Source organism: Cricetulus griseus, chromosome 9, assembly GCF_003668045.3.
Source record: "Cricetulus griseus strain 17A/GY chromosome 9, alternate assembly CriGri-PICRH-1.0, whole genome shotgun sequence".
Taxonomy (NCBI): domain Eukaryota; kingdom Metazoa; phylum Chordata; class Mammalia; order Rodentia; family Cricetidae; genus Cricetulus; species Cricetulus griseus.
Window position 1 is genome coordinate 1956193 of NC_048602.1, and position 72089 is coordinate 2028281.

Consider the following 72089-nt stretch of genomic DNA (forward strand, 5'->3'; position numbering starts at 1 on the left):
AAACTAAACAAGATCTCAGTCACAACCAGCAAATCTTTATTAATGCATTCCTTGTGCTACTTCTGAATATTAATAAAAATTAATAATTAATTTTGCCTTTGGCATTGCAAGATATACTAGTTTTAATTAGTGTACTGTACTCCTATACAATTAAAAAATAATTGATGTCCACGCTTATTGGCGGTGTCTGTGATCTTCTTTCTGTTGTTGTCAACAAATGCCTCAAAAAACAAGGTTCAAGGATGTCGCGCTGTCCGCTCGATTTACACAGCCCCAGTAACAGGCAAATCTTTTATGATGAAACAGAGCAGTTTTCTGCTTAAATTATACACAAGTATATTAACTAGAAAGAGAAAATTAAAAGCTGATGGCTACAAGGAATAATGGAAAGTCTATAAAAATGTTTTATCTATCAACAAATTTGCCTGGAAAATATCCATGGTCGACTCCGTCTCGCAGCCGAAACGTGGAGAGGCCATCTTGGATTTGTTATGTCCGTTCCGTCAAGCATTTAATTCTGATGGCCCCCTGAATCAGCTTCGGTTATTTAAATTCAGCCTATCGCGTTACCCTTCCGCTACATCATTTTAATTGTGTCATGAACTACTTTATTACAGAATGCTAAAGCATCTCGCCATGTCTCCTTCCTCAACAGTCCAGGAGTGGGGACGCACAAAAGAAAGCCTGCTTAGAGAGGGAGCTTGCTTTCTTTCAGGGCATTTGCATGGACAATCTCGAATACAGAGAGGGGGATGGCAGTTTCAGAAGGAAATAATTCAGTTCTCGCAGCACATGTGTTCCTTGGTTCTATTTGTATTTGGAAAAAAAAAATATCTCTATTGAGTGGCCGCAAATATGTCTGTAAAACCAAGGGACGATTTGCTGATAGGAAATGGACTTAATCAAGCAAAGAGCAGAAGGGGCCCCCACAAGGTCTGCCTCGCACACGTCACCCAGAATCGGGTCAATGGGTACTTCGTTAAGGAACACACTCACAAACAGAGGCAAATAGACACTTCTCTTTCAAATCCATGGTATTCGTAGGGATTTTAGCAAAATGCATAAATAGACTACACCGGGCACAGTGGCACACGCTTACAGTTCTGACATACAGGTGACTGAGGCCGGAGACTTGCTGAGTTTGAGGTCAGCCTCAGCTACATATTGAGAGGGTCTCCAAAATCACATAACCACATCAAATAAAAAGACAAAGAAGACAGACGAAACCAGAGTCTCTGTCCAAGTGTGTGTGTGTGTGTGTGTAAGTATGTATGTGAGTATGTGTATAAATATGTATGTAAGTATGTATGTGTGTATATGTACGTGTGTATGTGTATGTGTGTGTAAGTATGTATGTGTGTGCAAATATGTATGTGTGTAGGTAAGTTGTGTAAATATGTATGTGTGTGTGTAAGTGTGTGTGTGTGTGTGTGTGTGTGTGTGTGTGTGTGTGTGGTTTATTTTCTTTGTGAGCCTCTCAGTCTAAAATGACCTTAGCTGGGTGTCTGTAGCCTGCCTTTCCCACAGATCAGGCCTGCTATGGTTTCCCTCATGGCTGTCTTCACCCCGCCCAGCATCGGGTCTGACTCACAGCTAACACTCAAGAATGTCCCTGGAAAGCGTTGTTTCATTCTGGCCAGGACGAGGTTTTCTTACCTTCTTCTCAGCTCCTTGCCCATCGGGTTTAACTGTATAATGGTCTGTTACTCAGCAGTGAAAAGGGAGAAACTGCGATGCTCTCAGTGCTACGAATGAAAACAATAGCCTGAGCTGTATAAAGCAGTTTGGAGGGAGGACACACTGCAGCATGCTTGCACACAGGCTTCCAGCACTGTGGCGGGCAGAAGCTGCCGTGTGGATGCCCGTGGCCACTGGAGGACATTTCCAGGAAAGAGGCATGTTGGAATTCTGGAGGACAAGGACATGCCCTGCGTCTCAACTGGGATGGTAGTTCCATGAAGATGAGTGTGCATGCATGCATGCATGCATGTGTTTGTATGTGAGTGTGTGTGCATGCATGCGTGCATGTGTTTGTATGTGTGTGCATGCATGCATGGGTGTGTGTATGTATATGTGTGTGTGTGGTGTGTGTGTATGCGTGTATGTGTGTATGCTTTGTGTGTATGTGTGCGCACACTAGTGCAGGCACATACATGTGCATATGCCCATCAAACCCCATATTTAGGGGCCACCCATTGATAACATGTACATCGTGACTTTGATTTAAAAAAAAAAAAACTTAGTAGTTTGCATTTTTCTTTTCTTGTCCATAGGTAAGTGGAAGAAGAAAAACATATACATACACATACACACACACACACACACACACACACACACAGCTGAGGGTCTGTGAAAATGCGGGTCCAGTGTCCCCGCACAGTCCTCGGGGCCGCAGAGCCGACAGATACCACACTTTCCATCCCACCTCCCTGTGACCCAAGGGCAGTGTCTAGTGTCTCTGTGGCCCCGCACACAGGTAATGAAAGTGTGACCGAGTTTCTCCGTGGCAATTATGGCCACTTTGGATGCAGAAACCTGCCTGGCTCTTCTGCTGGAAACTGAGAACAGCACTCTTGATGCACATGCAAATGCTGTGTTCGGCGTCTGCACGCCCAGCTGGTCTGTTGATCAATTTTTACTTCTCAAATGGCGTCAGTGAAAAAACGATGGAGCTTTCTGTTCCTGCCGTCTCTTTTCGCCATGTGCTTCCCGCTCTGTTCTCCTCGGGGGACCTGCGAAGTCCAAAGCAAGCTTTTGGTTTCACTGGGACCACCTTTCGGAAAGGATGGTCGAGCCTTCCTTTAGTGCAGAGACTCAAATTTCTCGGGCATTAAACACAGGCTGAGTGTGAGGAGTCCAAAGCTGTGCCAAGGACGGCCAAGTCCAGGGGTGAAGCCCAGGTGCCTCTGGGCAGTGCGCAGCTATTACTGCAACTCTTCTGTCTGAGACCCAAATGTTTAAGCCCCTGGGGTCAATAAGAAGCGAGAGTAAGTGACAGAGGCTCTGCTAGAGGACAGGACATGCATCTAGAAAGCCTTTGGAACCTTCTGGTGGCTTCTTTTATGAGATCTTCTCTTATTCTTCCAAGTCACCAAGTATCATATCTTCTTTTTATCTTTGTCAGGGCTGGAGGTGTAACCCAAGGCCTCGTGCATGCTACACAAGGTCTCTACCACTGAGCCACGCCCCCAGCCCCTCACTGGGGAATTCTAGACAGGGGCTCTACCACTGAGCCACGCCCCCAGCCCCTCACTGGGGGATTCTAGGCAGGGGCTCTACCACTGAGCCACGCCCCCAGCCCCTCACTGGGGAATTCTAGGCAGGGGCTCTACCAATTTCTGAATTGTATCTTCAGTTCTTGTTTTACTCTTCCCTATAATACAAGGTCTCACTGAGCTGTTTGCACTTACTTTGTGGTTCACAGAGGACTTAACCTACTGATGCCATCTCATCAGCCTTTTGAGAGGCTGGGGTCACAGGCCTACATCACTAGGCCTGGATCTGATTTTTTGCTCCTGATTTTGCTTTCCTATTTCTCATACTTTGTGTGTGATGAGGGCATGTTTAGGAGCTATGGCTTACATTGAGTCTTCCCTACTCCACTGTAGTTGGTTGGTCCTTGGGGTCCCTGGTAAATTGTGGGTGTCTGTATTGCCCCCGTGGCCCAAATGTTTAAAATTAATTCTGATCTTGCTTTGAAGTTCTGGTTTCCACAGGCACACCCCATCAACAATTTTTGTTTATTGTTCCTCATGTTCACCTAGGGCAGCCTATGTGTCATGTTCAAAGTCCCTTAAAGCACAAACAAGCCAATCCAGGGATCCAAACACAAAAGCTCATAAGTTACGATGCACAGTCTAAGAGGCAGCCGAGGAGGGAAGATACCAGCTGGAGCAAGGGAAGAAAGTGACGCAGAGGAGGGAGGGAAATCAGAAGAACACCTCTTAGCCCCCTGAAATGGAGGCTGCCTCTTTGTGGAAAAGACGATTGGTGACAGGAAAAGCACAGTGTTCCGGGCTCAACAAACAAAAGAATGCTGTCTGTTGAGAGAACGAGAACTGTGCCAGAAGCTCTGTCTGCCCTCAAATACAGACACACCCATCGTTTCCTTGCATGTTCATCGCTTTCATATCCCCTGTGCACGTAAGTCCACCCCAGAGCTTACTGTGGGAGAGAAGGTAAAGGTAAGAAATTGAATGCTATAGATGAAAATGTCCCTTACACACACCGCAGAGAGTACAGGTTGGAGCTTAGGGCCAAACAATGTGTCCCCATATTTGTGCCTTGTCTCTAAGTGGTATCTATCCAGCTGAAGAGATGTTCTAAAGGATGGTGGCTGCTGTGCACCCATCCTGACAGGTTGCAAAGGCTTGGGCTACACTTATTGGGTTAGGATGTAGCTTAATGGCAGAACCAAGGCCCTGGGTTTGCTCCCAAGCAAGGAAAAACAAACCAAAATGAACCATATAGTAACGGTTGTTGTTTTCCTAGGTTAGGGTGAAAAGAGCCACAGAAGCCAAAGTTTAAGATTTGTTTTGATTGATGTAAACTTATATGTATATGCTTAACTGTGTAGGTGTGTCTAAAAGCCAGAGGTTGACATCAGATATCATTGTCTATTGTTCTCTGTATTAGTTTGCATTCGGCTGCTATGATGAAATACTCTGACTGAAAGCAACTGGGGAGGAAAGGGTCTATTCCAGCTCACACCACCATGACATAGTCCATTAGTGAGGGAAGTCTTAGAGATCAAAGCAGAAAGCATGGAGAAAGGCCGCTGACTGGCTCACTCTCTGGCTCCCTTTGGCTCTTGCTTTCTTATACAGGCCAAGGTTGCCTGCATAGGGCTGGTGCTGCCCATAGTGGGCTGCGCCCCCAGCATCAATCAAGAAGCAAAATAATCTCACACAGATATGTCCACAGGCCCGTCTGATCTCAGCAGTTCCCCCAATTGAGACTCCCTCTGATGACTGTAGAGATATATCACGTTGACAGGCCAAGGCTGACTAGACAACCTCCAATTTAGTTTCTGAGACAGGGTCTCTCAATGAACCTAAAGCTCACAATTTCAGCGAGGCTGGTCAACAAGGCCCAGGAGCTCTGCTGTCTCTGTCTTGCCAGATTTAGGATGACAGGTATGCATTGCTACATCTGGCTTTTACATGGGTCCTAGGAATCCGAGCTCAGGTCCTCAGATAAATGCAACAAGCACTGGACAAGCTGAGCCATCCCCCCAACAAGAAGAGATGTTTCAAAGTGTAAGAAACAATCACACTTGGTAGGAATAATGCAATATATCCATTCAAGCCCTCACCGCCTTCCTCACAGTCCAAGTTCCTCCCCCAGCAAGACGTGGCTCTCAGCTGATGTGTTATTCGGACCCCTGTCCACTGACCCTCTCCGGGTTCTGTGCTATCTGCAGGGCTCTTGCTAGCAAAAGCTCTCTTTATCCTTATGCCGATGTGTCGTAATGGACATGAGATTACTGTCCCAAGTGCGATGGTGCTCCCAAATGTGGTCCTGTTTGGGGACCAGCCTACAAGAAAGTGAGGGAGGAGTGGCATTTTCAGCACTATGTCCAGAATGCTCACTCAGTTCCAGGCTGCTGCCTCTGGGCTGTGTGATTCTACGCCATGTGGGTGTGATCGGTTAGCATTGACATACACACCTCTGTGTCAGATGAGGGGGAGAGGCTTATTCGAAGATGATTTTGGGAGTCCTAGGGACTTGGTCTGCAGTGATGGCTAGATATTTTTGTTACAATGAATCTTTCCGCCAAAAGCCGCCTGAGCCCTACTGCAACGTGTGAGCTTTATGCCCGCCGCCCGCCTGAGTTAGGGCCCAAATGAATACACAGAAACTTGTATTAGGTTAAAAGCTGCTTGGCCAATGACTAGGATTTCTCATCTGTTAGCTCAGTCTTAATTATCATAAATCTATATATTTTATAAAACTTATCTTATTGGACACTTTCCATTGGCGTCCCTCCTTGCCGGTGGCTCACATTGTGCCACTGAAGGAAGAGCGGAGGAGGAAAAGGGATGCTTCCTGTTTCTCCTTCGCTTAAATATGAGTCTCCTTGCTATGTCACTTCCTGCCTGGATCACCACTTCTCTACTACATTTCCCAGAATCCTCTTTGACTCCTAGTCCCGTCTAACTTGCTGTCTCATTGGCCAAACAGTATTTTATTCAATAATCAATAAGATGAACATACACAGTACACTCCCTATCATATTTTCATATAAGTTTTCATACCAAAACTTCACTAGTCCCCTCCAAGATGCCCTTAGGTTATTTGTGTGATTATTTGCTTTGTTATATCTCAACCTGTTAGACCACGAGCTCTGGGAACTGGCGGGTTGCATGACCTTCACGTCTTCTTGCATACTTGTACACATGGCTTATACCCATTAAATAATAACCAAAGGACAGGTATGATGGTGCACATCTGTAATCCAAGCACTTCAGAGGCCGAGGAAAGAGGTCAGCTGGTTCAAGGCCAACTGGAACTGTATAGCTAGCCATTGTCTCAAACACACACAGTAAATAATGATAGAAATAGTCACGTGTAATAATATTCGTGCGCAGCCCTGTCTGGAAACCAAGTATTTCTTTCATACACCAGGATATTAACAGCCCCTATTATCCCTACCATTCAAAAGTTCTCTGCCAAACTAAGCTCCTCCGTCTTTCGGTAGTGGTGTTCCCTCACACACGTGTTTGTTGTCACTCCCAAGGAGGAGTTTCAGTTGTTCACATATGGATCTGTGATAGCTCAGGCTGGCTGGGGTGGGGGCATTGTCTCTGTGTCCCTGGAACCCTGTGGCACTAACACACTGTGAGCTCTCAATGAATACTCTTATCTACATCCATCTTATTCTCCACTACCCCCTTCTAAAGCAGAGTCAACCTGCCTGAAGGCTTCCATGCCCATCGGCCACCGTGATCACGAGGGACCTGGGTTGCATTTGGCAGGCTGTTTCCCAATGGTGCCCTCTGAGAAGGCCATTAGGCACCCACCACTCTAAAGGACTTCATTGTGTTCATTGTGTCCCATGGTAGAGGTGCCCTTTGGCATGGTGAACAAAACCTCTGGGATGCTACATTGCTTCGTTAGTAGTCTCTTCTGTGAAGGATCCCATTTCTTTCTTTTTTTTTTTTTTTTGGTTTTCTGAGACAGAGTTTCCCTGTGACTTTGGAAGCCATCCTGGAACTAGCTCTTGTAGACCAGGCTGGTCTCGAACTCACAGAGATCCGCCTGCCTCTGCCTCCCGAGTGCTGGGATTAAAGGCGTGTGCCACCACCGCCTGGCTGACGGATCCCATTTCTAATCTAGCCCATTCTAAACCTCTCCCCCTCCCGTACAGAAAGATACTGAGATGAGAGCCAATGGCCTTGGATCTGAATGAGCTTGCATCTTGCATGTTGGTTGAGTGTTTGTGCCATGGGCTAAGGTGAGGTGTCTAACAATATAAATGGAAGTTTTATGATGATACGATCAGTAGTTACTGAGATATTTATGTGACAAACTGACAGATATAAAACTACAAAGCCTGCTTTTTATGCCTCCCATCCTCTCTTAGAAATAAATAAATAAATATAGAGACTATGACAGGTCACTTTGAAGAGAATTTATGATCTAAATTACCTAATACCTGGTGAACTTCTAATATGCAAGATGAAGTCTCTCAATGCTATTAAAAAGATAAACTTCATTTCCCTAGATTATAGCAGATGGACTCACCCTGCAAAGGAAAACGGGTATCTTGACTTCCTTTTCCTCGGATCCTGGCTGGACATGATGGCACATGCCTGCAACCCTGGCCCTCAAGAATCTAGGGCAAAGAGGGCTGTGAGTTCAAGACTAGCCAGGGCTACACAGTGAGATGCTGTCTCAAAAACAAATAAGCAAGCAGACAAAGCAACAAACATAAAGATCCGGACAAGTTACTTAGTTGTTTAATTAATTGTCATGCAACCATGAGGATCCTGAGTTGGGTCCCCACAATCCATGTTAAAAAATAACACTGGGCAGTGCCACACACTTGTATTCCTAGTGCTGGGAGGCAGTGACAGGTCAGCCAGCCAGCCTAGACTAATTGATGATCCCAAAGACAGCAAAAGACCCTGTCTCAAAATAGAGATGGGGTGGTACCTGAGGAATGACACCTGAGTTTGTCCTGTGTACACACACACACACACACACACACATACACGAATGCACATATACAAATGTACACACAAAATTCATAAGTTAAAAATCCCAAGACCCTGCGAGAGAGGAAAAAGCATCATACTGCTTATGCTGCTCGGGTGTCTATCTGGCCGGGGCTGGGAACCACCCCACGGTGTCATGACACACCGTGGAAGCCATGAAACATATGTGCTGGGATAGCGATGATAAATTAGGATCCCCAGAGGCTGTGGAGTGAGCATGGAATTCAACAACAGCACAGGACTCTAGAGACCATCACAGAGGATGCTATGTAACCAAAGCCAGCCTTTTTGCTTCTACCCAAGGGACAGTGTGAATGTTCCACTACACCTGGGAAAGAAGGGTCAGTCTTTTCCTCCACGCCTGCGTACTGCCCTTCTCCCTGCTGATACGGTAGTGGAAGCCCATGCCAGGCTGATACTGGTACTGTCTGGGACTTGACACTGGTAGCCTTGACAACGTAACCCTTCTTCTTGGCTCCGGAATCCCTAGTTACCCACGTCCATGGGGCACAGCCAAATCCCCAGGACCAAAAACACATCTCTTTTTGCCAAGTTATGACCAAGCGCTCCCTAAGAGTGGCTTCCTAGAACATCCATGGCTACTGTGCAAACAGAGGAATTGCTATCACCGTTTTTTGGAGGATAAATTGCAGGCATGTAAGCCTGCCACCTGATCTATCTGTAGGTGGGTGGCAGGACTCAAAGAAGCCACACCTTCGTGGTTAATTACATCCCCTTTAATGTGACAGCTTCAAGTATCAGAGGCTTCTTTTGGCTTCCAGTTTGGTAGGTACCGGTCCACCATAGCTTGGCACTGTCCACCATAGTGGGAAAGGCTCAGAGTCGGGAACAATCCAATCCATGTTGTCAGGAAGTCACTGCTTCCTTGACGTCTTAATAGACAGGGAACTGGAAATCCAGGCCAGACACAGAGCAAAGAGACAACCTTCAAGTCCTGCCCCCAGTGGCCTGCTTCCTCCAGGTAGGCTCTAATTCCACAGGTTCTATAACCTCTCAAGACAGCTGGAGACCAAGTGTTCAAACCTGTTCCCTATCAAACCTGTTCCCTAATGAGGAACACTTGGAGCTATTGCTCTCGGCTCCAGTCCTGTTATTCCAGGTTGAATGGCTCTAAGGGTGTAATGATTAAGCCTGGTCTCTGCAGTTGTCCGGTTACCAGAATGAGATTAGGATGTGCAAAGTTTATCTCTCTACTCCTGCCTTTTCCCTTACAGTGGCATCTCCCTGGAGAACTTATGGAGGATCTGAGTTAGGTGGGCTCATTTCTAGAAGGAAAAACAGAATGACAGGCCAGACAGAGCCCTCTCTAGCATCACATGGCTAAACAATAACAGCAGAGAGATGTAAGCATGAGAGCATTTAAAGGGAAGACCACCTTTCTGCTGTATCTGATGAGCTTCCTTATTTCTTCTGCCGGCTGTCTGATTTTTATTTAACTCTGCTACCTAGCACATTGTCACAGCTTGGTTCTTTTAAGTGTTTGCAGGACACGGCTTTGCCTGCAGCATGTCCATATCTCAGGGGAAGGCACGGATGTTTCCACAAGTCTCTCTCTTTCTCTCTTTCTCTCTCTCTCTCTCTCTCTCTCTCTCTCTCTCTCTCTCTCTCTCTCTGTGTGTGTGTGTGTGTGTGTGTGTGTGTGTGTGTGTGTGTGTGTTGCGTATCAACCTGAAATTAAACTCTTTTACTGTATCTTATCAGATCGATCGCCTGTGTAGTCCTTGGCTTTGTCTCATTTAAATAAAACTTCCATTTGTACCAATCCTATAAATAGAAAATCGTATTGATCGGGGACCCACCAGCAGCCGGCATTTCAGTTATCACTGATGCCTGACCGGTTAATGCGAGGGCTACAATTTATTATGCGGCCAGATACGAGACCAGGCCATGCCATTTAGATCTCTAAACAGAGGTGTGCTTGGTTCTGCCAAGCAAGTTCAGAGAGGCCGTGCCCAGGATCACAATTCACTGGTGATTTGCAGTCTTAAAGCCTCCGATGTTCAGTGAACTTGGTCTTAATGGAGACACCTTTGGCTCAGCCCATGTAGAAGTCATCCTTACCTAGGGCCATGGCGATGCTTGCAAAAGCTAGGGTGTTCTATACTTCCAGGTCACTCTGAGAGGATATATCGGCCCGTGACCGTGCCTTGTAACCAGAGATGTGTTAACTGCATCGAAGCATCAGCATCACCAGCATTTCTTATGTGTGAACTGTGTACAGGATACTGTCATCTCTGGGTGGGTTTGACTCTGCTATCAGAAGATATGCATTTACCTATCTTTCTCTCTTTGTTATTCCGCTGGTCATTCTCATGAATGTGTATACATGGTGTAAAATAATGTGTTTCCTTGAGACATTTCATGCATGTCTGTCATGATCATATTCACTGCCGTCGTCATCCTCTCTGTCCCCACCCCTCTCCTGATGAATCTCAATAACCTCCCTTCTGCTTCCAAGTTTTCTTTCCAGTCTAGATCCCGCCTATGAGATGCATCATGTCATATTTGTTTTTCCGAGTCTGGCTTATTTCACTTGACATGGTGATCTCTAGGGCCATTCGTTTTCCTACAAATGACATCATTCTGACCTTCCCCGGGGCTCAGTAAACCTCTGCCGTTTAGAATATACAACACTTTCCGTGTCCATCCATCTGATGATAGACACCTAGGCAAGCCGCTAGCTATTACCTTCATCATTCAGCATTGCTATAATCATTTGGCCTCTGGTTTACAGTTAATCAATGGTTTTCTTAGAAACAACGGAGGGGGATAGTCGGATGCTGACAGAGAAAAGGTCACATTTGGCTTAGAGCCCTCTCTGCTCCATGGTCACAATCCTTCCACCCCTTCCAGGGGCCCTGCCTTCACTACTGGCCTGTGACTGAACGTCCTCAGGTGGATGTGACCATGGGTCGTGCCATCATCTCCGAGACTCTCAAAACTGTATGTGTGGGAAAACTTCCGCCAACATGAGCTCCTAGGGCCGCGTTTGACAGACCTCTCACTCCTGACCCCTGGGCCTTGAGGTCATTTCTGCCAACAGGGGATGTGGAGCCACCCTGCCTGCTCATATGAAGGCTCAAGGCTGTGATTGTGTGGCCTTGTCCTTAGGACTGTGTGCCTCTCCTTGCATACACAGCTATCAGCAGGGTGATAATTGTAAGGAGTTTCCATCCACAGTCTCCCCTGAGCACCCCTGTTTCCTGCCAGGTCCTCTGAAGGAAGAGCAGGCTCCCTAGACCCACTGGGACACCATCCCTCATGCCACGGCCCCTCGTGTTGAGGGCCCGAGCTTCTTCACTCCTACTGCCTCTGATCCTTTCCCTCTACTTGGATCTCACCAGTCCCCCTCCTCTGTGATGCTCTGAGTTTCACTCCTTCCCCCTGTCTTCAGAACAATGTAAAAGGCAGGAGACAAAGGTCAGTGCCTGTCCCCAGTGCAATCACAAGTCCCAGGGCTTCCTGCACGCACAGAGGACCAGGAGTTAGCACACCCATTCAGAACGTTGGCGCTGAACCAGCTCCCAGGCAGTGTTTGTGCACACAGACCCTCCATGCAGCATCCCTGCCATCATGGCCTCCAGGGCCCAAGGGGCCCCACCTAAGGCATCACCACACGGCATTGAGGCTTCCTCAGAGTCCACGGGAGGAAGAGGAAACTCGCCGCTCACCTATCCACCATCCGCGGTCTCTCTCAGAGTCCGCCATCCCAGTGTAATTAACAGGTGACTCCTTTCCAGGCAAATCCCATTCCCTGCTTCCACTGCCAAGCCTGCTACCCAAGCAGCTTCAAGGCACAGTGATCTACCTCCCAGAGCCAAATTCTTTTCTTCCAAATCACACGACAAATAGGAACCAACTAGAGAATGCAGCTGAGCTTCAAGAAGCCTTTGTCTCTCTTTCCATAGACTTTCTCCAGGCTGGGATTCAGTGGTGTTTCCCCGTCTTACCTGGGAGCCTTGAAATACATGTGCACCAATAAGAACATACTCACAGGGAGAGGACACACACACACACACACACACACACACACACACACACACACACACACACACACACTTTCTCTGTCACATAAATAATCATAACCTGGACCAGACAGTCACCTACAGAGACATGGGAAATTCTATCAATCTATATACACACATAAATAGCCATAAGCAGGATACTGTATTACATATGTGTACATGTATGTGCATGGTAGCTTACACACACACACACACACACACACACACACACACACACACAGAGAGAGAGAGAGAGAGAGAGAGAGAGAGAGAGAGAGAGCTATGTGCCAGAGTGTCTCTTTATGTCACAGTGTTATTTGAGACTGGATCAGGTTGGAATAAGTCTCATTTCTCCCAGAGTGTTCATGAGGCTGAAGAAACTAAGAGGCTAAATCCAGCCCAAACCATCAGTGCTCCCCAGCTTCTCTGAGAACAAACACTAAACTCAAGTAGGCAGTTGCTCCATGTCCAAGTCATTAACAGGTCCATTCAGGCAGGTGGCCATCCCAGGCAAAGGAAATTACACACCAGGGAAGTCATCACTCCCCTTTGTAACTATCTGTATGCAGATAAGGGGCTTTGGCAGTTTCTGCCATTTTCATGGAAGTTGAAAATCTCAGTGGGTCCAAGTCCCTGGCAAGGTGTATGTCAGGGCCAGGGGCTATCCGCAGTGGCTTCTGAAGTCTCTTTGTGGCCCAGGTGGCTCCTCTGTCAGGCAAGATGCCCAGTCTCTGGTTTGCTAAGCCATTACACAAGTCTTCACAAAGCCCTTTTTTCAGTGTTAAATTTTAATAACTTGGGTTATAGGCAAGGTAGGAACAATATCTAAGTGGCATTTAAAAGCAAATCTATTAAATTTTAGGGTAACTGCATTACATGGCTGCAAATATCATCATTTGGATTCCTCAGGGTGGGGGGACACCATCCAAGAGGGGGAACATTGCATGCTTTGGAAAACACAATCTAAGCTTAATATCATGGCCAAGAAGGAGATTCTCTGCTCATTACCAGGGAGATTGTTTTTTATCTTACCTATAACTAAAGTTATTAAAGTTTGAGAACTATAAAATGCTTAATGAGAAACTGCAGGATAAATGATAGCATCTCGGCTCACCCCTAGACCGGTGTTTGTTGGTGATTAGATCACAGTCTCTTTTAGAAGACAGCGAGCCTCCCAGGTTGCAGGGTGCCCACTCATGAGAGTGTAATGTCTAAGTGGTTAAAGTGGGCACTTAAAGATTAACCGGGCAACTATGGAAACTACCATGCTGCCTCAGTGCCAGAGGAGGAGGGTCTGGTTTGAATCTGGGGAGCTCCCACCCCTACTCAGCCCATAGGCTCATGTGTGTGAACAGTTGGTGCCCAGTCAGAAGCAGTGCTTTGGGAGACTTTGGGACTTCTGGCTATAGGCTGTTCAGCCTGGCCTTGCTTCAGGGTCAGACTCTGCTTCCTGGTCTACTAAGATCTAACAAGCCAGGGTGAAAGCTCACACTGCTGAGGACAGAGCCGTATTGGTCTCTACACCAACAGCTGTCAACCTTTTGGGGTCTAATGATCCTTTCACGGGCGTCTCCTAAGACCATTGGAAAACACAAATATTTACATAACAGAAGCAAAATTATAGTTATGAAGTAGCAGCAAAAATAAATTCATGGTTGGGGGATCACCACAACATGAAAAGCTACCTGTATTACAGGGTTGCAGCATCAGGAAGGTTGAGAATCACTGCTTTACAATTCCCTGCCAAGGTGGTTCTCTGAACTTCGACCTGAAAGAAATCTCCACCCCCTTTCATGGCTTTTGCCACAGAAATTCTGGTTTCCACCATGCCCTCCATACAGTGAGTGCTCTGACAGGGTCAGGAAAAATAGACAAAGGGAGGCACAGGGAGGCTGCCAGCACGCTGCCAGCTGACCCTGACCACCCAGCCAATGGGTTTAGTCCCAACTCTGTCAACTAAGGACATACACCAATACAATCAGGCTTACTGTTGCTTTACAGACCGGTGGCAGAGTCCAGTCAGTCAGTTACTAGCTGAGTCCATCTGGATGAGGAATTAGGTTTCTGTTTCATGGGACTGTGAACTGCATCTGATGGCCTCCATCCCGTTCTACTGAGATATTCGTGGCCATTCTGGATTCCCACTTGACAGCACTGCCTGGATGCTGCTGTTAACCAGCAGTTAGATGCATTCAAGAAACAGCTCAAAATTCCTGATGTCCAAAGGCAATCCTCAGAGAGTCTACACTCGTTAGTTCAGAGTGAGGCTGAGAAGTCATATTTTCAAACATGAGTTTGGAGCCACAGTTCTCAGCCTGGCCTGACCAGGAGGAGCCTTGAAAGTTCTGATGGGACCTAACTGCATGGATTCTGTTATGATTGTTCTAGTGTGGGATCTGGCTACCTAGAACAATGGCTCACCGTGTGGGTCAAATTTGCACCCAAGGCTGAAACTCCTTCCAGCTTTGGAGGGTGGTCTTGATCAACCCAGAGGTACTGCAGGTACAGAGGGGGGTGAGCTGGTTGGGAGTGATCACCTGTATTGAGAGGGTCTCTTGTCTGTGTCTCTCAGGGGGACTCAGAGAAAGGAATGTAGAGCTGCCTGCCATGCTCTTGGAAAGTCTGAGAGAATGGAGGTGTCTTACACACTGTTACTGGGGCCACCAAAGTTCCAAAGTGGAGGAAGGGAGCAGTGAAGAGTTTCTAAATTCCCAAGAGACAACGAAAGTCAAAGAGATTTGATGAGAACCTGGCCATGGATGGAAGGGGAACTTGGCAGAGTGAGTTGGAACCAGGAGTTCAGGGTCTGGTCTGGAATGCCAGGTGGAGAGAGATAGCTATTATCCTCTAAGCTATGAACAATCTTTGAGTGATTTGGGGAGCAGGTGGGTTGTGTCTGGGGAGGGTGAGATTAGGAATATTAGTTTGCAATGATGTCACTTGAAGAGGAGGCAGGATGGAGAGACTCTGGCTAAGCACATCTCCGTTAAGTCAGGAGAAGCATTCTCATCTTTTCCTTACGGAGACTAAAAACAAACGTTCAGAATGTTCCAGAATCTGTGCTTTCTCCCAGGTCTCACTCTCTGTGAAGGGTGAAACTCTGCTCAAAGGGATCACAAGCCCCAGTGTGAAACTGGTTTCACTAGAGTGTGAATCTGAGAAGGTCTTGGTGAGTGGTGGGTAGAAGGTGTTGTCAAATACAAAGCAGTGTCATCCAGAAAGCCCATCTGTCTGCATGGTCTTTGAGCTCTAGGTTGGTGGCTATGCAGGGCTGTCAGGCAGCACTTGTCTGGAAGACATCTCCTAGTCTTGGAGAGGAGGAACCCTCTGCCTGCTCTTTGGTCTCCTGTATCTAGTTTTACCTGCCCAAATAGACCATGCATAGCTGCAGCAGGGAACAGGAGAGGCTTGGTAGCAAACACAGTTCATGGATGACTGTGAATAGGCAAAGTATCAGCCAACTCCTAGTGAGCTCTACATGATGCCTCTACTGGGCAAAAGCCACACACCTTCACTTGCCACTACTGACCAGGGCTCCACGGACCCCTTTCTGTTCTGTCATAAGCTTGCAAATATCCACAGCCCCAAGTCTGAGCTAGGATAGAGCAAGGGAGATGGCTTTATTAGCAGATCACGGAAGACTGACCCTCATCACTTCCCTTCTATTATGTAAGAATGTTGTACAAATCATTAGGTAAAAATTTGAAGTGGTTCTCCCTTCAATTAAACATGGTGGTGGAGGCAAAGCCTGGCTCGGTGTGCAGATTCCCCAGGAGAGCCTGCTCGCTGCAGAATGGAATACCTATTAGCTTTCCGCCAAAATAAAGGTCACCAGACAAGAGCCCCCTCATCCAACTCTTACACCTTGAACATGTAGTGTAATCAGGCAAGATGTGTCACACTCGGGAAACCAATGGTGCAATTATATCGAATATGACCACGGTGTCACAACCCATTCCCTACTCTCTCAAGGTGCTCAGAATGTCAAGGAGCTCAGGACCAGGCTTAGGGGAGGGAAGGAAGGATGGACGTCTGAGGCCATGGGTTCCTGCTCATGGGTTTATTCTTTCTACTCCTGATTTGGGGAAGAGACAGCCATCCCACACCTTCTCCGAGGCTTGCCAAGAATCAGAAAATTCCCCTGGGTGTGTTACACTGCAAAGGTCTCGTAGAGTTTGAATTGTGAGCTACGCACACTCAGGTATGCAAACCTGCAACCCTCTTCATTCCCATAGAAAATGCAACATCTAATTTGAATCTTCCTTTTCTTGTGCAAAAATTAGTATCAGATAATTTGATAGTCTTGCCTGGGACTGGCGTGCCAAGCAATTGGAACTCTCTGCAGAAGTCAAGAACTGAATGGAGATAGAAGGGACCAGTCCTGACCCTTACTCCATGCTGACATCTGCCTACCACAAATGGCTGACCCCTGCAAATCACAGCACACAGCATCTAGGTCATCTTTACAGGAAATAGAGCCTAGGTACGTAAGTGTGTCTCTCAGGAAGAATGAATGCACAAAGGGCTACATTTATGAAGTACCTTTATCTTTTTATGTTTACTTATTGTGTGTAGGAGGGTTTGTACCCTAGAACACACACACACATGTGACAGCAGTTGTTAGACAACATTGAACAGCCAATTCTCTGTCTCTACCACGTAGGTTTTGGAAGTCAAGCTGAGGTCATCTAGCAGTTCATCACTGGGGGAACTTCTGAGGAGAAGCTGGCAGTATTGAAGACTTCAGATCTGGGAGACGGAAGGAGGTGGAGCTGCTGTTGGCTTACAGAACTCCCATCCAGCCATGCCTGAGGACATTTGCAGCACCCCACTACCAGTTATGTGAACTGGTAGCTTCCTTTTCCTGCTCCGGCTGGTTTGAGCTGGACTTCTGCCTCATGAAACAAGAAAATATCTGAGTGGAATTTTGTGGATCCAAAAAGGAAAAAGAAAAATATCATTCCAGCCTAGGAGACTGAAGAGTGGGTGTGTCTAGGTGTGGTTGGGACTGGCATTTGCACAGTTTCATGGAAACAATGCAGTATTACCAATACAAGGACCGAAGGACCTCCTAGGGCCCCTGAAGACCACAGCTATGAAACTTAAGCTTTTGTTGTCTCCAGGGAATCAGGCAGCCCATCTGGCCTCTAGTTTCCCAAGAGGTCGTTGGTTAAAATTAATCTGTATGTCTCAGTAGCATCATCCAAAGCAAGAAAATTGGTTTAAGCTAAATCTCAACAAGTTGAAAAATACTCCAGGTGTCTATAGTTTCTGTTCAAGCAAGGGCATTGCTTTAAATGAGTTTTTGTTTGAGAATGTCATGACATATGAGTACGGTATCCACATCATCTCTACCCTCCCACCCCCTACTCCAGCTCTTTCCATGTTCTCCCAACCCCTTCTCAAATTCATAATCTCTTCTCTAACTACTATTTATTAAGTTGTGTGTGTGTGTGTGTGTGTGTGTGTGTGTGTGTGTGTGTGTGTATGGTTGTATGTGTGTGATTTTGTATGGGTGATTATATGTGTGTTTCTGTGTGTGATTGTGTGTGTGTTTGTGTGTGTGATTGTATGTGTGTTTGTGTGTGTATATTGTATATTGTTTGTGTGTGTGATTGTGTGTTTCTGTGTGTGATTGTATGTGTGTTTGTGTGTGTGATTGTATGTGTGTTTGTGTGTGTGATTGTATTATGGGGGGTGTATAAATTTTGATGTGGTTCTTCAATTAAATATGATAATGGATGCAAAGCCTAGTTATGTCCTAGGTTGCCTGATCAACTGACTAATAAAACATACACACACACACACACACACACACACACACACCCTGAAGTGTCCATTTACTTTTGCTCAGATCTGTATGTGTGATTGGATAAGTGTGATTGGATAACCTACCAGGGAGCTCATTCCTGGAGGAAACTTAGTCTCCATCTCTCAGCCACTATTCATTGCCCTTATCTCTTTAGCTATGGGTGGAGCCTGTGAAATTTTCTCCAGTTGAAATTGGGAATTTTTTGGTATTTGAATGAAACTCTCTTTGTCTGACCAGGAATTGCTCAGGTTTTTGGCATGATGTTGTATCTCCCTGCTGTAGGCTTCGACGCTGGTCAGTTAATACTGTGCTAAGATCTGCTTCTGCCATCTTGGTTGTTGTAGGGCCAAGGAGCAAGAGGAAGCCAGTACAGAGACAACCGTGCTTTGTGCAGCTATTCTCTCTCTTAGGAAATGCTTCTGCTCCGGCTGGCTGGGCAGAGAAGCTTTCCTGAAGAATGTTTTCATACAAAATTTCTAAAATGCTGAAAATACAATAAGATGAACGGCCCCTGGAGGCTACGGCTTAAATATTTTATCTTCTCAGATATCAGTTACACGGCACTTTCCTCCAAGGATCTAAAGTCTTTTAAATATAGCATCTAATTAATCCTCCCGCCATCAATGGATGGCATAGCATCATTACCCTGATTTCACAGGTGAGGGCACAGGAGCTCCAGAGGCACCCACAGCCCAGTGACAGCCAATGGAAACCCTAGTCACACTGCTGGTGGCTGACCCAACAGGGACATCACAAGAGAAACCCACTTGAAGGCTACTAGAGCTGATGCTCAAGCTACAGCTATGCGAGGACTGGGGACATCTCTTCCTCCTGTGCACAAACCAAGAAGTGACAGATTCCAGATCCAGTTGTCACATGGATAAGTCATCACCTGATTCCCGAATCTATACAAACAGGCATCGATTTGAAAAACAACCTCTTTTATTAATAGAGTTACTCAGAAACAAATGCTATTTTCTCTCAAATAACTAGATGACACTGCAGACCCAAATCAGGCCCTGCTACATGCTTCCCTATGAGCAGGCTTTGACCACACGTGACGTTTTCCTTCCTGCTGTGATGAATTCATCTTCATCCTCACATCACAGAGGCAGACACCAAGCTTGAAGATCCTAGCACATCTGCCCAACTTGGGACTGGAACAGCAGGTCCAGGATCCCGCCCACGGTGGCTTTCCAGCAACGCCCATCATTCACTTTTCAAACCACTTTGATGGTTGAGATGTTGCATTCAACAGTGGGGCTCTCACTGCTGGGTAAGCACGAGAGAGACTCAGGAGAGAGATACTTCTGCTCCATCAAAACCAACGCCTTTGTATGTGGGGTTGAACGTGGGTCTCAGAAAGGAGAAGGAAAATAGAAGGTTTCTCAGTGGAGGGCAGCACTCTGGTTGTCCAAACTCAATACTGCTCAGTTCTGATGCCGTCGCTCTCCACATCTCCCTAAAGATAGGAGTGAGGGAAAAGCCCCAGGGATGTGACAAAACCTCAGACACAGGAGATTTTCATTCACACATAGAGCTTCGAGCTTCCAGAAGGGGGAAGAGATTGAAGAGGAGGGAGGAGGCAAGCCAAAGAAAGGAAGAGGGAACCAAGAGAACAGGGAAAGAGACAAATGTTAAAACAGGTGTACTGAAGATGGAGAGGTGGTGGGGTACTGGGAAGTGACAGATATCAAAGAAACATGGCAAGCACCTAGAAGTAGGTGATACACAAACCAAAACATTTAGGCAGATGATTGGCAGACAGATGATAGATAAATGAGATATGAGAGATGGCTGATGATTAGATAGATACTAGAAAATATGGGAGTAAATTAATGATGGATACATGAATGAAATAGATAAAGAGACGATAGACGATAAAGATATACACAGCTAAGTGAAAGATAGGTGACAAATAGATGATAAAATGGATTAAAGATGATAGATAGATAGATAGATAGATAGATAGATAGACCATAGATTCATAGATATATAGATGATAAAACAGATTAAAGATGATAGATAGATAGATAGATAGATAGAAAGACTATAGATTCATTGATATATAGATGATAAAACAGATTACAGATTATAGAAAATAGATGATATATGATTGATATATAGATGATAAAACAGATTACAGATAGAAAGATGATAGATATAGATAGATGATAGAAAGATAGATAGATGATTGATACATAGATGATAAAACAGATTACAGATGATAGATAGAATGATAGATAGATAGATAGATAGATAGATAGATGATAGAAAGATAGATAGACAGACAGACAAATGCAAAAGACAGACAGTAGAAAATCAGATGTACACAGAGAGCGGGAACAACAAAGTAATACAAAATGCACCATGCCATGGGAAGAACAAGCAAAGAGAGAAACATTGGGAAGAGATTGAGGAAAAGAAGGAAACAGAAGGAGGTCCCAGCCAGGAGACGGGAGCCTCTGACCCAAGTTGTAAAATGACAAGGATTGAGTGAGCAGTCTCTAATATAGATAATATTGTCTGTGTAGTCTATAAATATAAAATTAAATGCTGACCTCTCTGGTCCATGTCAAAAGTCCAAGCCAGTGTCAGCACATATTGTTTTTATTTGTTTCAAGAGAAAATAGATCAACAGCATTAACCTCCCAATGAAGAGAGAATTGAATGAGTTAAAAAGCAGAACCATAAATCGTGCCGCTTTTATTGGCACCGTGATAAACATGCCCCAGGCTTCACAGGGAGTGGGGTCTGGGATATTTTCAATACCCTGAAGCAGCCTCTTCGCCACCAGAAAGGCAAAGAGATATTAATTCCCCAACAAGAAAGGAAAAGAGACATTAAGACCCAAGCCCCGTTTGCCCACTTCTCTTGCCTCTATCCATCTCCATATGACAAAGCCATGGCACACACTTCCAGAAATATTGAAAGGGAGGAGGGGACAGAGGCAATTTGGAGAGGCTCTGGGGGAGCCAGGAGCCTGGAGCAGAAGAGAAGGGGTGAGGGAGATGGAAGTCAGCCTGGATTTCCAGGGCACAAGTCAGGCTGTGTAGCCAAAGTCCCCATGTCAGGCCTGGCCTGTGCCATCACCCTGTCCCCCGATGGCTCTCTGGGTTCCAGCTGTCCTGGGTATGGAAAGCTCTGCTTGCTGAGGAGGGAAAGGGCAAGGGGTCCCGCCCTGGACACCTAGCCTAACCAGACAGCTGTTTAGTAAAGTGGTATTCCCACTGCAGGGGCAGTTTTCTGTGACACCTTAGCACTGAGCCTATGGTGACTCTGAGCACTTCTCACAGAGCAGAGTCACCCACGGGCCAGCTTGACCAGATGAACCCCAGGAAGCCAGGGCTCCACAGCTTGGAGCCTTCTCCACACCCGGATCCCATTTTCTTGTCCTAACTTTCCTGATTCTGAAGGCAGAAAGGTGGGCTGAGCGGAGACTGAAGGAATTCTTTACAAACTCTGCTAGGCTTTTCCCCATGAAACAATGGAAAGGAGGAGGGTTTTATATGAAAAAGAATACCAAAGTGGATATACATCAGACTAAGAAAAACCTATATTTATCAACAAATGCTATGTATTTGTAAGCCAATGGCAAGCAGATTGACTAGATCATTAAAACTCAAAAATAATTACCCCTTGGAACAGATTTATAAAGCAGTAAGGATTCTTCGGCTATTAAAATATTTTCGATAGTTATTCCTCAAAGCCGTTGCATGCTGTACAACTCTCCTACATCTGTTATAGGTATTCCAGGTCTGTGTCTAACTGGGATGAGCATTGGTCATGGTGACAGCATAGTTGGGCAGACACACACACACTTGATTTTCTAAGCACTTAAAGTCACATAAGCTCCCCACACCCAGTCCAGGGGGATTGAACACAGGGCGTGTTCAGGGTCGTCAAGGGCTCTACCACTGAGCTTGCACTCCCAGCCCTCAGCTGCACAAGAGAGTTTTGTCTTAGTCCGATGCATGTGCCATGACTTGCTGTGATTTCTCATCTTCAGATATTTTTACGTAATTAAAAGAGAGTTTGGAGGCACAGCTCATCAGTAAAACTCGTGGCTAAAATCTGCTGGTGTGGGTGTGGCTGGGAGAATGAGCCCTTGCTTGGAATCTACCAAGCAGAGACTGGGACACGGCACGGTGGGAGAACACATGCCTGGAATTAACCAGTGAGGGCTTTGAGGTGTGGTTCATGGATAAGTCACTTGCTTATCACTCCCAATGCCTGGAGTTCTACTCCTAAAATATGACTAATGACAACAGTAATAGTTGACAGCATGTATGATTCTTATAACACATATATTCTTCTAAGTGGCTTGTCCCACTTTGATATGCTTCATGCCCGTAACACCCATGAAGACAAAATGTCTGTCTACCCATTGGTCTCTCTGTGTATCTATCTGTGTTTTTATTTCTTTCCTAGGCCCTGCCTGGCAGCTCCCCAGGCCTCCTAACATGTCATTCTGAAGGCTGCATTTGCCTTCACAGTTCATACTTTCGGTGTCTTGCTCAGGTCCGCTCTTCCCAAGGCTTATGAGAGGACTAAGGGGAGACTGGATGACATTAGCCCTTAGCTCATTACAGAGACTCCAAACCTCAGGCTGTATAGTGTTTGGGTGTCTGTGGTGAGTGTGCTTTTCTTGAGTCTTTCAAGTATAGTGGGATGTGAAGTCCAGACCAGTGTGCCTGCCATGTCCACTTGACCTCTTTCCTCTGAGGCTGCCCTAGACTTCTCAGTACCTCTCTATGGGGAAAAAGACTCTTTGGCTCTGTAGACCTGCTCAACTGCACTGCATAGACAGTGTTGTGTGTGCCTCTGCACAATTCTGTCTGGGACCGGCCCCATCAGTTTTCTCTGCTGTCTCCCTGCCCCAGGCCACAAGATAAAGTGGAGCAGTTCACCACCCTATAGAATTCTATTTTCTAAGCCACCAGCATCCCTATCAGCCCAGATGGAAAGGTATTTACGAGAATGTCCTCACACACATGCCTGTGAGTGTCTCCGTCAACACTGCAGACTTTCCCAGGCTCCTTTGGGGTTCAGTGTATATGAAGTGCCTCAGCCACTATTGAGTCATGGAGCCAGACCCCAGAACTAACGTGATGTTCACTTTAGTATCACCACAAACAGAAAGAAGTACAGACCTGTAGTTTGGGTCATCCTATTTCTCTCTTTCTAGCTACCTGCCTAGTAGAGATGTTTCAAACAGCTTAGCTTGGTTGTGGTTAATGGGTCAGAATATATCATCCACTGTGTCTGGGGCTTCAGGGACAGGTTGCCTGTTCCCTGCTATGTCCCTTTGTTGCTGTGTACATTGTTTGGATGCAACTAATCTACTCAAAAAGCTCATGTACCAAAGACTTATGCCCCGCCGTTGTAACTGAGCAGTAACTGGTTCATGAAGGCATTAGTTTCAGCGGCGGATTAATTCAATGATGAGTTCATGGCTGAGTGGGGACAAGGGTTGGCTGGAGGAAGTGGGTACTGGGGACTGCCTTTGAGACAAGATCTGCCCATCCCTGTCCTCTGCTTCCTGGATGCCATCCCTGTCCACCACGACGCTCTGCCTTGTCTTAGGTCCAAATGGATCCAGCAGCCCCAGGGCTGAAAATAAGGGACCAGGAACTAACATAAACTTCCCCCTCTGAAGGCATCCTTGGCAGGTTACACGGATGTGAACATCTGACTCACAGGCCAAGGCCAAAGGGAAGACACCCGGCTTCTCTGAGTCATTTGTCTACTCTAAAAAGTAAAGGTTTCTGAGGTACCAAGTCCAAGACCTGAAATGCCCACGAGAAACACCTGATGGGGTGGAACACACATGGCAAGACGCAGTTGCTCTTCAGCTGTGTTGGGTTTTCTGTGATCCGGGCTTGTCACACAAGACTTGCAGTTCCCATGCACCCAGGGAAGGACGGGGGTCCATGCTTGGAGACCACCTCTGGCCCAGGTGCTGCAGAACGTGGAGCTTCTGGGGCTGACCCTCTCAACAGAGCCCTGGTGATGTCAGTTGTGTCTGACTGGGGTCTAGCAGGTGGTATCTTTCCACTGATATGCCTAGCTCCCAGCATGCTCTGGGGCACTCTGTATTTCAGTGCCTGAGCAGAGGTGCACCTTTGGGTCCACACTGTGGATACTCTGCCTCAGCTCACCCTGGGACCCAACACCATGAATCCATTAGGAAGTAGGCCACTCAGTGAGAGCTTAGAAGCATGTATCCAAATCCACAAGAAGAAGTCATCTTGTCCTCATCCCCACTAAGAGAAGTGGACACTAGCCTGGTTCATTTTCCAGTTTTTCCGGAAAAGACATTTCAAATTCAGAGGTGGTGCCACCAAACTAACCACCGTGATGGTAACCTTGGATTATCACGGTTAGGATTTGTTTGTCAGACAAATGTGAATCATTTTCTTTGTGTGTGTGTGTGTGTGTGTGTGTGTGTGTGTGTGTGTGTGTGTGTGTGTGTCTGTATGACAGATATTGAAAAGCATTTCAGGAAAGAGAGTGCAGCACAGTGTTACACACGTGCAATAATTCCAACACTAGAGGAGCTAAGGCAGGAGGATTGCAACTTTGAGGCCATCCTGGGCTACATAGAAAGATGCTGACTAAAACCCAAAACTCAGGAAGGGAGCCTATACGTACTATTTAACTTGGCAGGTGGCCAATGCCTTGCCTTGCATTTCTTTGTATAGATGACTTTTTTAGCAAGAGGCAGAAGTCTGGTGTAGACCCTGTGGATGGATTGGTTATTCGACACTGATGAGGTTAATTAACTGAGGTGGTGTAGACACTCTAACTGGATAATTCAGGATGGAAAGATGGGCTTTGGCATGTGTGAGAAATAAAAGTATTAATCTCCTTCATCGCTGGCTTTTATATAGAACTTTTATTAACATGTGCTAGAGAAGGAAGCATAAGAGATAAAACATGCTTGTGCCAGCCACTCTCTACAGAAGATTGGCAGGGGGCTGGCCCGTAGATCTGCAGAGAATCGTGTTGACTTATTACCTGCCATTAGGAGGGAGTGTTCATTTCTCATTTGTCTGGATAGAAAAGCTTCTTCCATAATATTGAGAGCTAATAGCCCCACAAAGAGTGGAGTTTGGGTTCCTAAATTACCAGGGTTGGCTGTGTCCCAAGTCTGAATATACCCTGCCTTTCCATTTCTCATTTCTCTCTTCTTGTGTGAGCACAAGAGAGTAACACCAGATAAGATCTCCCAGAGGACCAAAGAGAAAGCAGCCAAACATCTCTGCCTTGGTTAGATAGCATAGGCCCCTCACTTAGGCCTGTTTGGCTGGATTCTCTGACTTGATCCAGGGGCTTGGCATGATTTAAACTCAGCCTCATGATTGCAGCCTGATTTCTAGGATATTTCCATGATCTCTCAACTCAACAAAGACTGCATGTCCCCCAAACAAAAGGACTCGCTCATGATGCATGTTGATACTCCAGACACATTCACGCACACACACACACACACACACACACACACACACACACACACACACACATACACGTACACACACACACACACACACGTACACACACACACACCACTGAGGTCACTGAGTGTCACTTATTTGTACAGTGTCTAGAGCTGACACCTGGGATTGGATAACCCATCGGGAGCCTTGTCCCTGGAGCAAACTGATTCCAGATCTCTCAGTAGCCATTGATTTCCTGTAGCTCTTTATCTAAGGGTGGGGTCTTAGGACATTTCCCCCATTCTCATTGGCATGTTGACTGGTGGTGTCATTGTGCCAGTTTTGTTTAGGCAGCCATACTGCCGAGATTTTGTGGGTTCCCCTTCCCTGTGAAAAGGGAAGACACTATTTTTCAGTGGTCTGACTCTTACAGTCTTTCCTACCTCTCCTCCCCAATTTTCCCTGAGCCTTAGGTATTGGATAAAATATTTACTTCCCTATCCTCCTATCTCTCCCTCCTCCTCCCCCTCCTCCCAAATCCCCTCCCCACATTCTCCTCCCTACTTCAAGTCTGATTTTTATAACCACTAAGTCCTATTCGTGTTGTCAGTATGTGCCCAGGGGTAAGGCCCTCCACTGATCTGTGACCTGCAGAAAACTGACTCTCCCTCCCTGAGAAGCCACCAGGTGTCAATCCTTCCTCTGCTAGGCATGGGGCCTGTGGGCCCCTCCCTTGCCCATTCTGGAATGCTGACTGGCTGGATCTGGTGCAGGTCTTGTGCAGGAAGCCAACCACAGCTTCTGGGATTTTATACCCTGTCATCAGTCAATATCTTTATCACAAGCATTTCAATGGGGTGCTATTGTGAGCGCGTGTTCATAGCACTGTGGATCATGCAGACTGGGAAAGGAACACCCCAGAACTGCGCCATTGCTGCTGCGGCTGCAGACTCTGTATGTAATGTATACACCCAAATAGAAGCTGGGCTGGACCTCCCTGTGTGCCTGGCTTCATTCCACCCAGTGTTAGTTCTGGATCCCCTCAATCCAACGCTTGTATATTTTCTGTCATTTCAGAATACCATGGGATCCGACATCCACTGGACATGTGAATGCCTGGTCCCATACCTAGGGAGGGGAAGTGTCTTTATTTGAATGCACTGTAACTACTGGTACACTTAGCATCAGTTCTCGAGGCCCAGCGTGAGTGGGAGAGCACTTGTGAAGGCCTCTGAACCGGGTCACTGCTCTTTCATTCTCTGGAAGGTAACGTCTAGTACAGCAGTGTGTGGCCACCCATACTAGTCTCTGACCAAAAGTGGCCTGGAGGGGGAAAGGATTTATTTGGTTTTCACTTCATGCTCACAGTCCATACTGAGGAAATTCGTGATAGGAATGTAAGGTCGGAACCTGGAGGCTGGAACAGCAGATATCAATAGTCTGCTTTGTAAAGCAAAGTCACTAACGCCTGCTTCTCTAGCCTTCTGTGACCCTGATATTTGCAAGGAGCTCAGAACAGAGCCTGCCAATCACTGCACCCGGTTTGTGACAGGTACCTCTTTTTATTAGCGTGGGCAGGAGGCTGTATTCACACCTTTAGGAGGCCCCAGAGATGCTGGCCTACAGGAACATCCCCAGGGTCAAGACTACAATGTTCCTTCTGGGTCTGCACCTCACCTCTGAAAATTTCTGGAACATTTTAAAGAAGCAAGAGGGCCAGATACGAGCCAGCACGGAAGACCCTGGGAAATCAAGGGCACAAGGCTCTATGACATGGCTGAAGAAACAACAGAGAAGGGGGTACTGGGGCCCGGGGGGATACTGCTAAGTCTGATAACAGTCTTCAGATGTTATCTGCCGTGCCTTCTGCCTTCGTTGTTAACTTGACACACCTTGGAAAGGGGACCTCACCTGAGGAATCGCTTGCCTCAGACTGCCCTTCGGCTGTATCTGTGGAACATTTTCTTGATTACTCATCATTATAGGAGGGCCCAGCACACCATAGGCAATGCCATCTACACCTGGACCCCTGGAGCTAGGATATACAAGACAACTAGCTGACTATGACACCAGGAAGAAGCCACACAGCATTCTTCAGACAACTTTCCCTGCCAGCCCGAGAAGCTGTGCTAAAGCCTTTTTTCGCCCAGTAGTATCAGTCTACATCTCCAGACTACGCCAAGATAAGGAGAGTATATCGGTCAGAGGCCACTGCATAACAGATTGCCCCACAAATGGGAAGGCTTACCCGTTGGACTGTTTACAAGCCAGCAATGTGTGCTGGGATTGGCAAAGCCATTCTTCCACATGTTAGACCCTTGCCAGTGTCTACTCAACTGCAAGTGCATCAGAAGGGTGGCTGGCCTTAGATCATGGCCTCAGCAGGGATGGTGTCTTGCTCCTCATTGTCTTCAGCAGGTTGGCCGGCCTAGGCTTGTGGCTATATATAGGATAGTTGTGAGGGTCTCAGAGAAACAAAGAAGGTTTCTGCAAAGCTCCGGAGACCTGTGGGCAGAAATGCATTTTTTTCTTCACTGCATTTTATTGGCAAGTACTGTGTACAGCTCTGATGTGTGAGATGGAGAGAGGTACCTTTTGTTTCTTTAAGATAAAAAGCACTTTTATTAGAACTTTGAGAATTCCATGCAGTGTACTTCGATCATATTTACCACTCCTACCCTAAGTTCTTCCCAGATGCACCCGTCTTCCCTACCCACCAACCGTGGGTCTTCTTTTTTAACCCATCAAGTCCCATTTGTGTTACACATGTATTATTCTTGAGTGTGGCTTCCCACTAGAGAGAGATCAACCTACCAGGGGGCCACACCTTTTAAGAAAGCTGTGTCAACTAGCAATTGAAAGATCCCCTTCTCGAGGAAGGAATGGCAGAGTCACCATGAAAGAGAGGAGAAAGAAATGCTTGGCCTGTAGCTCAGCTGGTAGAGTGCCTGTCTAGCATGCCAAGGCCTGGGAGTCCGTGGTCAGGCTCACACACACTGGGCAGGAAGGCTCACAGCTGTAATTTCAGTACTTGAAAGATGGAGGTGGGAAGATCAGGGAGTCATCTTTGGTTTCCTAGCAAGGGAGTTGGAGACTCTACAAACTGTGTGTGTGTGTGTGTGTGTGTGTGTGTGTGTGTGTGTGTGTGTGTGTGTGTGCGTGTGTGACTTTCTGGACAACAGGTTAAGGGAAATACTGTACCCGATGAGTTACCGAGGTGCCCTTGTGAGGACAGCAGGGCCTGCCTCCCTCCCTGGCTCTACCACACCTTCCACCCTTGATGTTGAACTCATCCTGTTGTTTCCCCAAAACATGAGAAAACCATTTTGCTCAGTTACGTTTTCCACTGACAGTTGAGAATACTTTTTACCCATTTATGGGTGCAAATTAACGAGATGACAACAGACTGAAGCCAATGACAACCGCTAATCTGTAAGCAAAAACAAGGGATGAGGAGCCGAGAGCAGTGCAGCTGTTTTATTTTAATTGAGGAATGATTTTATGTTAGAAACACTCAATATTCACAGCAAATTAAAAATAATGAAGTGAATTGATACCAATGATATATTTTTTTTTGCTCACTATCCTTTGTAAGTCTATTTCTTCACACAAATTGACAGGTCTAATTGATACATACGCCATTATTCCTCATTAGTAGACTGAATAAAATAATTCTTGATTAAATTTATTGCAATTTACCAATCCAGCATAATGTTTGTAAGCTATAAAAGTCAATCAACAGGAAACCAGGGGGAAGCCAGTGACATTATTGCATTTTATATAACACAAGTGGCCTCCCTGCCCTGTGGAGGAGAAGGCCAATTAAAGACTCCCCCAAGTGGACAGCAGGATGAGAAAGATGAAGACCCCATGTTGGATTCTATAGGTGCTGGGAGAGTTGGAGACCAGACCTCCTTCCTCTGTGCAGCTGGCCTGGGCTCAAGCCATCCCTGCCCTCCTGGTTTATGGAGGCCATTCATAATTTCAATTTCTAATGACCTTCAGAGGCCTGGAGCTAGCAAGGAAACCTAGTACTTCCTCTGCCTCTTAGATGGATGCCATCAGGGAGGCTTCCCATAGATCTGTGGTTGCAGCAACAATATTGCAGCCCTCTGGAGCTTGCCTAACTCAGGCCACATGCCCTGCAGAATCCATCCATGTCACAGGAACCACTTAGTCTTTTCTCCTCTTAGGAATAAGATCCCCTGGACCTTCTGTCTCCTTGGGATCTGAGGTACCACACCTGGAGCACAAATGCTATATCCAGCTCCACAGAAAATGTCTATCTGGTCTACCAAGAATTCACAAAGTATACAAATTAGTGCTATTATTCTTAAGGCAGATGATGAGCAAAACACTCAGTCACTAGGTCTCTGGTAGTCTAGGTCTACTCAGTCTTCCAGGTTTCAGGAACAGGCATTCCTGGCCTCGGTGGACCATGTTCTGTTTTGATCTGAGCTGAATGTGTCAGCTCACCTCTGCGTCACTACTCTCTGTTGTCTTGCATTCTGCCACCCTCACCACTCTGCGTCGTCCACTCGTCTCTTCTCTTAGTTAGGGTTCCTATTGCTGTGATGAAACACAGTGACCACAGTGACTCAGAGAGGAAAGGCTTACACTTCCAGAGACTGCTCACTGAAGGAAGTCAGGAAGGCAGGAACCTGGAGGCAGGAGCTGATGCAGAGGCCATGGAAGGGTGCTGTTTACTGACTTGTGTACATGGCTTGCTCAACCCACTTTCTTATAGAACCAAGAGCCCCTAGCCCAGGGATGGCACAACCCATAATGGGCAGGCCCCTTCCCATTGATCTCTAATTAAGAAAATGTGGTGGATCTCATGGAGGCATTTTCTCAATTAAGGTCCCTTCCTTTCAGTTAACTGTAGCTTGTGCCAAGATGACAAGATGACATGGAAAATGTCGACTTTTGTGCAGATGATCTTTGAGCATCCATAGCTCTATCCTTGGAGGTTTCTGGTATCCTGAGGATAACTGCACTGTGAAAAAAAAATATTGGGCTAGTAGATCTCATACTTGTTCAAATATTCCCTCTGGCTTCTCTGGAGGATGTCACCGTCCTTCTACAATCTACCATCTTAGCTGCAAGCATTTCACCTCCTGTAACACCATCTACCCTCTGTTATGCACAGCCCTTATGTATCCCATTTTCTAGGCTTTTGTCACCAGGCTGTGACTTACAAGTAACCTCTCCTATCCTAGTAAACACTGCAACCAAAAGCATCTTAGGGAAGAAATAGGTTTATTTCAGTTTACAGGTTAGAGTCCACCATTGAGAGAAGCCAGGGCAAACATCAAGGCAGGAGAAACCCTGAGGCAGAAACTGAAGCAGTGACCATGAAGGAAAATTCCCACTGGCTTGAACGCCAAGAGAGTTCCTTTACACCCGTCTAGGTGTGGAACTGTGCACAGTGGGTGGGGTTCTCCTGCATCAATCATTAACTGGAAAAATGACCCGAAAATGCTCATATGCAAGTCCAATGGAGACAGCTCTTCAACCGAGGGTCCCTATTTTTCTTTTCTTCTTCTGGGTTTTGTTTTGTTTTGTTCTTGTTTTACTCTGGTTTGTTTTGAGATACGGTCTCTCTGTATAGCCCTGGTTGGCCTGGGACTCTCCATGTAGACCAGGCTGGCCTTGAACTCATAGAGCTCTGCCTACCTTAGTGTATCACTATGCTACACCCATCCCTTAGAGGCCCTTCTAACCATATCTACAGGTCAAGGAGAGGTCCCTGAGGCATGTCTTGTCCTGATGACTAAGCAAGTGGTAAGGATCCTACAAACCCCTCTCAGAAGACAGTTTTTCCTCAGACTCCCACATCATCTGTAGATACACCCCTCAGAAACAGCCAAACATTCCAGGCATGGTGAGGCCCACCTGTAACCTAGGATTCTGGAAGGTGGAGGCAGAAGGATCATGAGTTTGTGCTGGGTTTGGACAAGTTAGTGATACTCTGTCTCGAAAACATTTGAAAGGAAGACAGGAAAGGGTATGAGTGTGCTGGATAGCTTTATGTCAACTTGACAAAAGCTAACGTTATCTGAGAGGAGGGCGCCTCAACTAAGAAACTGCTCCAGAAGATGGGCTTGTAGGCCAGTCTGAAAGGCATTTCCTTAATTTGTGATTGAAGGGAGAGGCCCCAGCCCACTGTGGATGGGTGAACTTGGCTGGTGGGCCTGGGTACTGTAAGAAAGCAGGTTGAGCAAACCATAGTGAGAGGCCAGTAAGCAGCACCCCCATGACCTCTGCATCAGCTCCTACCTCCAAATTCCTGCCCTGCTTGACTTCCTGTCCTGACTTCCTTCTCTGATCAACAGTGATATTTGATATTTATTCAACTGTAAGCTGAATAAACCATTTCCTCCCCAACTTGCTTTTTGACCATGGTGTTTCATTGCAGCAATAGAAACCCTCACTAAGACAGTATGTAGTTTGGCAGTAGAGTCCTTGTGTAGATTCAAGGCTATAGGTTCAAGCCTGTACTACACACACACACACACACACACACACACACACACACACACACACACACACACACAGAGAGAGAGAGAGAGAGAGAGAGAGAGAGAGAGAGAGAGAGAGGTGTAAATGAATATTTGCTCTCTCAGGACAGAATTGCAAATGGTTTGTTGTAAGAAGGACACCTTGACTCTTTCTGTGATATACTGGATTTTGCTTTCTCATTCTCAGCTATGAATTGAAGGAACACATAACAATTCCAACTCCATGCTCTTTTAGGTCCAAAACTATGAACCAAGTCAAATCTTTCTTTCTTTCTTTCTTTCTTTCTTTCTTTCTTTCTTTCTTTCTAAATTGTCCAGTTGAGTGTTCTGTTCCAGCAAAAAAAAATGTCCTAAAAAATGTCCTAAGACAACTATCAGCAGATTTGATAGGAAATTGTTTCTTATATTGGTAAAGAAGTCTAGAGAAGGGAAAGACAGAGGAGGTTGAGGCAATGAATAGCCCCCAGAAGCTGAGATGTTTTAGACTTACAGCCTTTCCCACGGCCCTGACACTCTCTTCTACTCTATCCTCTCCTCCATCCCTGCCATCCTTTCCTGTCCATTCTAAAGAATGGTCTCATCAGCCTTGTCTTATGGTCGGTTGGCAGAGAAACTCATTTGATAGAAGCCATTGGGAGACATTCTAGGTTGTGTCTCAATGTGAGAGATAGATGAATTTCCAAGAGCTGGGACTATCTGTGCAAGTAGACATCGTGAGTTTTCTGTCATTAGAGGTTTGAGAAATCGCAAACCTGGTCACCTGGATGGTTGGAGTGGAGATTCCACTGTACCTCAAGAACCTTCTTCCATGGTCCTGGAATTCTGAGGTTTTGTCAGACATGGGAAGAACACAGATAACTTTGAAAGATAAACCACAAAAAGACAGAATCCTTAAAAAAAAAAAAAACAGGTTACAGAAAAGATTGCATAGTCACAAGATGCCATGTGTAGACAAGGGAGCTTCTCCAAGAGACATTTTCAAGAAGTAAGCCAATCTCCCTGTTAAGGTCTTGAACCCTTCTGGGTTCACTGGAGCACACACCAAAAGGCCAGTCTATTAAGGGTATACACTGACTTCTGATAGTATTTCCACCTTCAAGATTCATGATGCAAAAGATAGCTCATCCCTTCCCGCCCATGAGCTCTTTTTTCCATTTTCTCCTCTCCTCTTCCTCTTCTTTCTCTCCCCAGTCCTAGAAGAGGGATCAATCATAGTGACTAAAATTGCAAACCACAAGCATCATCACCACCTTCCTTCTGTTCTACCGTGTTCGCCCACACCTTATCTTCCACAACACCCGTGATGTTTGCTGAGTCACTCCCTCCTCTCCCCATCTAAAACATGGATGTAACCCAAGCTGTGAACACTCACTTGTAAGTGTGACAAACACATGCATCTTCATCTGTTGTGTTCACTACTGTAACCTCAACATGCAACAAAATGCCTGACAGACAATAAACCTCAATAGGAGTATTCTAGCATGGTTCTTTATTTGGGGAGCTTCTGGTATGCTGCGTGTGACTGGGGGAAAGTATTACTCACTGTGCTCTTGCCATAAAATACGATCAAAAGCAACTTAGGAGTCCATTACAGTGGCAAAAGCATGACATGGTAGGAACAGAAAGCCGGATGATCACATTTTTATGCACACACAGGAAGCTGAGAAAAGAAAATAAGAAATAGGGCAAGGCTATAAATCCTCCAAGCCTGCCCCTGGTAACACACTTTCCCCAGCAAGGCTCTACCTCATAAAGGTTCCATGATCACCCTTATAGAGCCACCCACTCAAAACATGGGCCTATGGGTCAGGGCCTCTCCTTCAAACCCCCACATGTACAATGTCACACAATTTTCTGGGATGAATACAATCACTGTCACTCACACGGAAGAAGAATGGAACTCTAAAGAACCCTGCCCACAGCTTCATAGCTAGAAAGTTCCAAACTAAAAACCAAGTGGGTTGCAAGTGCCATGGGTTTGATTTCCTAATTTGCAGGCTGTCACCTCATTGGAAACCTTGTAAATATTTGCTGATGAGACAAAGAGTGATAGAAAACTCAAGCTGGTCTACTTTCCCCCAGTGTGCTTTTTCCAGAACATTTTTCCTGATGTGCCCACTCCATGGTTCTTTAGGCCTGAGCTTATTATGTGTGGTGCTCTTGGTGATATCTTCAATAGCCTTGTCCCCTGACTTCTGAGATCCAGCCCTCCTCCACATTCATCTTGCTTTTTCTTCCACCAGCTGTATAAACTACCTTCATGTTTCAGGAATGCTGTCCCATGTTGTTCCTGCCTCAGGCCATTGCACAAGCCAGTCCCTCTCTTCTGAGCTCTGCCTTCCCTGCTTCAACAGAGCTTAAGCACCCAACCCTTGATTCCTCCCTCATACTCCACCCAACCATCGCTGTACCTGCTCTGCACCTGGCTTCACCATGCATTTGTCCAAAAGGACGGTAACGGCCAGGTACTCGTGTTCTCTACACCGTTAAACTGTCAGTTCCTTGAGGTACGACAGACATTTTGTCCTCTTTGACTACCCATTGGCCAGCACAGTGCCTTACCCATAAATGTCAGTGCCTCCATCAATGTCCCTTTGTTTCAATGAGTTGATTCAATAATGTTATTGGAGAACAAAGACAAACACACACTTTAAGTGGACTGCAGGACTCCAAGATCAGAAAAGCCCCATGACACTTGCAGAGGCAATACGACAATAGAGATAAGTGGTTTCTAGCCTTGGTGTGGGTTGGAATCACTAGGGGGCTTATTAAAGCACAGATCGCCGGAACCCACCCACGGAGACTCAGAGCTGCTGACTCAGTAGGTCTGTGAGAGGAGAGGGCAGGCAGAGACTGAAAATCTGCATTTCTCACAATTTCACAGGTGGTGTGGATGTCACTGTGCCAGGAACCGTGCTTGGAGGGTCATCATTCCCAAATACTCTGAAGTGACTCATCAAAGCGTATTACCCAATAAGACGAGAATGAAATGCAGAAAGAGAAATAAAACATATTCTTCTGCTCAGCCTCGAGTTGGTAACTCACCAAATCTTAATGCAAAGTACACCATTAGAATATCTGAGTTAAAAATAGTTGGGGGAGGGAGCAGGCACATCAAGACTCATGTGACATTCCTGTCCATCACAGAAGGGTACCTGGCTTCCTCCCATGGATGTCCTGATTCTGAATGGCCACACTGGGCCCCTGACTCCAGATGGCAGTTGTCCAAGCAGAAAGCACAGGTGTTTCTTTCGGAGTTACCCCCCCTGCGATTGGCCATGGCAGGCTGACAGACAGGCCATGCAAACAAGGCTGACCCGTCCTCAGCCACAAGAGTAGCCCCAGCTCACCAATGGCGTTCTCCAAACAGTGCCAACAGGGAGGAAACAAACAGATTCATCTCTGAAATTTGATACCCATTCCAGACACAAGTAGCAACAAACTTAGCGACCGAGCTGTCAAAATATGTTCCACAGCCTCATTGGCAAGAGATCTGGACACACGAAAGGAATTCAGCAAAACCCAAATCAGTTGCCAAAGTGGGAGGCTTGACAGTGTGTTCAGGAATACATTTAGATCAAAACAGGAACACATCCAAAGGAGCAAGTGTCTCCATAAATTATTATAGGATGATTAGAAATAATTAGTCAGTGATTTCAAAATATTATATATATTCTTCGGTGGCATTGAGGGGACGTGTTATACAACGTGGGACTTTATTTTTACATTGGGGTTTTCTCCTTTTCCCTAGTGCTCTCCAGCCTGGTTTTAGAAACAGGGGCCACAGATGTACTATTCCACCATGCAAATCACCGGGGCTTAAATGAACATATCTTTAGGCTTCGAGCTAATCTTTTCAGAGCTCCTAATGGGAGGGGGTGGCAGGGAGAGAGAGATCTGTTCCTTTCCGGCCTCGCTGCTGTTAGGGAATGGCACGGAAAAGAAGGCAGGAGACGGGCAGGCTCAACAGCCCAAAGGGTCATTGTGGTGGAGGTGGGACCTGGGGAGGGCTTACACCATGGGGCACAGTACGCAGGGGCCCCTCTTACAGACCAGGGATCGTTTATTGGGTTAGGAGGAGAAAAAAGCAAGGGAGGGGCTGAGTGGGAGGCAGGTGGCCAAATTCTTCTTTTGCGGACAGGATTTTGCGTGTGTCTCAAGGGTTTGGGTGTGGTATGGAGCACCACCGCGCTGTTCTGGTGTCTTCTGCAGGACACTGTGGGCTTCTTCTTGGAACCAGGCATCCAGCAGTAAGACTGTGGTGCAGTTGTACTATCAGTTTGTAAGGACTGCTGGCCCACTGTAGCTCCAGTGTCTCAGTCTGAGAAAATTAGGCTGTGGCTCGTTGCTATTGTTTAAACCTAGAAAGGTCCCTAAAAGGCCCCCATGGCAAAAAAAAAAAAAAAAAAAAAGCTTGTTGTTCAGTTTTCACTGTTGGGAGATGGTGGAACCATTAGGAGGTGGGTTCCAGTGGGAGGTTAGGTTATTGGAGGCATGCACCTGAAGAGGAGACCACACCCTGGTTGTTCCTGTCTCTCTCTTTGTCTGTTTCCTAGGTACCATGAGGTGGCACACCCATGTGCTCCCTTTATGGTACTTGATGCCATGGGTACAGAGTGGTGCAAATGACTGAGACTGTAAGCAAAATACCCCTCTCCCTGATTAATTTTTTCAGATATTTGATAGGATAACAGCAAGTTGATAAATGCAGGCTTGGCTTTGGTGCCATAAGCTCTTGTCCAAAAAGTTCCCAGTAGACTTACGTAGGATGTGGATCCTAGTGGAAGGTTGCTATTGGGGCACCAACTCAGGAAGGAATTAATAAAGTTCTCATGGGACTCTGGTTAGCTCCCGTACAAGTAGGTTGAACAAGCCTGGCCAGGAATCCCAGGCCATCTGACCTATCTTTTGATCTCCTCTTCTTACATGATGGCTAACTTGATATCATCTGCCATATTGTGGCAGAGCCAGGATGTCTTCCCCAGAGTTGAGAGGATTTGGGTACCTGTCCTGGAATCTGCGTAAGTAAGTCTCAGCCTCTGGTATCTCATAGAGTAGAGAACCTTGCAAATTGACTGGTGCCCCTGGTTCCTCTGTGTCACGCAGAGGTTGAGAGATAACACTTGTGGAACTCCTGATTAGCCTCCAGGCTGCTTTCCTCAGCACAAAGACATGGGGAAGCAGAAGGCCCTGTGGCCTTCACATGGCTTGTGAAGAAATCTCGCTCCTTGGAAAGTGCCAATGCCCTGTCCTGCCATGTCTGAGAAGAACGAACGCTTGTCCAAGAAACAGAGAGGCATCCCCCTGGCTCTGCTCCTCTGACTGGCTCCAGAGCCTCCTGTCACACACCAAACTGGAGCTACAAACCTGAGAACCCTACATCCTGGCAATGATCCTTCAAGCCTCTGAAAAGACGAGCCTGGAATGATCCAATCCCTCCGTATCAGAAAGCAGCAAGAGCCTAGACCTGGTTTTCTCAGAGATGCAGAAGAGCGATCCCAGCTGTCCAAGCATGAGGAACCACGGGACCCAAGAAGCTGATAAAATGACAGGCTACTGCCTCACTGACATCCCAGACCGGACATTGTTTTACTTCCTCTTCAGGACTTAAGACTTCACATCCTAAGGGGCATTAACTTTTAAGTTGCCATTAAACTCAATAATTATATTTATCAATTTGTTTTAATTGCGGAGAGCCACTAAGCATATATATAAGTTCCTCTAGCAATCGGGCCCGTGCACCTGCTGAGAAAGGGCCCTTTCCAAAATGGGACGTGATGAAAATAATTTCAATTCTATCTCCCTATTCTAAGGTCCCATTTGGTGGTGGTGGGGGGGAATAAATAAAGAATTGGGAGGAGGAGGAAGAAAAGAAAAGCCTTCTACCACAGAAGCAGGCCTCTGCAGTTACGGCCTCTTACAAGATGATCTTGAGCTATGCTTCCTGTCTCTGAGGAAGGCACCAGCATATAAAATGGCAGGGGATTTGCATTCCTTCCAATCCATCATCCTCTGGGTGTGCAGGAAAAAAAACAGGGGACCCACTGCAACAAAGCTCAGCCTTCGTGTTGACAGATTCTTATTTAAGTGACTATGAATACAACAATTCCACAAATAATTTGTCAAGTGTGTGCCTGAACTGGTTCTGAACCCTGATAAATACCAACTCTCCTTCCGCTTACAAAAGCTGTGTGCTTCGTGTGCGGACACCGGAGAGCAGTGGCGAGGCATTAACAATCGATGAGACTATATTTCTCTCTTCTTTGTAGTTTAACAAAACAAAACAAGGAAACAACTTGGAAGAGTAGGGTTTTTTTTTTTCACCCTTCCCTGTTATCTCTGTGGTAAGTAGCTGGGCTGGCGGGCCTGAAGGATGAAGCTACGTTATACGCTGCAGGCTGATAGACAAGGGTGGCAGGCAGTGGGGGGTGGGCTTTGCCTGTAGATGCCTCTGGCTTTCTCCTTGGATGCTGTAGTTGGGTCACTTTTGACCTCAGAGCTCTGCTGGGGAACTTGGATGATGTACCTGGCAGTCCACCGTGTAGGGTAGCTAGCATCCCATAGGGGGCCACATGAACTCAACCTGTGCTATCAGACATGCCAGGAGACAGGGTGACGAGTCCCCTTGAACAAAACGTAAATCTAATCATCTTTGAAGACTGCAATATATATCTAAATGTCTCTTGCAGATGTAATTTAGTATGCATTATTAATTTATTTTTCATAAAAGCTCCCCAGCTCTTTGAGTGGGTGAATGAGAGCAGAGAGCCTCATAGATGATAAGGCTCGTTTGTCAGGGGAAGGCGGGCGCAAGCGTAAAAAACAATTTCTCTTCTCCCAACTCCATCTAGGAACATGCAACTCTTCCCCGAGAAAGAAACCACCTGCAAACTAGATTATTCCAGACGTTTTAATAAAGTGTCGACCTCGAATGGGACATGAACACTCCTGCCCCATTTACAAAGCAGAGCAGTAACTTACTGTGGCTGGATCGCTGGGCACCAGAGGGACCCCTACACGTCCATTACCTGGACCCTTGTAACTCTGGGATTCTAGGATAATAATTCCTATTGAAACCATTAAGAAATGATTAAGTCATTTTAACACAAAATGCTACTTATTTACTGTTTACAACAAAGCCTCAGATAATGCAATAGCCAGTACAGTTGGGGCCATCAAGATTTTCCAGTCATTAACTTAACCAGAATTTGCATTTTGGGACTCTAGCCAGTGACTTACATGTGGTCCTTAAGTCATTTTTCAAACACCCCATCCTATCTTAATCTAGTCATCATTAATCACATTTGGTCACTTTACATAGAGAACACTATTCAGATGAAAGATAAGAGAAATACATTAATAAAATGGAAGCAAGTTGGAATACTTGAAAACATGAGCTAGAGGATGAATGCTGTTATCAAAGCAATTCACACAGGGCACACTTAGTGTTGAGGTACGACTACGAAGCTGTTGCTTATTATTTAAAAGAGATCGTACCAAGGAGCCAGGCTTTTAACGCATCAGATTTCCTTTCTCACTTCTGAGAAGGCATTTAACCTCGGCATGGGGAAAGCTCTGCCCTCCTGCAGCTGAGAGCAGATCAACCTAGCCTGGAAAGCCAGCCAGCTCTCCACCCTTGGGTGACTAGGCCTAATGCCAAGAGGCTGGTTTGGTAGTGGCATAGTCCCTGCTTCCTTGGGGCCACAGGCGTCATGCTCAGAGCACCAGCAGCTCGGTGACCAGTTGTGTCCAGGTGTTCTGATAGACAAAGATAGCACGGAGACAATGTCTGAGGGGACACGGGTGACCCATATCTGAGCACTGTGCCTGTCTATCAGAACAAACAGAGGACAAAACTCAAGTTTGCTTTGGGGATCCATGAAGAAAAGGAAGGGGTTGGGAAGATTCAGACAAGAAGTCACTGAAACAGAGAAGGACAAAAAATGTGGAGTTACACTGGCAGCCGCTACCTCTTCCAGGCAAAAACATCATTCAGTGAGCGTAGCACGATCAGAACAGGACAGGGTGCCAACAAAGCCATCATCAGAGGAACACCTAGGTGCTTCCCGGAACCATGACAACGCCAGGCCAAAGCACTGTCGCCAGTGGTAGATCTCAGTTGGCCAAGGATTCATGTCCCTCCCGTCTACTGCCATGTGCCTCCAGGTATGTTACCTCAGGGTGGTACAGCTATGAGACGTGTACTAGGGTTGATGTTCTGGGGCTTCATAACACATATGTCATACAAGGGAATGTTTGCTACTCACAAGGCTGAAGCGTGTCGCGGTCTCTGGGCCTCTCGGTGGTTTCTGCTTATTAGGTTATAGAGAAGGTGAGTGCGTTGGAGTCAGCCCACAGGCTTTTTGGTGGAGTCGGTCTAAAAAACGGCATCTTCGGAGGAGGTAAGTGCTTACCGCTCAGCCCTCTATTTGGAAGGGCAGATCATCTCCTCCAAACAGACTCTCAGGTGTGTAATTAATCAATCTTCCTATCACTGTAACCAGTGGTCTGGCAGAATGGACTTGGGGGAGGAAAGGCTCCCTTCAGCTCGTGCTTTCAGAGGGCTCAGTCCATGGTCTTTGGCCCCATGCACTTGGAAGGAGCATGGTGGTAGGGGAAATGTGTAGTAGGGGGAGTTTCCTTCACATACTGGTGTCCAACGCTCACAAAAATGGGCACAGATAGAGAGAGAAGCAGATCTAGAGACAATAACATCGTCAAGGAAGCAGGAAGCAACCAGGACCAACAGTCCACAGAGAGGCCAATACAGTCACACCTAGAGGTAGACGTCATTTGTCTCCTCAGGGTCTCAAACCCCAACCCAGTTGAGAACTAGGACCCACCACCCTAACTGTGATCAGTCATGTTTTGGTAGATGATTGTGAAATTCAGTGTGGGGGCGACTTGTGGCCCGATATGAATAATACACTTGGTAGATTGGATATCAGACCCAGAGACTAGACTGGAGCCAATCAGAGAGAGCTGTGAAGATCTGAGGCTATAAGGCCAGGAAAGCACAGAGAGTTCTGAGGCAGAGGAAGGGCAATGTGTACAACACAGACAGGCTGAGGATTGAAGTGTGTGTGGCTCAAGTGTGGGATCTGCTTTGCAGGTCTGCAGACCCAGCTTTCTGAGGACAGAGGTTTGCATCTGTTTGCCTCAGCTTCCTTTGTCTCTAGGGCCACCATTTTCACAGTTCCGAGCACACAGTAGGTCTCCTGTCTGCTTGACCACTAACAGGATATTAAGACTAAATGCAGAGGGGCTATTTTAGCAATGTGAATAACGTTCTGCCTCCACATGCTGAAAGGCTTGGACATCCCCAAGAGCCGAGAGAGCTGGGATACACTGCTTGGATTTCTCTCTGGTACCCTTTGGGCTGTGAGCCTTTTTTTGCACTGATGCTTCTGAACACTCTGACACGCCCGCATTCTATGAGGTAAAGCCCAGGCATTGCTGGAAGGAGCAAGGCTAGCAACCAATCATGATGGAAACAAAAGGTGTCCCTCCATCCAAATCAAGAGTGGTTAAGTAGGAACTTAAACTTGGCACTAGAACCCAGGGGTCATGAGGTCATGGCCATTTGCCATGCAAGGCACACCGCTATGGAGCCATACATACCTATGCTCCACAGTCAGCTTTGTTAAGTAAGAATTGTTGCTGTGAAACAGGCATGAAAGGATGGGGACATGGGGACATCCAGCCCTGGATGGATGTGATGACTGTCAGGGCAGACAGGTGATCCCAGGGATCCGTGACTGGTGCCCAGAGCGTGCTCTTCAGCACAGCACCTCAGCTCAGCAGGGGACACCATGAGACAAAGGCTCCAAGCTCAGACCGTGAATACCAGCATGACTGCACTGTGATCAAGCCAATAGTCAGAGAACACAGGGCACCCCGGGAATACAGGGGCCAAGAAACAGGAGTGTTAACGCTCGCTTCCACGGCGTGCCCCCTTTTGTTCTGACAGCCCGGTCGTGATGATGCCCCAAAATGACACTGTGCCGTCATGGTGGTCCACACACTGCAGCAACCAGGAGGTCGAGGCGGGAATGTAAAAAGCTCAAGGTCAGCCTGGGCTAAACAGCAAGGCTCTGTACCAAACGAAAGGAAACAACAGCAACAATAAAAACACACCCTTGCTCTGCCCTTCCTTGGGAAGCGGTGAGCATCTTGGAGCTGACATTTTGTCTCACAAACAGAGCTGTTTTGCATGTGTGTGCGCGCGCTCATCGGTTAGCGGTTTGGACCTGACTCAAACAATAGCAGAATTCTGTGCATGTTTCTCAGACCATCTCCTTCTTCCCCTTTCTCTCTCTCTCTCTCTCTCTCTCTTCTTCTTCTTCTTCTTCTTTCTTATTTTTTTAAAAAAGAAAACCCAACTCCTGCCCCAAGAAACTGGTTTCTGAAGTCCTAGTCAAAAAGTAGTAATGTTCTATCCACACATTAATGATTCCAAAATTCTCCATTATGAACAGTATTTATCAAAACAGCCCACTATCAGATGAAAGATGTGCCTTATCATCCCCTGTCAACTAAAACATTATTCACTGAAAGTTTCCTTCATATCTGTTCCAGGGGTTCACTGTCATTGTAAATTGTGAATCAATCATCCCTCTCCAAGCCCTACTTCTGTAGGGGAGATTAACGCTGTGGCTGAAATTGTTTACAAAGCCATTTGTAAACCTTCTGCGGATGCAGATGAGGCCAGTTTCCCAGCTTTAACATTGTTGATCCCAGAGAAAGCCTTAAGCAATGACTTCAGAGGGCAAAAAAATTTGTTCATTTATCATTATTGTCATGGGCTTTCGCAAATGATAACCATTTGTCTCCATCCTATTTTTAGACAATGAGCCACAATAGAGTCCAGAAAGCCATTTTGCCAGATGGGGGAAGGTGCTTTCGCTGCAGAATGTTGCCTTTTCTTTTCCCTGCCCTCCAAAATTGGCTTAAGTGAGAACCAAGGATATGTTTTAATGTCATGATTCCCAGAAGGCATGATGACATACAATAAAAGCCTCCCCGCTAGCCTCGGGACCGATGTGTTTCAAACGCGTTGGATATACTTTTCAGTCTCCATTCTTAACTTCAGGCTGGCGACAGGGATGGCGAAGCCTTGGAAGATAGCGACGGGTTTCAGCAAGCCTTGCTTCCTTATTAATATTCCCCTTTTTTAAATGAAACACTGCAATAGGAAGCCCAATTACTTCTCATTAAGATGAATAAAAATGTTAGGATAAGCTGGACATAAAATAAACATTTAAAGTGATAGATGGTTAATTCCTCCGAGCTCGAAACTACTTATCAGGAGCTCTCTGTGGAAAAGGAGAGAAGAAAACCCTGGTTTTGTCAGACATGGTCCACAGTTAGCTGTTCCCTCAAGTTCCTTTCATGGCCACCTCAGTGGGATTCTGGCAGCATCCTCTGCAGGAGGGGGACTGTTGTTTTTTGCGTCTTTGACAGCCCCTTTGTAGAAGCCACGCCCCTTCTCAACCATCCCTTCCATTGCCTTCTACTGGGAGCCTGTCGCAGGCTCCTTGAGTCTCTGTGGCTTTAGAATATTCAACATTAAGAATCATTTCGGGACTGCTTTTTGCTGTGTCTTCTTCTGGGGAAGGTGATAAACTGATGACCCTTGCCAAGATTCCGTAGAAGAGTCAGAACCTGGGTTTGCCACGGGGGCCAAGCGACGTGAGCTTTTCTAGTCTGGAAGCCGCTGTCATTGATGCCGTGTTTTTGTACCTAGTATAGCTGACTCTCGGGATAATGGCAATGCTGGGCATTCACAAATTCATGCCTGAAAACATCCCTGCATGGCCCGTGCACACGTATGCGCACAGCAGGGAACATAAACATCCATGCGCCTGACATAGAGGCCCATGAGCGGGAAAACTGTGCTACAAGAGTCTGGGGGAACTACAAGAGTTCGGGTTGTGAGATACACAGTAGGCGTTCAAGAAAGGCTACTCTAATTCCATTCCAATGCGAGACGATGGCTTGGTCCTTGGCTTAGCTCACTGGATACAAGCGCATTCTTCTCTCTTCATGTCGTCTGTGTTGGTCACCTTCCCTCGGCAGATAGCTGCTTCTTCACAGGCTGAGTCCTCAAGGCAGACAAGGAGATGTCGGCGTAGCGTGTTGTGGTGTCCTCATATGCACACTGTGCTCTTGGCTCCCATGGCCTCAGTGTCCGTCCACCACAAATCCACCGTTTCCCATTCTCTTTCTCCGCTGTTAGTTCCTGGTGACCCGGTTCCACAGAGCTCTCTGAAAGGGCCCAGCCCAGGCCTCCTTTGTCCAAGGTCCTCCTGCCCCCTGGACCACGTCACATCTAGTTCACTTTGAACTTGACAGCTTTACGTCTTAGCCACGGACAGCTGTTTCCCTTCACCTTTGTTTTTGCCAATAGGAGAGAATTTATTGATCAGAGGTTTGCAGCCTTCAGTAATTTTAAGACAGCCTAGGACATGGGGTGATCTTATAAGTAAACTGGTTTCTTCCAAAAGCTTGTGGTTTTTAATGTTAACCTAAGTCAGACAAGTGTTTCTTTATCTGTCCATCTTTTAACGACCCGGGCATGTCCACCTTCTGGATGATGGGTCGTCGTTTTGCTGATGCTTCACAAACTCTTTTTCTTTTCCTCTCCTGACCTTCTTTCTATTCCAACAGTGTCCCAGGATGTAGCCTAAGCCAGCTCAAACTGAGGGATCCTCCAGCCTCTTTGCCCAAGTGCTAAGATAACAGGCAAGCAACATACAGTCAAGCATCACTATGCAACTCCAAACCTCATCTTCCTCATGTAAACTCCATCACCTGTAATGTCTGAAAGTGCGGCCTGGAGTTTCAGATGGGTGGAAAAGTTGCTCAGGAAGCAGAGTGTGTGCATACTGCTCCCCAAGATCTGTGTGATATGGCCCTGGGTGTATATTCCCTTCCCATGCCTAAGAGTCTCCCCAAAGCAAAGTATCTAGTCTTCTTAGACTCAATATCCTCCACCCTTATATTAAACAAGGACTTTCAAAATTTCACTAAATAACAATTACGCTGGCAAGTACAGGTGGAACATCCTGCTTTCTGGTAAATATATGGATGTCCTAGAGCCTAGATAAGCCTGAGTTCTACAGAAGAACAGAGAATATCCTCTCCATTGGTAAATTATTTATGTGGGGTTCAGTCAAAGACTCTTAGTTTTGAAGTCACTTGGACTTGGACTCAGATCCTGACTGAGACACTGGGGAAGATAATATCTAGACAATGGCTTCAATACCCTCATCTATCAAGGGAGGACAGAAACAGTGCCATAGCATTGCAGATACCACGGGATTGCAGATAGACTGAGATGTTGTTTCGCCCAAGATCTGTCTCCTGTAGATGCTCAAAAATAAATGATGTCGCTGGCGTTGTTGCAGCTGCTAGTGGGGGATAAATTCCATTTCTAATGTGGGAAAAGACATTGAACACAAATTCTACCTTCTTAAGTTTTAAACACATAGCTCAAAAACAGGGTGAGTGCATTTGTGTGGTTGGGCACCCACCACCAAGAACTCTTCATTCTGTAGAACTGAACTTTGGTGCCTCTTAGACAATGAGTCTCCATCCTCCTCACTCCCAGGTCCTGGGAAACCTGTTACGCCTTTGGACGATATCATACTGCTTTTGTTTTGCAGCATTTCATGGGATCCTTTGGACCCTCCAGTTGGTTAACAAAGTGACATCACCTCTGTAAAAGATGAGGCTGACAGAGAAATTAAGTCTGTTATGGCATTCGGGTCTCAAAAGTCCAAGTCTATAGAAGTGACAACTGAGTCTCAGGCATTATCAATCAATTTGAAGAACACATGATGAGTCATTCTAATGCTTTCATCTTGCCCCAGTGGCTACATTAAATGCTACAGAGGAGAAAGGAGGGAAAGAGAAGAGTAAGTTAGATGCTAATAGGTTCCTTAGTGGACCTAGTACTCTGATACCCTAGAAATTTGGCCCCAGAAAAGTAGTCAGTCCCCTAGAATTGGCCCAACTGTGGAGACAAGAGCCAATCAGACTTCTGAAGGAATTTCCTCGATGTGTAATGGGAAGACCTGTAAAGACCCCACCCACCCACCTTAGCCAAAGGTACCTTAACAACCTGTAAAGTTGATGACTGGCTTTAAGGATTTGACTAAACCTCAGGAAATGAAATCCAAGCTATGTTTCCTGCCCCCCTGATTTAGACACTGAGGTCCAGAACACTTTTATCACACCCCTTCCTCCTCTGACTGGAGAACCCTGTGCCTACAACTCTTTTAAGTCTCCTCCTGCCTGGCCCCACGTCATATCAGTGAGTATAAGAGACACATTCAATGATCCAGCCATCGAATGAAAGATAGTAGATTTGTTCCCTCGTTAACATCAGATCTATAGCTACTGAGCCAGTGTGTAGTGAGACTGTTCTAAAGCAGATTTGAAAATGAACAAAGCAAATGTGAGTGGTTCTTTTAAGGCTCCTGAATTTCACAGGACAGGGACACACAGTCATGGAGATTGGGAGACATTGGCAGAAAGGAAGTTTCTGTTCCTTGGGCCAAGGAATTGTGTGTGTGTGTGTGTGTGTGTGTGTGTGTGTGTGTGTGTGTGTGTGTGTGTTGTCTGTCAAGTCCTTTGTCTTGTGTTTCTCAGGGGCCACACATCTCCTCTACAATAGCTGAGATCATTTCTTCCTGTCAAAGTGTGCCCTGTGTAATAAAAACATGCAGTTGGCCATTTCTGGAATTTGTAGATCACGCATCCATAACTTAGAACTATGTCACACAGCTACCTGGCAAACTAATCAATACAACACACTTTTAGGCAATACCTGTGCCCACATGTAGCTAGGCATACAAAAGCATGAATGTGCACATAAAACAGATATGCATGAACATAGACAGGCACAAGAACAAAGGTGGATTTGGGTCACCCCAGATTCTCACCCCGTTCTCTACATAGCAGAAATGGAATTACATACATCGTTTCCCCATGTGGCCTTTCTGCTTCTAAGAAATCCAATGGATGCTGTCTCCATTTTGATTGGAGAGTATGTGACTCAGACCTAAGACTACTGGAGTTATCATGCCCACTTGGCCATGAGAATGTGGTTTGTGGTTGTCCAGTCTTACAGGGGAGGCACATGCTCTTTTCTGTGAGGCATGGACCTAAAAGGTGCCATGGGGGCATGATGGAACCTGAACTGTGGAGGGTTGAGTGTTGGTGGTTTCTGTGTACATCTGTTGTGCTTTGTCATGGTTCCTTCCAGAGCGGGTGCCTTGCTCCTGTCTTCTTAAATGTGGTGGCCTGCATAACCTGTTTCTGGAAATGCTAAAAGTCATGCACTCTAACCTCTCAGCCTTGATCATAAGACCTGGAAGGGGCCTGGCTCCCTTTTAATGTTGCATTCTTTGCTCTGGGGAAAGCTAACTGCTATCTTTAGACAAAGCCCAAGGAGAATGAAGCTGCCCAGCTGCTGGGGGACCAATCTACCTGCTGTGTGAATGACATCATTGCTGAGGCAAATTCTCCAGGTTCGGTCAAGCATCCAGATGACTTCATGTGTGTGAGTGCATGCACCGTGCTTTTGCGTCTCTCTCTCTCTCTCTCTCTCTCTCTCTCTCTCTCTCTCTCTCTCTCTCTCTGTCTCTCTCTCTCTCTCTGTGTGTGTGTGTGTGTGTGTGTGTGTGTGTGTGTGTCTAGAAGCCAGAGGACTTTCAGGTGTTACTCCTCAGGAGCTGTCCACCTTGCTTTTTGGAGACAGAATTTCTCACTGGCCTGGAGCTCCCTGAGTAGGCTAAGCTGGCTGGCCAGTGAGGCCCAGAGAGCTGTAATTCTCCACATGTCTGGGGCTATGATTTTAAGTGAGGATCATCATAGCCAGCTTTAAAAAAATAAAACATGAGCTCTGAAGATCAAACTCACATTCTTGAGTTTGTAAGGCCAACATTTGTGGATGGCTCCATTTCCCCAGGCCCCATCTGAAATCCTTCCTGGAAGACTCTGAGCTGTAATTCTTTAGTTAATTTTCCCCAAATTCCTAACCCACAATAGATGAGAGATAACAGGAGGGTGTTAGTATTGTGAGCCATGGGTATTTTAGGTAATTTGCTACACAACAACGGGAAGTAAACAGCATCCCATCCTGAGACAAATTCATTAAGATGCTGGGTCTGTCCTTACTGACTTAAGGTTTGGACTTTCCAGTTAAGTGTCTCAGTGCTGTAGTATTTTTCTTTTTAGCTAGTTTGAGTTGTTTTCTCTGGTCCATTCTATCAAAAACACCTTGACAGATACGTTTTCAGTCCTTCCTTCTAGTTGCAAACATCGGGAGACAGCTGAGGAAACAAATTAACTGATTCTATTTGGCTTTGGTTCAGCTCCTCATCCCAGCTACTCCTGCTTGTAACGGTGACATTTACATTAATGGAGGCAGATGCTGATGTAGTCTCCGTGTGGATAGTCCGTTCATTTGTTCAAGGATGAACTAAATGGAGATGAGAAGGCAGTTGCCCCTGAACATACACAGAGTCTGTAGCTAGTAACCCTTGAAAGGAACATCTCCATAGACATCGCTGTTGTGTGGCCGCCCAAAAGTCACAGAGAAGGACCAAGGTGAGATGCTAATTCTTACTTGGCAGCCGGTCTCATGACATTTTTTTAAAGCAAAGGAAAAAGTGGGAAATTAGATGGAGGCCAAAGCACTTTCAAGGCCAAATACTGGGGTGTTCATATTCTGACTCTTTTACAAGCGGTCTTTTGGAATTCATGAGAGAGAGAGAGAGAGAGAGAGAGAGAGAGAGAGAGAGAGAGAGAGGGAGAGAGAGAGAGAGAGAGAGCGCAAAGGACTTGCCTTTGAAGACCGGGTGAGCTGTGTGGAATGGGTGTGTTGGGGAGGTGCATGTCTGCCATGAAAAGAGGGGATTTATTAGAATGCCTTCCAAGATCAGAGGTTCAGGACTCTAATGTGTTTGTGCACAGAGGACAGGGACCCCAAAAGCTGCTCGGGCTAAGACCCTGAAAGCTACAGAATGGAGGTGTTCAATGATATACCCCAGCCTGCTGCTAAGGGCCTAGAAGTTCTCTGGAGGGTTCTTGGTGTGAGTCTTCATTGAAAGGCTGACGAAGCTGGAGTCCACAGGGGCAAAGGCAGACACATTCACTAGGGGGCACTGTGGCTTCCTTCTCCTTCAAGTTGTATTACAGCCTATTTGGCGGTGGTGCCTGGAGCCAGGCAGGGCGTCCCATCCCACTTGCTGTCCCACGTGTCAGTCAGATCTAGAACTGGCTTTATAAACACGCCAGGAGCCATGCTTTACTAAACCCCCAGGCATCGCTCAATCCAGTCCGGTTCACAAGCTGGATGGACGCCCCCACCCCCGTAACCCTGCATCTATCGGAACCTTAGCCCTGCGATATTATTTTGTTTGTGAAAGTAAAGGCAGCAACACAGTGCCGGAAAACTTATTCTCACACATTTCAGACCCCACTCTCAGCTGTTTCCATCTCTAACTCGTTTAATCACACCATCTAGTATAATTCTCCCATCCCCAAACCAGGCGCGCGGTAGACATGGCAATGGCTTGCCCCTTCTTGTGTGGAAATGAAATATTAAGAGGCGTAATTAGGAGACAGAGTGTGGAATCGTCTATAGCAACACTTCCCGCATGTTGGGGTGATGTGAATCTAAAAGTGTTCTCGTGTTCCTCTCCTCTGGCCAATTTTTCACACATGCACACACCATACGCACACGCAGTGAAAGGGTACAGTTTCTGCAAATCAATGGATTGTTACCTGTTCCATAGCATCCGTCTCTTCCCAGTCTACCTGGTGTCACTGGGGACATCACAGAGACGGTGTACCTCAAAGATAAGTGCCGTCTTCATTGGGCACATCTCCTTTCAGTGCTCACATTTCCTTGTAGATCAGCTTCAAGCCACTTGCTATTTCCTTTATAAAAAGGAAGAGGAGGAGGAGACACTGTTTGAAGGCACATCTCTAAATTGCCCATTTATTTTGCTACAACTGTACTGATCTTCATCGCCATTCAAAAATTGGCCAAGGTGACCCAGAGGGTACCAATGATGCCTGGGGTCTCAGAGGAGACACTGAAACATGCCTTGCTCCTGATAACCCAGTTTACCCAAGAACACTTGGGAAATTCCATTGGACAGTCTTCCCTTTCTTCAAATTATGACCAGGCACCAATTCAATGTAGCAAAGATGCTGTAGACACAGGAAGGCCTAGAGAAGGGACAGCTGGAGCTTAATGTCACAAAGACTTGACTTCTCAAGTAAATTCTGCCACCTTTGCTCCTCTGAGGCCATTTTATTTGACCTAATGTTTGTATACTGTTGTAGGAATTCACTCCCATAATCTATTGGTATAGGAGTTGCTTAGCCTTATGGATGTGGTTTCTCTGGGTACATGACTGGATAATAACTAGAGACAAGGGTCATGCATTCTCTCTGGGATGGTGCGGGATCTGGCAGAACTACAGCTTAAAGTTCCACGCGGCCCTTTGGGAATGCAGTTACTAGGTTACAGCACAGTGGTGGAGAGCTCGTTCCCCAGCAGGAGCGTGGAGTAGCTGCTTATTCAACCCAAGTTCCTCAGTCATTGTACATGGATTTGATACTAATAAAAAGTAAAACAATCACCAGGATTCTCAATTTAGTATACTACCTGGTCCGTAGCAGGCTCTCATGAACAGAGGAGAAAGCAAGCAATCACAGTGATCTCTACCCTTGTTTCTTACCTCAATCCTTGAGCTCCAAACTTACCTGGAACTCTGAAGGCTTGGAAGTGGATGTCCTTAGAACCTAACATGACGAACCAGATCACAACCTCACTCTTAAATTTGTAGGAGACAGAAGCCTGGATTGCCACCACACCTCCCCAGATCTATCTATCAATCCAATCATGTAGCCGCGGTGTCTACACTGGGCTTAATTATGTAGGTCAGGCGTCTACACTGAACTTCTGCCTTGAACTCTGTGTAACTGTAAACAGAGCCCTCCCCAGGCTGCCGTTGATCCTTCAGGCCTGGAAAAGCAGACGGGCTCAGTGAGATCAGAGTTTTTAAGGGGGGGATGGTTAGCCTTTCACTGTATGAGGACAATGATAAACCACTGGCCTTCGGTATCCCAGGACGGCCCTGAACCCCCAATCCTTCTGCTCCAACCTTCCATGTCCTGGAATTGCAGCTGTGTTCCTACACACTTAGCCAGGAGGATGTCCTCTACTGTGTAAGACTGTGGGGATGCTGTGAGAATTCTGAGTCCCGCTCACCACTGACTCAGCATCAATAACGGAAGAGCAGCAGCAGGAGGAGGAGCAGGGGGAGCAGGAGGAGCAGGAGGAGGAGCAGGAGAAAGAGCAGGAGCAAGAGGAGGAGGGGCAGGAGGAGGAGGAGCAGGGGGAGCAGGAGGAGCAGACAAACAGAAACAGGAGACAGCCACAGCTCACACCAACGGGACAGGAAGATGAAGCCTATCATGTTTGGGTCACACAACTAAACAGGCCAGACTGCACTGAGACACACAGATTATATACCCTGGCAAAATATCATATATTTTTCTCATAAATGTCCATAAAACATTTATTTAAAACATGGATCACATTGTAGGTTACAAAGAAACCCCAATACCTTTTTTTCAAAGGCACTAAGTAACCTCCATGCATTGTTTTAAAACAAAGGGGTCTGGAGAGTTGGAGTTGAGAGTCAATAAGATCAAATTATTTTGTATCTATGGATGAAATTGTCAAAGAATCTTAAAAAGCTTAAAAAGACACAAAAGGAATGCCAATAATTGAAAATATTTTTGAGATTATAATTATATCATTTCCCCCTTCCCCTTCCTCTCTCTAAAACGTCCCATGTACTTTCCTCTTGCTCTCTCTTTCATATTCACGGCCTCTTCTTCTTTAATTGTTTTAAGAACTAGACTATTTTGATTATAATATAATGAAAACATAAGTAAATAAAATAAAAAAACAAAAGGCCTCTCCTAGCTGAAAATTTTTAAATGTTTCTGTGCATACTACTATGTTGATGGAGAAAACAATCTAAATCATAAGAAATTTCAATAAAACAATAGTGAGCCTGTCAATCAGAAAAGACTTAGTTAAAAAGCAGAAAAAGCCGTACACTCAAAAAAAGGTAAGATTTATGCTCATACAAAAAGTGGACGAATAGAGATGAGTCAGGCATCTTAGCTCAAAATGTTAGAAATTAAACGAGAGTGAGCGAGAGTCAGTTGGGGTAGAAGGAGACACAGATCAACTTGATCTGATCTCTGGAGTAGGAATGGGCTGCATGCCTAGCATAGGGGCGTGGCATGCGTAGCATAGGGACGTGGCATGCCTAGCATAGGGGCGTTCTGCATGCCTAGCATAGGGGCGTGACATGCATAGCATAGGGGCGTTCTGCATGCCTAGCATAGGGGCGTTCTGCATGCCTAGCATAGGGGCGTGACATGCGTAGCATAGGGGCGTGACATGCATAGCATAGGGGCGTGGCATGCATAGCATAGGGGCGTTCTGCATGCCTAGCATAGGGGCGTGGCATGGGTAGCATAGGGGCGTTCTGCATGCCTAGCATAGGGGCGTTCTGCATGCCTATCCTAGGGGCGTGGCATGCCTAGCATAGGGGCGTGGCATGCCTAGCATAGGGGCGTGGCATGCATGCATAAGGGCATGGCGTGCGTAGCATAGGGCCGTGCTGCATGCCTATCCTAGGGGCGGGATGCATGCCTAGCATAGGGGCGTGGCATGCCTAGCATAGGGGCGTGGCGTGCGTAGCATAGGGGCGTGCTGCATGCCTAGCATGGGCATGGAAGGCCCTTGGCTCTGTCCCCAGCACAAGCTTAAAGAAAAACAAGTAAATTAGGAAGTGGAAAGCCACAAGGGATTTCTTTATGGGAGTTATAAAACCCTAATAACAGGTACACCGCAAGTCCAACACCAGGGTGTCACGGTTTTCATGACTTCACCTGACTCAATAATATTGTCTAAGGCACTGGGGGAGAAAAAGGAGCAGTTGCAAAATCTTTCATTGAGGCAGATATAATATTATGCACAAGCTGGCAGAAATTGGACACAAGTATTAAAAAAACAAAACTGAAGCTTAATGGTGTTATGCATGTTGGTGTAAAAGTCAATATGAAATATTAGCAACTGTGTGCATCAAACCATTAAAAATGATGAACCATAAAAATAAGGTTTTATTCCAGAAATTCAAACTTGGCGAAATTACACAAAATTCCAATAAATATAAACAACCGGGTTTAAGAAGAATCATCTTATTATCTCAGAAATAAGACAAAAAGCGGTTGCTAACATCCAGCAATACTTGATTTTTTTAAAAGGCTCAAAACAATAAAACAGATCAGTGAAGATGTTTTTCAAAAAAGTCAAGAGCAAGTTAAAAGTGGAGACGTTGGCAAGGAAGTCCAGATAGGTAATATAAGAACCCAAGTTGGCTGTGATGAGAAATCCCCAAACTACAGCTATCTTACGATGCCATTTTCACCCACCGAAATAGAAAACACCCAAAAGTTTGATGACACCTTGAGGCACTGCAGAAATAGACCTCGTAGACTTGCTGATGGGGACTACGAGTTGGTGTAACTCTCTAGGAGTGCAAGTCAGCACCATCTATCAAAATTACATATGCATATACCCTTTGACCTGTCAATTACACAGTGGGGAATTTACCCTCCAGGTCTACTCACGTGAAGTGATGTCTCTGCAAGGGTGTTCATTAGTTGCTGGTGAGAACCAGATTGGTAAACCAGTCAAACATCCCCCTACAGGGACTGATTGAATAGACTCTTGTGTATCCATGAATATAGCACCAGGAAGGTACAGGAACCATAAGCAACGGTGGAGCCTATGTACACAGGTATGCATAGGTATCATTGTCACAAAACCATGTGCATGTAAAAATGTGTGTTAAGCGTCTTCGTGTGTAAGAAAAGAATATATATTTATTTCAGGTTTTAAGCAATTTCCTGTGATCTCAAAAATAGCCACTTAAATGTTGTCCTTAGACTGTTTTCCTAGCTTGATTACTTATCTCTTTCCACCAGGGAATAGCCTGCTGGGATCACAACAATCTACACACAAACTACTATGAACATAAAACCCATGCTTCAGCCACTGCTCACCACTTAGTAGTCCCTGGTCATCTTTGTACCGATGTTATCCCAGCCTAAAACATCAACCAGCAAGGGCCTGCCTGATGAGGTACTCATTTTACAGCAGGACCCCATTCCTGTCATGCCTCCATCCTAGAGAGAAAAGAGTTAGCTCCTTGTTTGGAGAATCTTGTAGGCACCCTTATTTATCAGATGAGACCAGATGCCTTGGCTGGCACGCATGTTTCTACATAGACCCTAAAAATCCAGAGACGATAGTGACATATGCCCGTTACTGGACCAGATTTTATGTTTATATGTGCAATAAGTTTGGCTTGAGTGGTGTGTGTGTGTGTGTGTGTGTGTGTGTGTGTGTGTGTGTGTGTCTGTGTATCTGTGTGTCTGTGTGTCTGTGTGTGTCCTAAATGTCCACCAGTGGGCAAATCAAATGTAGTTCATACATACAATGGAATACATTCTTTAAAGAACATGCCCTGACACATACTAGAACATGAACGAGGCTTGACAGCAAGTCAAATAGGCCATAAGGAAAAGCATAAATGCAGTATGATGCCACTAATACAAGCTGCTAAGAGTGTTTGAATTCATAGAGACAGGAAATAGAACGACACCAGGCACTTGCCTGTCATCTCTTTACTTGACAAGCTGAGGTAGGGGATTGTGAGCATGAAGTCAGCCTGAGATGCAGAGTGAAACAGCCTCCCCAAAGACACAAAAGAATGCTGACTACTGAAGGGTCTTGAAGAAAATGAGGAGTCACTCTCCAGTGAGTAAAAAAAATTCAGTCTGCGATGATGGAAGGTTCTAGAGATGGGTGGGTGATAATCATGCCACTGAAGTGTATTCTCGAAATTGACCTAAGTAGTATATTTTACACTATATATATTTTAGCGCAATAATTGCTATGTCCTGAATGGAGGCACTCTGGGAGTCTTTAGGATAAAAATATTTGTCCCCTAAATCACCTTTGAATCCTATTTACGAGAGTGCTAAACATCTTACATCACTTCCCTGTTCATCTCCCCAAATCAATTCTGTATTCAGAAGGCTTTCCCGTGGGTCTTCACGGGAAGTTCTAGACAAATGGTCTCAAGGACCTTGGTAAATGTGCTACATCAATTTGTCAGTAAGTACTGAAGACCCGTTAAGTGAGAAAGCAAAGCATATCATATGCACTGTCTTCACTTCAAGCCTGCTGTGTGCCTGGGAATCAATCTGTAACCCTAGATGCCTTGAAGACTCCTCACCTTCACGGCCTTCCATCCTGTGGGGTCACCCTGTCTCTGGTCCCTTCTCTTTTCTACAGTCATTTTCTGATAGAATGCTGTTGTAGACATTTCCTGTTACTATGACAACATGCCAGATCAGAACCTCAATAAAGAAAATTTGTTTGGGCTCACGGTCTCACAAGATTCAGTCCATGGATCATAGTTCTAAGACTGTGAGGGCAAGGAACTACTTCTCTTCAGTCACTTCAGTATAGACAGGTATGAAGCATGAAGGTGGATATTGGGGAGGGTTGGGGAGAGAGAGAGAGAGAGAGAGAGAGAGAGAGAGAGAGAGAGAGAGAGAGAACTCCAGAAAAAGATTATCCCAAGGATATGTTCTCAGTGACTTACTTTCTCCAACTAGTCCACACCTCCTAGAGTTCTCAGAATCTTCTTGTGCTGGTTAGCATGGATTCTAAATTGTGAACATTCCTCCATCAGTTTGCCAAGTCATGGGGGGGGGCATTTTCTTCACTAATGACTCTAAGTAGTGCCACATATGGGCAGGTGATACAGGATTGCAAAAATCAAGCAGAGAAAGCCATGGGGAGCAAGCCAGGAGCAGCATTCTTCCATGGCCTCTGCTTTAGTTACTACCTTGAGTTCCTGCTCTGACTCCCTTCATGATGGACTATAAGCTATAAGATGAAGTAAGATCCCCAAGCTATATTTGGTGAGTTTTTTTTTATCACAACAATAGAAAACAAACTAAGTCACTCCTCAAATATTAGATGAACCCTTTAGGGGTACACTTTGTATCCAGATCATAACAGATGCTATATGTTTGTGAAATGTTCCATGGTAGAAGGCCGATTCTCTTGCATAAATAAAATAGAAAAGGCAAAATGCATTGCCTGGACAGACAAACACATCTTTATGGTTTATTTTTGAGTTGGTTATTAAAGAGGAACACAAATGGAACCCAAGATAGGTTATTAACTGGTTATTAATAGGGAAATATATATACTCACACGAGGAAACAGTGACGAGATTTGGCACTCTGAGAAGATGCTTCCCAAAGCTGGCTGAACCCCGAGAGAGAGAGAGAGAGAGAGAGAGAGAGAGAGAGAGAGAGAGAGAGAGAGCGCCTGGCTCCTCCTCAACCTTTATCCTAACCTTTACGTACCTGTAACCATGCCCACCTGGGTGTGTTCAGCAGTACCTATAATCAGTGTCTCTCCCTACAGGTTATTGCTGGGATGGAGAAGTGCTGTGGATATTTTAATGTTGATTTGACATCCAGAAATATCAATGAGGTCTCTCGCTAGCTCAATTATTATGTTGAGTTAATTGGTTATCCTGTATGTACAATCATATCATTTGTAGATAATTTCTGATATATCCATCCCTCTCTATGCTTACAAGACCCTTTGTGTTATATCAGAACATTGGCCATAGTCTTTTAAATAAACTTCAGAGACAAGTACCATAAGGCATCAAAAGGGGATTCATTTCCATATATTGAACTAAAAGATTCTTGTTCAAAAGACAATAAACAAAATTATTAGATGGAACAAGAGAAAATATTTGCAATACTTAAAACAAGCCCCTACTGTTTCCGGAATGTAAAAGGAATTTCTGCATAACCACAAGGAGGAAATGTCAATCCAATGGAGAAAAAAGAAATGGTCAAGAGCATTATTAGCAAGATATAGACGAGATCATTCTAAAACTAACAAGCACAATGATGAGATGCTTAAAATAAGAAACAGAAATACAAATTAACATGATAATGAGGTGAATGAGAAAACAGGATAATGCCAAATGCTGGAAAGAATGTGATATGATAACTCACTGTTATGGGCATGTGGCCACTACAGCAACTCAGCAGAATAACTGTGTAGCCTGGTCAGCTTTCATATAGGCATCTGCTATAGGGTATGTGCCCCTGAATTTTTATACTCATCTAGAGGTAGACATTCTCACTGAGGTTTGTTGTGCTATGCCCAGGTTGAGGAGTGGAAGCTGCTGAGTTACCCACCAGCGGGTAAATGGACAAATGAAATATGGTGAAGGCAAGGCACAGACACCTCCCCCAATGGATCAACCGGAAGAGACAGACTAGAGATGCCCATACCAACATGCATGGGTTCCCGAAAGAGTGCCAAGTGAGAAAAAATTCAAACAAGACGATGCTGTCTCAACCAATAGCATTTCCATAAAATTAAGTTTCATGCATACAAATCAAGAGTATATACATATTTGCAAGAACCCAGTGGAACAAAAAACTCAAGTATGTGTTAACATATCAAAATGGTTGTTGATGGGCACAGGATATGGGGATATAACGAATGAATAAATAACACAGGCAGACTCTTATACAGGGCAGCTGTGTCAACCCCTCATCACGCAAGAGCAAGACTCTGCTTTGAGCAAATTCTTTCAGAGAAAAGCAAGCCGAGTCGAGGTAGTCACTCAGGAGGGGTAAATAGGGTTGACTTCTTGCTCATCCAAAGCAACATGTCAAATATGTCAAATGTGGTCAGTTTCTAATCAGAAAGTGGTTGTTTACTACCATAACATCTGTGCCACTATTGCAGATGTCAGTATGTCTTTCAAGGTCAGTTATTAATGCAGCTTGCAGAGTTGACAGCTGGTTAGTACTGCTGGTCACTTTTCTTCCCCCCACCCCCGGCGGTGTACACAGAACTTTGCAGAACCATGAAAGCTAGCCAGTAGAGATAGAGTTTCTGAGCTGGAGTACCAGTTTGGTTTCTCCATGTCCTCCACACACTCAGGTATGTGGCATCTTCAGCAACATGGTCTCACCATCAAGTTCTGGAGGGTGGCCAAGAACTATGGCAATATTCTGTAATGGGATTCCACCGACCAACAGCTTAGAAGGAGGTAACCCATGTTTTCCTACACCCAGGAACTCAGTGTGTTTAAAATATAGAGCACATAAATTTGTGACAGAAAAGTCATGCGGGGCATAGGGAAAGAAATTGGAGAGAGAATAGGGATGGATTTTTTTAATCAAAGTATATTATATGCATGTGCAGATTTTTGAAGCAATAAAAAATTAAAGGAAAAGGGATATGCTCTCACAAGAAGTGACATACTCCATGTCATAGAATAAAAGTGAAATTCGAGGAAGGAGACCCTGTTTGCCTACTGCCCACCTTACAAAGTCGGTGGGGTGATCAAGATGGGAGGACACAGGAACTAAGAAGGGAAATATCTCCCATTCCTCTCTCCCACCCTCTGACTTCCTCCTGCCATCCTGAGCACAAGGAATGAAGGATTCAGAGAAAGATGTCCAGGCCACTCATCCTCTACTGCTCACGTTATCTGAGAGGATGAGAACGGGAGCAGACCTGGGAAGAGAGCCCAAGCCTGTGTTCTTCACATGGAGAAAGCATTATTCCTCTTGGCCGTGGTTTCATTTTCCATAGTTTCAGCTCCATAAGGTCAGCCATAGCCTGTAAGTATTAAATGGAAAATTCTAAAACAACAACAAAACTAACAGTATGATTTCACTGTATTTCATACCCTCAGCATTCTGAGTGCTGTGATGAAATACCACAGTATCCTACTGTCCTTGAAGAGAGCTTTATCCAAAGTATACAGACTGTATGCACTACCCTTCTGGTAGTCACTTGGTAGCCGTCAAAATGACTCTTGTGGTATAACTGACCCGTACTTACCTTTCTTGTTCCTGTGTCAAAATGCCCACACGAACAACTTAAAAAGAGAAAGCATCTGATTTCTTGTGGTTCCAAAGAGCTCTGTTCATGGTTACTTGGCTCCGTGCCCAGGGTGGAACATCACAGTGGTGAGACCATGAGACGGAAGATTCTTCATCTCAAGGTAGACAGGAAGCAGAGAGAGGGGAAGGGCCTGGAGATGGCAGTGATAACCTTCAAAGCCATTCATTCCCTCAGTGACCTCCGTCTCCATCTAAGACACACTCTGATGTTCCAACACAACTGTGCCACCTTGGGAGGAATGGTCAACACATGAGCCTGTGGGGAGGCTTCATATTCAAAGCATAACGAGAACTCATGAACAAGTCCCTCTGATTTTATGTAATTGTGACGGTTGACCCCCAAAGTGTACAATTATCTTCTCCCCAATCAAATACACCAGAGGAAAGTCCCGAGATCTGACAATATGTGCCAAGGTTGGAAGGAGAGAGATCACAATTACAAACTTTTAAAACCACAGTGAACTGCTATAATTATTTCATTATTGTCCCTTATTGTTGATTTCTTGGCAGGCCTGGTAGAACGTCATGCTAGGTAAGTCTACGAAAAGCATTGCGTCTAGTTCTGTGCTGTTTACAGTTTCAAGTTCCATTGGGGGTATATAATTCATGCAAATAAGGAGGGAACCACAATTCCTCTTTGTAAAAATGTCTGATCTATAGAAGATAAAAGATGGTTCTTGAAGTTTGTGAGGGACTTAGAGACATGGCTCAGTGGATTCAGTTTCCAGTACCCACACCAGTTAGTTCACAAGCATCTGTAACTCCAGCTCCAGGGTCTCTGATACCATCTTCTCTCCTCAATGGGCACTGTATGTATATGACGTGTGTGTGTGTGTGTGTGTGTGTGTGTGTGTGTGTGTGTGTGTTTATGTGCAGATACACATGTATATAAAATACAAACAAATAAATAGAAATTGCAAAGAAGCCCATAAGAGCAGAATTTGGTGGCACATGCCTTTAATCACAGCATTTGGGAGGCAGATGTATGCAAATCTCTGTGAGTTTGAGGCTAACCTGGCTTGCATAGTGAGCTCCATATCATCTAAGACTACATAATAAGACCCTATCTCAAAAGATAAGGAATATATATATATATATATATATATATATATATATATATATATAGTTCGTGAGGTAGGCTAAAATACACCCAGATTTTCTTCTGTGGCTTTTCTAGTTATTATATCTTTTGATTTAAAATTAGAATTTACCTCATGTCAGCTCACGCAACCCCAAAACCTAAGGTCCCAAGCTTTGCAGTGAAGGTATTGATGATGATACATAAAACAAAGCACAGGGGGAAAAAACAGCATTTCTATTAATGTCTGTCTAGGAAACTCGCGTATCCGGATGAATGCAGGTCCCGATTGTGATGGGTTGGGCTTCCAAGAAGCTAGTCAGCCTGTTCTCACCTCACCAGCCATTTGGAGTTGGGCTCTTAGCTTAAAGCCTTGGCCATCTGGAAACCAGGAAGCGTGAAGAAAGAGAATCGTGGTGAACATCTAAGATGGCAGAGAGTGGGTTGGGTGGATGCGAGGCGTGGTGTTAGGGGTTGGGCTGTGAACTCAGAGTAAGGCCAGAGTAAAGCCACTGTAGAAGCCTGGAGTGGACAACATTGTAATTCGGGGCAGGCCTTCTTCTTATCAATGGCTAGAAAAGACTCAGGGAAATCAAAGAGAAACTGCAAGAAGCTTAGCCGAGAGACTAGACACTTTCTGTGGGCAATGACTCAGGGTTTGAAGCCTGGCTTTGGCTGCTCTGTGTGACACCTTGCAAGGTGTGGTGAGTCTCTAAGAGAGAACCCACATGCTTCTGCCAGGAATGTGGGTATTCTGCCCCCAGAATGGTGTGCTCTAGCAAGCAAGCTTAAGAATAAGTCACCAGTTTGGATGGGGGTTGAAATTATGTACCTTCATCAGAATTTAGGACATTTGTGCAGAAGCTTGGAAAGCAACCCAAATCCAAGCCCACTCACAAGCACTGGGTGGAAGGAACATCTGTCTTAAATGGCAGAGGCCCAGAAGTGTCATTCTTGAGTAGCAGCTACCAATCAAGGATTTTTGCAAGTCCTTCCTGGATTCTGTAGTAGGAGGAGATGCTTAGCCTCTCCAATGGGACATCACTTTGGCATTCCCTAGAAGGCAACTGAGTAGTCACCTCAGCTCTACTGTGGAGGAAACTGAATCATGGCCATCTTGGTCTGTGGGTGAATAAGCAATAAACTGGCTTTGAAAACTTCTCAAAAGTCACTTTTCCCAAAGCAACTGGCAGTTGAGACACTGCGGCAGCTGTGAAACACTCCTAAAGCTATCCCTCTGGGCTCCTCCTCTAACCCTGACTTCCACAGGTGTCCTGTTGTCTCCACGTGCAGGGTCTACCTCAGAGTTCCTGTGTATGAAACCTGCCCTGCAAACTGCAATGCAGCAATTAGCAAGACACAAGACGAATGAGCCGAGAGAAACACGGGAGACCCCTAAAATGCAAAAAAAAAAAAAAAAAAAAAATCACACCCAAGGCTTGGTTTCTGCTCCCAAAGAATCAAACTTAGCCTGGGCATCAAATCAGAGAAAACTGTCAACTCTGTCGGTGAGTCGGTTCTGGGGCACTGAAAAGTCGATGTTAGAATAGTATCCAGTTTCAAACATAAAAGACAAGGGGGCCAAGACAGATGTTTCAGGGAGTTTGAAGTTCCAAGAGTTGAAATCTAGCACTTTGACTATCAGTGCCCTCTAAAGAGTTCAAGGCACTTCTGTGAGCCTTTTTAGGAAAAAAAAATCTGTAGGTCAGTATTGTCATTTTCACAGAATGAAATGAATGATGCTCAAAGCCCCTAAAAATTGGGTAACTCCCACTCACTACGGTGTTGCTCTCAAAACCCAATGGTGGGGGCAAGGCTTAGAGGCTAAGAACACTTGCTGTTCTTTCAGATGGCCTACGTTCAATTTCCAGCACCCAAATAGTGGCTCACAAACACCTGAAACTTCACTTCTTGGGGACCCAGCATCCTCTTCGGGCTTCTGTGGGCACTGTATGAGCGTTGTGTGCACACATATACACAGACAAGCACTCATACAAGTAAAATGCAAATAAGTGAGTAGTTTTGAAAAAGCAGTGCCTCCTCTGGATTGTTCAGGACTGAGCAGCAAATGTGAGCTTGCAAACATCAGCCATGTGTGGGGGAGAGCTGCCTTGGAGCTCACGAAGTCATGGGAAATTAGAATGTTCCATTGGCAGGAAGCAGCACCAGCCAGACCTGGCCATGCAAAGATGTATGTCTTCACTGTCACCAGAAAATGTGACTTTTAAAGGGCTTAGGGAGAGCTAATGATTCAGAGGTGATGACCACTAAATTTAATGTGAGCATATTATTATTTTTTAAAAAATCCATTGTGAGTCAAAAAAAAAAATCACATCTGTGAGCCAGACCCTGACAAGCGGCTGGTTTGAAACCACAATCCTAAGTGTCACTACTGATAGCAATTTTTCTCTCTGTTTCAGGAAGGGAGAATGGCTCCTATTTAAAAACCACAACTGTCCACAGCCACATCTGCCTGCTGGGATGAGCATCATTCATTTTGTCTCTGATATGCAATGGTTTCTAAGAACACACCGCCGTGAGTCTGGATTGTGAAAGTCCTCTGTCACGATCCTGAGATTCAGAAATCTGTGTGCTACACGTAAAACTACCCTGCTTGCAGTGATAAACACTAGGACCAAAAGCAACTTGTGGGGAAAAAAAAGTTTATTTAGTTTGTGGTCTATCACTGAGAAAAATCAAGGCAGGAACAGAAGCAGAGGCCGTGGAGGAATGCTGCTTAGTGGCTTGCTCTCCATGTCTTGCTCCCCTTGACTTTCATACACCCCAGGCGTATGTGCCCAGGGGTGACATCACCCATAGCGAGCCGACTGAACCATCCTTCCCACATCAATCACTAATCAAAAAATGCTTCATATGCATGCCGAAGGCCAATCTGACAGAGGTAATTCCCCAGTCGAGGTTCTCTCTGTCTAGGTGTCTCTAGCTTACGTCATGTTGACAGAAGAAACCTTGACAGTCTTTCCCACGTGTTTGTGAAGGTTTACTACATGCAACTGTCATTAATAGCGAGCTTAGAGCTCAAAGAAGAGAGGAATGTTTCATGTCTGCATCAGTGTTGTTACTAAGGAAGAAACAGCCACAAGGAAGACAATCCCAAGACGTGCCAATCACTCCGTAGATGGGAGTTGGAAGGAGCAAAATTCATACAATACCCCCCAGAGAGGGCTGGAGAGAGGACTCGGCAATTAGGAGCACGTGCTGCTCTCCCAAAGGACCCAAGATTGGTTCCAGACACTCATGTCAGGCAGGCATTTACCTGAACATATCCATACACAACCACACCTGCCTATACACAGTTAAAGATATTAAAAATAAAATAAAAAAATGTTTTCTAAAAAGACTCCCCGGAGATACCTGATACTAAGGAAGGGTTTTCTGGGCTTTTTATAGTAGGTGGGAACCAGATTCCAGAAGTGTGTTCATTATATATTATTTGAAATTAATATAAATTTCCTATTCCAAAGTTTCACATGACCATACTAGCTTGAATTGCCTCACTATTTACTATCATAGCAGTAGACATGTTTACTGTGTTATTTTTCTTTTTTGTTTACTCCATGTTTTAATTTAAATTAGAAACAAGATTGTTTTACATGTCAATCCCAGTTCCCTCTCCTTCCCCTCCTCCCCTGCCCCCCACTAACACCCTACCTATCCCATACCATTTTTGCTCCCCAGAGAGAGTGAGGTCTTCCATGGTGGGTCTTCAGAGTCTATCATATCCTTTGGGATAGGGCCTAGGCCCACCCTCGTGTGTCTTGGCTCAGGGAGTATTCCTCTATGTGGAATGGGCTCCCAAAGTCCATTCCTATGCTAGGGATAAGTACTGAACTTATCTACAAGGGGCCCCATAGATTTCCGAGGTCTCCTTACTGATACCCACATTCCTGGGGTCTGGATCAGTCCCATGCTAGTTTCCCAGCTATCAGTCTGGGGACCAAGAGCTCTCATTTGTTCAGGTCAGCTTGTTCAGGTCAGCTCTTTCTGTGGGTTTCACCACTGTGTTATTTTTCTTGTTCCTATTACAAAACACACGATGGAAGCAACTTAAAACAGGAAGGTTTATGTGGGCACCCAGTTCAGGTATGAAAGGTGTGGTAGCTGGTGTGCCACATTGCTTTGCAAGTGTGGGGTGGTGTTCCTTACATGTTGGTGGACTAGAAGCACAGAAATGAGCCCAAGACCAGAGACAAGTACAACCTTAAATGTCTATCCCAGCACCCTACTTCCTTAAGTCAGGCGCCATGCCACAAAGGTTCTACAGTCCGACCAAAAGAACCACAAGCCTGGGTACCAAGTGTTCAAACACATGAGCCTGTGATGGAAAGAAGCCTGTGCCCTAGCGGTATTAGGTCTAGAGGGAGGAGGGGGAGGGCTTGGTAACCAAATTAGTATTCCAGAATATGGCAGTCTTCCTGATCTAAAGCACTCACTAGCTCAGTTTAGAAGCTTCCATGTTAGAGATATGTAGGCATTTCCTGGCTACAGAACAGAGCCTGGGCTGTGGATTGGTCACTCATTGCTTCTATACGTCTATCAGAGACCTCCTCATTGCCCATTTCTGATGGCATGAGAGGCAGACACGAGTAGATGGACATGCCTTCAGGACAATTTTCAGAGTGGTCTTGGGGATGGAGAAGCAATTGTGTTCCTCAAACAGGAGGTCTATGGCTTCTAGAAACAGTTCCTGCTGCTGCAGATAGTGGAAGACTTCTACTTACATATATTTCCTTCCATTCCCTGGAGAAGTAGCTGTGTCCACATACAACATGGAAGAGTCAGGCCTTGAACCTCAAAGCATTGTATATCAGATTTAAATCAGAGAGTGATTTCGTAGCAAGACACTAAGTCTCTAAAAATTGGACAGCCAAGGACACTGTCTGTGTAACAGTGTTAGCTTGCCCTGGCTGGGAATTTGGTTGTTCTCAGTCCCTCCGAGAACCTCCTCCTGTCTGCTAGAGGAGTTTTGAGCTGTTCATCTTGAATCACAGAGGAGAGTTGAATTTCCCTTACATCTGCTTGGCTATAATTAATGTATGAATCACCGGCATGGTTTTCCCTCTAAAAAATGTAAAATTACAAAGGGGGAGTTATGTGCCCACCAGTGGTCTGACTGGCGTCATCTAACATTCCCAGATCAGTTTATTTGGTTAAAGTGATATGAACTGTAACCCTGAATAATTTATCAAACTATTGAACCATTTGTAAAATAATTGAAGTTGGAGCCTAGCTTTGCTTAACAGATTTCAAATGGAGAGAGATGTGTTAGCAAGACCCCCGACTCTAGAATTAGAAAGGGCTGAGGACTCTGACAGTCTTCATCATAGCACCCATACTTGTAAAGCCCCTCTAGCAAGCTCTTGTCTTTAGCAATTACTTGATAACATCTCACTTTGCCCCAACTGGACTCCACCACCCAGGAGGAGGAGGCTGCTCAAGTGAGATGATCCCAGAGTTTGAAAAACTGAGAGAGCCAGGGGGTTCCTTCACCCAGAGTGTAAGCCACTTCATTAATGACCCCCAAACTAAAGATCTCGGCAGAGAAGATCAGCTCCCTCGGTACAGGAAAGACAGGTGTTAACTACAACCAAGTCTGTGTTCCAGCGAGGCAACATCTGGAGACCTGTGTACATCTGGACCCATGTAAGAGGAACGATGATTAGACAAGGAATCGAGCGATTAGCATTCAAGGCGAGAAGAAATCTCAGCCATCTTCAAAGGATGTCAGCCAAGGAGCATAAATTCCCTCTGATTTTAATTTTTTATTATGCAAGTATTTTGATACATCCCAGTATCATAATATGGAGAATACAGAGAAACAGAAGGAAAGGAAGATAAAATCACAATCCCTGGAGAAAATGCTCCCCAGTGTTGCTCTTGGAGTAGATGTTCTGAGGCACAGGCGGCAAAAATGAAACCAGACAAGCGAGGTGTCCTCAGACTAAAAACTTCTGTTCAGCAAAAAAAAAAAAAAAAAAAAAAAAAAAAAAAAAAAAAAAAAAAAAAAAAATCCTCAAAGGGAAGGCGGCCTCTGCAGTGGGGAATATGTTTGCAAGCCTTAGATCTGGTAAGAAGACAATACCCAAAACACAAAAAGAGCTCCATAGCAAACGAATGCACAACTCAATTAAAATGGAGTGAGACGTTGAATAGACAGCCCTCAAAAGAAAGACATGAAATGGCTCCCAGGGTCATGGGAAGGTGTTCAGTGTCACCAGTCATCTGGGAAATGCAACCCTGAACCACAACAAGGAACTGGAGAGATGGTTCAGTGGTTAAGAGCACCGGCTGCTCTTGCAGAGGACCTGGGTTTGATTCCCAGCAAACATGTGAGGATTCACAACCATGTGAAACTCCAGTTCCAGGTGATCCATCACCCACCTCTGCCCTGCAAAGCCACTGCACACATGTGGTACACACGCATAACACACAGGCAAAAACACTCATCTATATCAAATAAGCAAATCTAAAACAAGTTACAAAAGAGCTCGCTTGAAATAGCACCTCACGTCTGTTAGCATGGCCGTCATCAAAAATCGAGAAGGGGACCCTGCATAGTCTCAGCAGGAATTGAAACTGGTGTGTTCATTACAGAAAACAGTATGGCGGTTCCTTAGGAAACTCAAAAACAGAACCACCACACAACTCAGAAATTGGCTTCTAGTTGACCCTCAAGGGAAATAAAACCAGGACCTGGAGGAGATGCTTGACCTCTCAAGTCTACTACAGTAGTTACCATAGCAAAATATAATGGGTGGATAGATGGATGGATGGATGGATGGATGGATGAGATGTAGAACACACACACATACACACACACACACACACACACACACACACACACACACACACACCCCACTGGAGTTTTACTTAGTCTCTAAACAAGATGAACACTGTGACATTTGTAACAACATGAATGACCCCAGAAGTCATCAGGGGAAATAAGCCAGGCACAGACAGGAAAATCTTGCATGATCTAACTCTGGAGAAATTAAAACCAGGTGTATGAAAGTAGGGAGTAGACCAGTAGTTGAGAAGAACTGAGGAGTTAGGAGTAGTCATCAAAGGGGAAAGTCATTTCAACTGAACAAGATGCCTAATTTATAGAGATCTGACTCCAGGTGTCATTTCCTTAAGATTTGCTAAAAATAGTTCTTGAATATTTTAACCACACGTCCGCCCAGAGACAACAGTCAGAAGTGTGGGGTGACAAGCAGGATGCCTTTAATCCCATCACTCAGGAAGCAGCCACAGGCGGATCTCTGTGAGTTCGAGATCAGCCTGATCTACATAGCAAGTTCCGGACAGTCCATGAGACTCTGTCTTAAAAAGAAAACAAAAGAATGGAAAGTAAGAGTGAGCTTAGTTGGTAAAAGAAAGTTTCAGTGGGAGTGGAGGAGGGTGGAAAGATGAACAGTGAATGAAATCGGAGCATATTATATATAATATATTGTACGAACACGTATAGTCATATATAGTATATAATACAATCTCAACAGCCAGAAATTCTGTCTCATTACATTAGTATCAGAAATTATTTATGAAATGGAGAGCCCTTAGTCTTATAATCTACATTTTCAGTTAGCAAAATATATTTGTTATTACGTATTAACAATACATGTTTTGGATGCTTGTGTCTATCACATCTCGTGTAGAATTATTCTGGGTGAATGCACGCGTTCCCACAAAGTCATTATGAAAAACACAGCTTAATCCTGACCTTTGTGATTATCAGCGCTGATGCAAAGATGCAGGGAGGGGGTAACTGTAAAGACAGGTACTCCAGACACACTGATGTTGTGGCTTTGAACTTTCTTCATCCTACAGGAAATATCCTATTCAACTTCCCTGTTTCATAAATGAGAGAATAAATGAACTAAGAGAATTTAAGTGGCCAACTCGTGAGTTCATTCTGGGGAAAGAGCTGGAGTCAGATCTGTCATTCGCTGCAGAGTTACCACAATCCACCCTGTTGTGTGCAGAGATCTGCAGCTCACAGGCTAGGGGAAAGGTAGCTCACCCGGCCAGCCCAACAGAACCAAGAAGATCACACTAATGTTTTGCCAGATGGCCTGGCCTCCCCGGTGAAGTGCCTGCTCCCAAGGACCGGGCAGGGCAGACAGGGTGCCTTGGAAGAAACACCAGCCTCAGGAAGGCGATTGAAAGGTGAGACTCTCATTGTCCTCTGCCACGGTCCCGTTGTGTGAGACCGGAACCCGTCAGCCATCTGGAGCTCCGATTACAATATGTAACTTAGGGGGTTTGCTTGTGTGCCATGCTTACTAAATTGAAGTCATCTTTGATCTCTGAGAGAGTCTGCTGGGGGCAGGTGGCGGAGGAGGAAGGCAAGAAGCCATATATGGAAATGCGTTCAACTAAAGCAGGATCCAGCACCAAGTTCTGTTTTTGATTAGCCCTTTCTTCCCCGGCTGCGGCTGTCCTCCACCTTGTGGAAGACTTCTGCCCCACCTTGTTTTAGTTCGTGGAGCCACACCTTGTTATAACCAGAATGCAACATGCCCCAAGAAAGCTGTGTGTGACATTCGGACGAAAGGAGACGCTGGCTGCTTAGCCTGCCTTCAGTGGCCTTTCCCCCTCTTCCCATTTGAATACATCTTCCTTTCTGTTTCTTTTGCCACCCGGAACAAGTGTGACGCGCTAGCACAAACTGTTCAAAGCAATTTTAGGTAAAGGAAGAGAAAGGAAAGTGGAACCCCCCCCCACCCCGCCCCCCACAAGAGCCAACCTCAATTTATGTCAAAGAGCTTTAAAAGACCTTGGGATTAAAGCAATAAACTTGCTGCTGTCAAAGCTAAAACGCGCTAACAATTTAGCATCCAACGCATGTTGTTCAATATCATTTCATATTATATTATGTCAGAAAGAGCTGACGGTTCTGTGTCACCCTGACAGGGCTGATTTACTCTGAAGAATTCATCGACATTTTGCAACAGTCAAAGCTGACTTCATTTTGTTTGGACGGACAGTGGGAAATGGCTCTCCCTTCCAGTTGGAATACGCATCTGAAAGCCGATCCCCAGTGAAGGGCAGATGCTGAGGCCGGGCCCACAGCTCTGTCAAGTGAGGCCTTTGATGGCAGCTGCAGGCTTTGCGTAGCTCTCATTGGTAAGGTATTTAGAACAGAGATTTTAATAAAAGTCAACAGAACTTAAATTAGACCGTGTATTTGGCATCCCCTAAAGTACCCGAATCTTCAGCCAATTCCTCAGAAGAAGAAAGTTACACACAGGTTATCCCTTGTTTACATGTCAGTCATCTATAAATTCCCTCAGACAGTAACTGCTTTATTGCTCCAAGCATGTGTGACTCAGGTCACTCCACTTTCTGTTTCCCAGGGCCAATGCATAAAAACACAATGAGCCAGACAGCTTGGACATCAAATGTGACTAACTGGACATTGGGTCTATAGGACTCAAGTCTGAGACATAGTTTTACTAAGAAAAACTGCCGAGGGGAAATTGGTTCTGAACTTATGTAGCCTGATCCTCGAAGAGCTAAATGAAAAACCAGGCTGCTTTTAATGTCCAGTAAATAGATGCCCCATATAACATGGCTCATACAAATGTGAAATGTGTGTTACACTTAAGTTTTTAGGTCTAAATCATCGTGCAAAAATGGCTGATAATTTATGGAAGATTATCTTACAAGCAACAGGTGACTTTTATTCTTTGCCTGAAACTTTTTATTTTTTTATTTTTTATTATTTTTATTTTCATTTTTTTTTTTTTTGTTTTTCAAGACAGGGTTTCTCTGTGTAGCTTTGGAGCCTATCCTGGCACTTGCTCTGGAGGCCAGGCTGGTCTCAAACTCACAGAGATCCACCTGCCTCTGACTCCCAAGTTCTGGGATTAAAGGCATGTGCCACCAGTGCCTGGCTCTAAAACTTTTTATTTTGCTTTATTTTTGCATTTTGAAACAATGTCTCCCTATGTACTGACCCAGGTTGGCTTGACCTTAAAGTTGGGACCCTGTGTTGGGATTCCCAAGTGCTGAGGTCACAGCCAAGTGTTGCCATGTGACTTCTTTTTCTTTTCATCTATATGAATATTTTCAAAGTGTTTTGTGTGTAATATGTATGTACATATGATATGCTTTTACTTATAAAAGAAACCAAAATTATGAAAAGAGGAGTTTAAAGACATGGTGAACACTTTTTTTTTTTTTTTTAATGCTCAGGCCTCTTGTTCAAACCATAGCCAGCAATCTCTAATTTCAGGAGATTCTAAAACTCACTTTGCTGAAAGTGCAGCCTAAAGGATGACTGGGTCTCTGACCTTCAGGAGAATGAACAAATATGATCATCTCCTGATGCCACTGCCCAGCACCTGTCCAGGATTCCATCTTGGACATCACTGGGACATTAGCATTGACTGGTTTACAAGCTAGCAGGAGACAAATCACCACCATATTGTTGCTGGGACTCGACTGGTGCTGAGAATATTCCAGATGGCAGAATTCAAGGGTTCCAGAAAAGGGAGATGTGTGTGTGTGTGTGTGTGTGTGTGTGTGTGTGTGTGTGTGTGTGTGTGCGCGCGCGCGCGCGCGCGCGCGTGCATGCCTGTTTGCCGGTCTATCTCCTTATGAGAAAGTCTGAAATGGACCCCCCCACACACAGAGGGTTGGAGGGAGGGAGGGAGGGGGAGGAGGGGGGGGGAGGGAGGGTTGGAGGGAGGATAAAGAGCTTTTCTGACCAAGTCATTCCCACTGCTTGGAGAAACGGGCTTCAGGAAACAAACTCTTTGCTCAGCTCTGCGTTGCTGTGGGGTGAGGCACAGCCCTCCCATGGACTATAAAGCTTTTTGCCTTTTCCAGCTTCTCCCCTTCACATCCCACCGCGCTCTGCCCTCTCCACCCCAGCTACCTGCTGACTGGGTTGCACAGTACAATCTCCTTTAAATTCGAACCCTTTTGGGGTCAGATGCATCGCATTCTCTTTCCCTGTCTGAGGCTACTTCACCTGTGTGGAGAAGAAGACTGCTCAGCTCTCTGACCTTCAGAGACAGTTTCACCACTCTGCATTCCTCCCCTGAATAAAAGGAGGGCAGTGCCGGTGTGGAGGCTTGCACCCAGGAACACCAGCACTCTTAACCTCAAGCTTACTCTTGGCTGCATGGGATCACCCTGTCTGAAAACAAAAACTAAACCAGAAAAGAGGAACACATCAGATCTGTCACCCTTTCTCTGTGGGAAGTGATTGACAGACAGAAGCAAGCTGCACCATGGGGCCCGTTGGTTGTGTGCTCCAAACCCAGCAGGGATTCTGCACAGCCGAGTGACAGAACACAGGTTCCCTCTGGCCAGCAGGGGCCAAATGAACGCAAGTCCTGTGCCACCCAGGCCCATCTCTGAGACAATGGTTTTTCCCACACGAAGGCACACCAAGACGGCTTGCTCTAAAAGAGAGTTTGTTTTGGTCCTGGTCATGGGATCTGTAGCCCATTTCCTCCATTGCGTTGGAAGTCACAACATTTCTGAATTTTCATACAAGGTCCTTACCAACTTTGGGTGTTGGACAAATCACTGCCCAAACCACCCTGTAACCCATTGAGAAGCTGTCAATCTTTTCTTCTCTGCATAGGGCACGAAGGTGTGCATGGTTTTTAGGTGTTGATGTATGGAAGCAACCCATGAAGCAACTTGGGCTGGACTTGAACTCTCATCCTCTTGCCTCGGGCCCAGGTGTGCTGAGGTGGGCACTGCCAAGCCTACCTTGCGCTTGTCTTTCTAACAGGTCAATTGAAGACAAAGATGGCATCCTTACTTCACCTGGGAAGTCAGAGCTGGAAGGAATTTCTTTTTGATTAGAGTTGAC